General features: G+C 40.8%; 2 protein-coding genes and 2 long non-coding RNA genes across 7 annotated transcripts; all 4 read right to left on the reverse strand.

Moving 5' to 3' along the window:
• Window positions 1–423: 423 nt before the first annotated feature.
• On the reverse strand, window positions 424–5,417 carry LOC311446256. 2 transcript variants are annotated; one of them, XR_014698819.1, is made up of 4 exons: window positions 4,891–5,417; window positions 3,557–3,638; window positions 1,491–1,593; window positions 424–760 (listed from the first exon to the last, which is right to left on the reverse strand). It is a non-coding gene; the product is annotated as an uncharacterized lncRNA (long non-coding RNA). The 2 variants fall into 2 exon arrangements; XR_014698820.1 differs by lacking the exon at window positions 1,491–1,593 and having other exon boundaries at window positions 722–760.
• A 6,782-nt stretch (window positions 5,418–12,199) lies between these two features.
• Window positions 12,200–40,014, reverse strand: PPM1F (protein phosphatase, Mg2+/Mn2+ dependent 1F). 3 transcript variants are annotated; one of them, XM_084538744.1, is made up of 7 exons: window positions 39,956–40,014; window positions 28,772–28,905; window positions 24,972–25,171; window positions 24,147–24,335; window positions 23,143–23,286; window positions 22,096–22,189; window positions 12,200–20,859 (listed from the first exon to the last, which is right to left on the reverse strand). In XM_084538744.1, the coding sequence occupies exons 1-7, from the start codon at window positions 39,988–39,990 to the stop codon at window positions 20,486–20,488; spliced, it is 1,170 nt and encodes a 389-aa protein (XP_084394870.1). In that variant the 5' UTR covers window positions 39,991–40,014; the 3' UTR covers window positions 12,200–20,485. The 3 variants fall into 3 exon arrangements, with proteins under 3 accessions (XP_084394870.1, XP_084394869.1, XP_084394868.1); XM_084538743.1 differs by lacking the exon at window positions 39,956–40,014 and adding an exon at window positions 37,236–37,430 and having other exon boundaries at window positions 28,772–28,902; XM_084538742.1 differs by lacking the exon at window positions 39,956–40,014 and adding an exon at window positions 37,236–37,430.
• A 2-nt stretch (window positions 40,015–40,016) lies between these two features.
• Window positions 40,017–41,333, reverse strand: LOC311446041. The gene is made up of 3 exons (XR_014698725.1): window positions 41,231–41,333; window positions 40,999–41,135; window positions 40,017–40,219 (listed from the first exon to the last, which is right to left on the reverse strand). It is a non-coding gene; the product is annotated as an uncharacterized lncRNA (long non-coding RNA).
• Window positions 41,334–42,072: 739 nt separating this feature from the next.
• TOP3B (DNA topoisomerase III beta) lies at window positions 42,073–56,610 on the reverse strand. Its single transcript, XM_084539070.1, has 18 exons — window positions 56,430–56,610; window positions 56,191–56,351; window positions 55,391–55,522; window positions 54,262–54,368; window positions 52,809–52,883; window positions 51,639–51,835; window positions 51,037–51,193; window positions 49,820–49,933; window positions 48,817–48,907; window positions 48,364–48,518; window positions 48,025–48,130; window positions 47,048–47,194; window positions 46,116–46,289; window positions 45,215–45,343; window positions 44,821–44,970; window positions 44,244–44,344; window positions 43,787–43,988; window positions 42,073–42,594 (listed from the first exon to the last, which is right to left on the reverse strand). Exons 2-18 carry the CDS (start codon window positions 56,258–56,260, stop codon window positions 42,113–42,115), a joined length of 2,589 nt encoding a protein of 862 aa, XP_084395196.1. The 5' UTR covers window positions 56,261–56,351; window positions 56,430–56,610; the 3' UTR covers window positions 42,073–42,112.
• Between the last annotated feature and the right edge of the window lie 2,926 nt (window positions 56,611–59,536).

Here is a 59,536-nt window from a genome sequence, read left to right on the forward strand (position 1 = left end):
ACAGACAGCAGATGTCCAGCCACTTAGGCCTGTGCCTTGTGCACCAGATCACGGTATGGAAATGTGTGTGGATATTTAATTGTAATTCAACTACAAATTGCTTGGATTTATGAGTCTGGGAAGCCCATATGCTGCAGTGAGAAACGAGCGTTTATTAGCACAGTAGCTATGCTGGCCTTTCCCGCAGAGAAGCAAAGTACCCCCTTCTATAGAAAATGGATTAAAAGGGGGCAGCATACCACTCTCACGTCCCATTTACCTTTGTGAAGTGCAGCTGGATAAATGCCAATATGTGGATACATTTCCATCGTGAACTCTGAACAGCTTTTACTGCCGCTTGTCTCAAATAATAAAAATGCAGCAGCTGTCCTCTTATCAAATCTCAATTTGGAGAAATGTATACCTAAATAATGGAAATAAACAGGACTCCCCTTTCCAGGCCTGCTACCTGGATACATGAGAAAAAGCCTTCGAGAGCTGGATAAGCAAGATGGGACCATTGCCCCATATTCCAGCATTTTCTCAGTGCTCGTTGCAGCAGCATTCTGCAGTCATTCTGAACACGTCCTGTTTCCTTCTTGATTCCTCTTCCACTACTCATACCCATGACAACACCCTCCTGGGCTCCTGCAGTCCTGCAGCAATTCATTCCCTTCTCTGCCGTGTGGCCTGGCACTGCTGGATTACCTCCCTTCACCTGTCCAGGCATCTTTCTTGATCAGTCCATGCTCATTTCATACCCTTTTTAGTGAGGCACCACCTAGGAGATGAAGTGGGAAGTTAGGTGTAGGGTAGCAGCAAGGCATCCTCCAGAACACCCCACACCTGCAGCAAAAATCTGACATCCACGCTTCTCCCACTCATTGCAGTTCCAGTTTTGCTTCTCACAGTGTCTAACCCTCCTTCCCTCCTGGGCTGGTACTTCAGTAATTTTTGCTGAATTCATTTTCTTACCATTTATTGAGCTGCATAAACTCAAAAGGTCCAGACAAGCACCAGATCTGTATAAAGAAAGCAGCAAGGCTGGGAGCAGAACTGCCCTTTTTGATACCAGCAATTCATTAGATCTGGCTCAGCTGCCATGTGATATCACTCTGTCAGTCTAGTTTTGTCTGCAGAACAGGGAGATTTGGCTACACTACTGGAAAGCCTTCAGACACCTCTGTTGCCTTTGCCATCATTTGCTGCCCTTTTGTCCTTTCTGGCCAAAATGCAGGAAACAGTGATCATGAGAGCAGTTTTATAGTGCCTTTCTTGCTACCTCCTTTCCATTCATTATCTTCCTCTCCTGTTTCTGCCTTTTACTCCTTCCAAAATCTTTCTGCTGCAGCTACTGACATCTAGAAATGTACTCCCAATCCTGGACCTTTTTGCTTGCATGCACACTCACAAGCCAGATAGATAAATACAAGCCTTCTTTCTCAGAACAAGCATTTTTTTAAAAAAAAAAAAAAGTATTACACAATCCACAAGACATGCGCATTACTCACCAAAACAATCATGGGTATCCAATTTCTGCAGCCCTGCCTCTCGGTGATTGTTTCTTTCCAATATCATACCAATGTATCAAAGCCAGTACCCAATAACAATTACCTGTGTATAAAGCCAAAGCCGATGGAGTGGATTTTTTGTATAGCTATATACAAATAAGCAATAATGATCAGAGGCAGTCCTACTGTGAAGGACAGAGGTATCTTGGTGCGTTTATCTTGTGATGTGCTATGATCATTTATACTGTTGAATTAAGAAAAACAACAAGCTATGAGCTTTCCAAATGGAATCCGTTGCTAACTGTCATTCATTGCTCCATTCTTATTCCACATGCATTAGGAAGTGCACATTATCTTATAAATCAAGACATATAAAACAAATAAATGCCTTTATATTGTAAGAAAAAAACCCTTTCTAGAAATACTGTAGAAACATTCACATCCCCTATTTCTGTCTTTTATAAAAGGCTGGCTGTGTCTTATTATCAAGTAAAAAGTAAACAAACGTAATTTCATCAGTTCTGTCTTTCGTTGATTTGCATCAGCAAGAATAAAAGACAAAGGCAGAATGGAAAACAGCAGCTTTGTACTAAAAGTTTGAATGCACAAAATACTTCTTTCTCCAGCTGTCAAACATTAAAAAACGCTATGCATACCAGTAATAATAAAAGTGTCAAACAATCAACCACAATGGGAATCACAATGCTTCATTAAAAGCTCTAAAGCAGAGTAGAAAAGCTTCCAGCCATTTGTTAAACAGAACTAAATGCTAAGATACTTTCAAAAGCATCAGAATATGCTTTCATCTAGTCTCGTTAGCCAGATAAATATCTTGTTGCTTCGTTCAGTCTGGTCTTGGAGCTTGCACCAATTCAGCAGCAACAGCTGTACATGGCGCTTGCTCTCCTGAGACTGGGGCATCTCTCCGTAAAACAGACGAGGTTAATGTCCCTTCCAGTGATCAGGCCTTCACTCCACGTGGTGCAGGGATATAATCAGTAATTTTGTATTTACATACGTAATTAGGTAGTATTTGGAGAACCTAACCTATTTGTTCAGCTGACAGGCGATGTTGTGATAAGGAATTTCAGCAGACAGGATATTTATAGACCCTTTATCTCTATGTACAATCAGAACTAAAATGTCAAACAATACCCTGAATGAAGGGTTGTTTCAGTTCAACTTTTCTCCATTGTTACTTTTCCCTTTTTTTTTCCTCCCTGTCTGGTTACTGCTTAAAACTTGGCAGGGAGAGGAAAAAAAGGGAATGTGACTCACACTGACAACTTCATTTGCTGTAAGAGACCTCAGTAATTGCTCTAACCCACTTACAGGAAAGCTACCCCTCCTCTTTTTCTCTTCCTCCACCCTTAGATAGACACAGGCCATATTTGTAACACGAGCAGCCTCGCTGATCTCAGAGGTCACGCTATCACTTATAAAGTAGCCAGGCCTCTTTTCTTTTCACTTTTCTTGATCTGGATTCAAGTTAACCCATCACAAGAACTAAAAGCTGCTTCAGTTTAAGGGGCAGCTTCCTGCCACGGATTTCTCATGAACCTAATAACCAGGGTTTCCGAAGGATTCGCAGCTCAAACACAGCAGGGTTCAAGTGGCTGCTCCCATGACGTGCACCAGTCTGGCAGCCAGTGCCACAGCTTCAGCATAAAGCTCCTGGCGAGCCAAACAATTGTTGTCTTTTCCTTTTTGTATGGGCTGGGGGGCAGGGGGCAGCGAATAGGAACAGAAGAATCAGCACAGATGCCTATGCAGCACTCTACCAAAATATATTTTCATTTTTAATTACATAATCAACATAATGAGAGTGGCATTCGTAGTGAGGGGGCGGAACAGATGGCAAAGACTTAGTTTTCAGCAAGACATTAATTAACAACAACTCTGGTTTCTGCTAGAAAAGGGGTGTTGTTCTGCTCTAGCAGGGTTAAGATGGGTGCTTACTACATGGAACTAAGCTTAGTTTCCAAACACAGAACAATGATTTCTCCCCCCCCCCCCATATCCCTGTTGAAATGTTCAGGATGCTCTAAAACACAGCAACATCCTACCTGCAAGGTATTATTAGAACCCAGCACAAGTTTGCGTCCTAACAGCAGTTTGGGATTCTCCTTGCAAATGCTTTTGAGTGCTCTGTGGACATATACATAAAAAAAAAAAGGAGAGGGAGGAGGAGTTAATATGATTGAGAGAGCTTTGTGCAACTTAAAATTCAGGTGAGGTTTGTAACATACAGCAGCTTCATAGTGATATTATTAAAGTTAAAGCTTCCTTAGATGCTCTATGGGAAGTTCTCCTTTTTCCCGTTCCACACGTTCAACTTAACATCTTCAGCATACTGATGCAGCTAAGTTGGAAAGAGCTATCCCAAGGGGGACTGAAGCAGAAAGTAGCTTAGAAAGACATTTATTAAAACCACAGGCAGAGAATACATCACCCAGACACAATGAATAGGGAAATAACACATGCAGCCGAAAAGTCTAGCCTCTATTTTTCTGTCTGATGAGACAACCGGAGAGCCAAGCACACTGAGCAGCCTGCAGATCCCCAGCTCTCCCCTCCCTGTGCTGCCAGGTGACACGAGATTGCTTTTTCCTGCTTTGCATTCCCCATCACAGGCTCTCTGGAGTCACACGCCCAGGTCCTGCAGAGGCCTGTGGGCCACATTCCTCTGGGGATTACAGCCATCCCCAGCAGGAGAGAGGGAAGAGAGATGCAGGCCAAAAGGGATGGGCAAGCAGCAAGGAGGGAGGAGCTGGGGGGTAAGGAACCATGCTGTGGAGATCAAGATGAACACAGGCCAGGAGCTGGAAGCTGTGCTACAGGACAGGGAGAGAGGAAGCAGTCATACACTGTGATAACGTTATACAGAATAAAGCAGCAGGACATCTAGATTCATCCGCTGTAGAACTTGGAAATGAACCCATTATTCCCACATCTCAACACTCATCCCTGTGCTGCCAGCAAATATCTTAACAGCTGACAAGAAACATCTCTGCCCATTCTAGTGACACGTACATTTAGAAAGGATGCTTTTCCATTACTCCTACTTACTCTGTGCAGGCAGTAGAGTTGTAGGTCTGTGCTGTAAGCTCAAAATCACACCCCTACCCATTACCCAGGGGGAGTGAATGATATGATTGCAGATGATTTTTTTTTTCTTTTAATGTGCATGCTAAAAACATAGTGGGGCTGAGTTAAAAATTACATTAAAAGAATATTGCAGTTATAATGTCAAACACGAAAATATATGTCTGAACTAAGAATACCTGTTCCACCTTCCAGCAGCTACTTTTATTCAAAATATCAGCTCAGGCTCCCACACCATACTGCTATCAGCCACAAGAAAGCGCATCCTTACGTTGCTATACTGAGCAGAACTAACCTGCAGAATTGTATGTGACTTGGCCTCCATCAGTTCACGTTGTGTTAACCCAAAAACGGGCCACAGACAGGAACTCAGCTTCTTGCATACATCTGATGGCAGGCAGAGATTCTTCGCAGGATGATTTTTTAGAAGTGCCATATATCAGCAGAACTGTGCTTAGGAAGCGCAAAGTAGTGGAAAGGAAAGAATACAGAAAAGTATTTTCTGCTTAGCATGTCCTCATTCTGCAGGGCTTAAGAGGGAGATGAGAGAATCAACAGAACAGCATTTGTACTTACAGCTACTCTACCAGGGAGGGGAGAAGGGTGACTAAAAACCCTTTGCAGATACTAACTTTAAAAATAAAATAAAATCAGCGCAACAAGAAGTTAACTCTTCAAGCAAAAACTACCAGCAGATGCACAGACAAGCACTGACTTCAGTGGAACTGCAAGGCTGAATTTGGCTTGAATTCTGTGAAGTACTTTCAAAGCAGGAGCATACTGCATACAAATGAGCGTTAAATAATTCGCATCATTAAGAGAGCTCAGAGCAGCTTATCTGGACTTTGAAAAAAGCTAAAGCAAATGTACATTGTTTGAATACCATTAGGGACAGTCATTAACTAGCATTAAGACATCTACTGTATCGACACTTAGCGCTGTAATGAGACCCATCCTCCATTCCAGGTTATTTTCCTTATTGATTTGTAGATTTCTTATACTCAAGCTTTTGAGTACCACAGAGGTCAGCAACTCACGTAGGAATATCCATTAAAGAACTATACAATTGCTTCTAATTTATACTGGATCTTTTAATTTAGGTTTCCAGAAACACAATCCTGTTTGCGTGGTGTAGATACGGTAGGCGATTTAAACACCAAAGTTTATCAAAGAAGCAAACATGCTGTTTTACTCCAGGGTTTGGATGCCCAGGTCCCTGGTCTAACCATTGCACTTGATTGGCTCTAAGCACAGCTGCTGTAGGCCAGGGATAAACTATGGCCATATTCCACATCTCAAATGCTTGAAAACACACATCAGTAGTAGCAGGGACAGTACAGAAGGGGTCAGGTGGAGAAAGCAAGTTGTGCAAAGAACCAAAGGTACAATCCAGTTTAATATGGATGAAGGTATTCAACTGCCAGAGCTGCACGAATAGATGAGTGATGGAATACTGAGAGCTAAATCCGTGCAGCAAAGTGCACAGGGGGAGGCAGGGGCAGGCAGCAGCCTACAGGCAGTTGAAGGGGAGCTGGAAGGAATCTCTAATGAAGGCAGAAATCGTTCTGGGTGACTCAGAATATTGGTATTCACAAAGAGAATTGAGAACAGGCAAAAAATAAATAAAGCTGCAAGCAAAAAGGCCAAATCCCTCTCAATAGCCAGAACACTGATATAATCTGAGCAACCAAACAACAGGTCCTTGTGAAAACCTCTCCCCGGCTACTTCCTGCACACCAGCCCCTCTCAGCAGCCAGCAATGACTGCAAGCAGCTCACACTGCACAAGCCAGAGAGCTTTGCAGGCTGCTGTCACACTGACACCATTTTTCTTGCAAAATGCAACCCCGGTGGTCATTGTTCGACACCCCCAGCCCTTGGCTTCCCTGTGACATCTCAACTAGCATGTTCAAACTTCACAATCTTCCCTTGAGTACTGAGCAGCTCAGCTCTGATTTCATTAGCTGCCAGCTTTTCTACATGTCACAGGCATACATCGGTCACTGACAGATTCCAAATCCCAGTACTTTTATTTATGAGTGGATTTATGCTAGCTGATTTCCAGATCCCGCTGCCATCAGCCTGAAACGTATGCAGGCAGCATTTAACTAAAATCTGTAGAACAGTTAGTTCTACAAGTTTTATTACAGTGAAGACTGAAAACCAGATTAGTTTCCATTTTTATATGAATATAAATGTGATGGCTTTTTGTCTTTATTAAGATTTCATTAAAGAGTAGTCAAAGAAGTTACAGTTCTATGCATTGGAACTGAGATCAGTAAGACTGAAGAAGAGGAAAGACATCCTGACAGTGAGATCTATTAGTCAATGGAGCAGTCTCCCAAAGGAGACAATGGGAGGACAAGAAGTGCTTTAGCAGAGCCAGGATTAAGTGCTCCAAGTGGTGCAGCCAACTCCTAGAGGATTGCTGTGAGCCGCAGTGCCTTCAGCAAGGCAGGATGCCTGCCATTAGCCTGCTAATGCACATCCTGGCTTGGCCTATTACTATTTGGGAACAGCTCATTGACTTAAAATTTCATTAACAAGAAAATATTAGAAGACAGTTTTCCGAGGGTAAGGGCAGGCCTTTTCAACGCATCTTCCCATTACAAAAGGTGATTATTAGTAGGGGGAAGAAATGAACGGTTTGCATTAGTATTTCGATTACAATTTATTAATTAGCTTTTTCTTAAACTACTTAAAAGATACTAAATTGCTTGGATACCCTCCCTTTTTTACCCTGCAGAAGCTAGCCATTTCCTAATTTCTTTCTAACACTATCAAATAAATGATTAAATAAGTAACAGCCAGCAGTTACAAAGGGGTTTAACATTAAGAATACAGATCCATAATTCTTTTACTTTAGACAGCAGACAAAACCAAAACAAATTGAGATGCCACAATTAAGGCAAAAAAACCACAGCCTTTTAAACATTGTTGTGAGAAAGAACATAATGGGAAAATAAATTTAGATGAAAATATTTTTCACAGGTTTTAATGTCAGCTGAAAAATAAGAATGTGAAACACTTTCTCCAAAATACCCTAATAAATATGCACTGCAGTGCATAGCAGGAAGGTTGTCTCAATGGTTCAGCGGGTAACTTCCAAGCACCCTGTATTTAGGCATTAAATGTAACCTTAATAGTGGATGTCCACATTGGATGTTTACGCAGTATTCTCGTCAATTACCAATACAGGCACACAGCTGTAGTTCTGCAGTAAAAGAAAGGTCTTTCCATGTATGATGTGACATTCTCTATATCTTGGAGGTGAAAATCCATTGAAGGATGGGACAGAAAGATGGAGGCAAGGATTTCTTTTTATTATTAAAAGCCGACTTACCAATGCCACAGCAGTATCTGACTACACTGTTGAACTTGACCTTTGCCGCAACTGCATGTTTCTTCAGAAACACATGCGACTTCACATGACTGATACAATAAAAAAGGGAGAGTTTGCAGAGCCATTTCAGCATCTAATTCATTCTCCCATTTTAAGTCCTTCCATATCGGGGACTTCAGAGGAGCATTGCTAAAGCAGCTTTTCTCCCAGATATCTTTGCAGAGCCAATACCAAGGACACAGTACCTTTAAAGACCAATGACATTTGGCCAGTTAAGTCTGCCAGGGAAAACTCTTGACAGGCATCCAGGCTTCACCTCATGCCAATCATTCCAGCTGCTGGAACAGTTGTGTGGAATTAGCTGCATCAACAGAAAGCAATTGGGTGAAATATCTGATGTCAGTGGCCCAACTCGCATTACCTGCGCCTGTCTGTAACCCAACAATTAGATCCATCGTTAGCAGCTTGGCTTAATTATAACTTAGAACTTCTTCAAGCAAAGACTGCGCACAAGATTTTTAAATGACTATAATTAATTATACAGAAAACTTGAAGTGTCTTCTGTTCCATTGTTGGTTTTGGTGTTGTTTTTTTTTTTTTTTTTTTTTCCTCCTTTCCCCACACTGACACCAGAATTTAATTCTGCAAAGGAGCTGTGCTCTAGACTAAAAGTGAGGTCTCTTGGGTACACTGATAAACACACACAGAGAAATATATTTTACATCTTATGTGAAGAGAAACAAGACTTCACATTTTTATTATTATTCTAAGAGGTGCTAAAAGGAAAGTTACTTCTAACCTGTAACATCTTAGTCCCACTCGTTATGAATTACCACTCTCCTGCCTCCTACGTAAAAGGCTTCTTGCACTCACTCCAGTATCCTGCTGTTGGCCGTTATCAGAGCTCTGTTGTTGGACAAGCTGCATCCCATCCTGAACCAACTAGCTGAAATTTAGCCAGTAAGAAAACAAAACACAGTATTAGTGCCAGAATCATTGCAACTTCTTAAAAGATATGGGGTAGGAAAGAAGGTATTACCATGCAAATAAATTTTTCTGACTCAGCTTTCCAGTGGTTAACTGCAAGATAAAAAATATTACAGGAATGACACAGCACACAGAGGGCTCTTAGGAACAGCTTGTGGTAAAGGCAACATCGGGTATCTTTTCCTATCGCCCTGGTTTTGCTTTGGCCAAAGGAAGGAGGGAGCCCTCTAGGGGCAGAAACAAAGAAACCTGAAAGCATTCAGGCACCAGCGGAGCAGCCAGCTTTTTCCATAGCAAGCCCCTCCTGCCTTACCTTGAGGTAGGAGCAATTCCCTGTCACTTGCAAGGACTGAGAGACGTAGATCTACACAGAAAAGTCAGGTCGAGTAGGAGAAGGTCACAAGCTGGCTCCTGGAATGCTTACTTTACAGCCTAGAACATGACGTGGGAAAGCAAGTCTTTCTCTACTGTTTGTGCAATCTTTTTCAGAGAAGACAGAACATCACCAAACTGCAGACTCAAGTACTGTACTATAGCTACTCTGGCCCACCACAGCATAGCTAGAATTTTTCTTTTAGGCTATGCAAAGGACTTGTTTTTGCCTTATAATATGCCTCAAGCATATGGTGAACTCTTGCATAAAGTGAGCAGGTTTACATTTGTCAAGGCATGTTCAAAATATTTCCTTCCAAGAGCTACTTATATCTCAAGGCTTGATAACAGCTGCACCACTTAAACATTTAAATATTTTCTCATTCTAATGAGAACTTAAGATTCTTTCCAAACAGCTCAACATAACAACATAAGAACGTGGCAAATCCAAACTTCAAAACACTATTTTTTTTTTTTTTTTTAACTGGCATCAAAAAGTATTGGCATCTAACAAAAACATCAGGAATTAGCTATAGTGCAAAAGATAATAGATTTTGTAAGATATCCAAAACAGAAAAGTTCAAGAACAGCTTAACACATTGAAAAAACAGATTATATAAGGGATGTCCACCATAAGACATTGGTTGTATATATATAAAACTGCACTATCACTATGTTGAAAGAAGTGGTTAATACCTTCTACAGTCTCTACACAATTTACAAGTGACTTTCCGCATGGCAAATTCAAGCTTACACTTGATTTCTTAGAAAAAAAAACGATTAACATGAAAGCCTGTAATTTGTATCAGTGCTAGTTGAATAATGATCTTGATCTAGATGTAGAAATTGCTGTCTGTCCCTCGCCAGTGAGTACAGACCTCTGAAATCCCCTGCATTCCTACAAGAAAACCCGTATTTCTTAAAGTTCTTCCAGTCTCCGATGAAGCACTGCTGCTCGCTGTTTCCCAGGTGTGTGGAAATGCCTGTCCCACACCAATCTGACAGACTTGAAGAATTGATTAACAACCCTCAGTAAAGTTTCCTAGAGAACCTGGAGGAAAACAGCAAACACTAGCTAAGGCCAACTGAGCAGCAGCTCTATGAGAATTAAATAGTCTTCATTTGTGTTGCAACAATCACTAATTCAGGCTGAAGCAGAAACATCTACCTCATCACCACTGTTACTTCATTACTTTCTACAGCCTGGGAAATGAGCGGCATCAGATTTTACTGCACGTTGTCTGCAAAGAAACATACATTAAAAGGAGGCAGTTAAACGGGACATGAAGATTTGTTATTGCTTGTCAAACGATCGAGGCAGATAATGCTTCTGTCATTAACTGTATGTTTGGACACACTGAACCTTATCAACAGCATCCAACTCCAGCCTCATGTAGTTTTAAATCAAAGTTTTATATTTGCTTCCATGGGCTAATTAACTGCTTCTTGCTCAAATCCACCAGCTTCAGAGAACTATGGATGACTGACATCACAGAGCAGAAGGTTGGCTGAGCCCCATTTTGGGCACATGGTATTGGAGATTTGCTAGATGAGGAAGAAAATATAAGTAAGATTGCACAGCCAAAAAGATTCAGCAATGTCTGGCTTTCACCTTCTACTAATCAAAAGGAGACAGAAAAGCCGATGTTGGACACCAGCAAGGAGAAACAACAGTCATGTTCACTTTTTTTCTCTTCAAATACCACCTAACTGCAGTTGGAACAAGCCTCAGATCTACAGGAAGTACCAAGTATGCCTACAACACACTGGAGTGATTTAGTTCAGCTCTGTGTTATCAGTAAAGAATAGCTGTAGCTGCCTTTGGATTGTGGATCTACCCGGATGATCGATTCCCATAGTTGCTTTGCATACCCATGAAAGAACAGCAGCAGTTAACTGTTGCTTATGTTCCCTGGTAAGCTAAGAAAATCACCTGTTACGAAACTGCTTCTAAAGCTAGTCAAGCAAATCTCCAACTTACACTTTCCTGAGAATTTACTACTTCTTTAGAAATTATTACAAGTGAATTTTCACCCCGGCATTCTTATTTAAAAAGTTAAATTAAAATTTAAAAAGCAACAACATTTAGAACCATGAAAAGGAAGGTATTTTCAGGAGATCTGAGATCTGGTCTGATGTTCAAATATCCTGATCCTTATTTTTTGTATTTCAAGAAATACCTTACCTGCTTCCCTCTGACACAGCATCCTGGTTTTACTAGACTTTTTTTTTTTTTTCTTCTTCCCTAGGATAAACGCAACAGCATTTAGACAAGCTGCCTATCTCAGATTCTCAAGTCTGTTAGCCCTTGTGTTTTGTTAACTGTTATCTCTGTCGTGCTGTTTTTACAGCTTCCTTTCTTGAGCAAATGAATACCAGCACTTCAGAAACCACCACAGATCAGCTTAGCTTCCAAGTCCATCATTATATTTTGGAAGTTACCATCCTTCTCAAAACTTTCTCTATGCTCTGTAGTAAATTAACCCTATGTGCTTCCAGACCCTTTCTTTAACAAATATGCAAGTAAACAAGTTTTCACCAACTCTTCTGAAACAGGGATTTTCTGATCATTACCCCATAACTTACCCTGCATTATTATTGTTGGTAGCTGGTAAGAAGGACGAAAGAAAACTTAGCTCAGATCAATGAATTCAAGATACACAGGCTTTCTAACATGGCTTTAGCAACACCACCTTTTCAAGTAAGCATGCTCTGTAATCCCAAGGATTGTTTCCTTCTAGTGTTTCCACTGGTCTCTCCTCACAGAAAGACCCTATGGAAGAAAGGAGGATTTAGTGACATTTGTGAGTATGACAGGGAACCCCCTCAAAGGTAATGCAATGGATCCAGGTACTTGAAGGATTAAAATGATAAATACATTGAAGAAAAGAAACAAACAACACTTCAAATCACTATGCTTTATTAATACTTCGGAAACATCAGATCCTACAGTGAAGAATTCTTATCCCCACTTGTTTCCAATCACTGCTTTGAAACAATTTCTTGCAATATGCAAACAGATACATGAGGCACCGTGTGAATACAAAAGTGACAATACAAAAAAAATTAAACCTCATGCAATACATACATACATATATATATAATATGGTAATGTAGGATAATACACTCAAGCACTATTAGAATAATCCATATAAATGAACATACAATATGCATAGCATGTAATGATCAATGACAACAGGTTTCTGAGCTGTGAGCAGAACCAGTCAGTTTAAATAAGACGTTTAAGATACTAGAAACTGGTTAAGCCACAGCTTATAAAACCTGCTGTGTTGCAGCTTTTCTGCTCAGAGTCACAAGTGCAGATTAACATACAAAATAAATAAAGACTACAGTTCTACAACACTTGGCTAACAGCTCCTACTTCAAAGTCACTGGCCATTCTTACTTTCATTCAAGGTTCATTAGCCAACACAGTGGCAAGAAATGTGCCTAAAGCAACAGTTCTGCTCTTAGACTACTTTAATACTGATAAGGACACGTTTTTATGTCAGCAGGAGTAGTTACAGAAGTCTAACTTACCACTAAACAAGCAAAGGACTGAGGTTGTTATATAGAGCAGACACTGAAGAGGTACACTGGCTGAGAGGCTGGTTAGCCACGCGGTATGCTGCAGCCTGTCTGTTCAGTCAACTAGCGCAGGAAAGAGAGAGAAACAAAGCACTGAAGAAACTTAGAAAGCTTTCCCCCTCCCACCAAACAGTGCAAATGTTTGAAAGCACGGACAGTCTGCAGGAACAAGAAAATAGAGACAAGAATACTTCTCGAGTCCTGTATCCATGGTGAGAGCTACTCTTACCTGAAAAAAGCTCAAGTACTCCTATGTAATAGCATGCAAGTAACAGGATTTTCTTCTTACCCATCCAATAGTGGGCTACGCCAATAACAGAACAGTTGCTCTAGTCTCTTATCTTCCTAGCTGACCTGGTACTTTCTATGCTCTTGGTGTTGCAGGCATGCAAAGATCAGACTACTTCACTATGAACACAGATGAAATTAAAATTATACAGAGGCAACTAAGCTGACTTAACAGCCAACAGGGTTTACTGGTTAAGCAGTATTTATTTTTTTTTTTTTTTTTTGGGGGTGGGGTCAGGGGTAGCAGAAGGAGGCTGACAGTGTTAAAAGGCCATAAAACGTAGCAGAAAGAAAATTGGGAAGAGAATGAGGAGCAGAGAGAGCAGGACTGACTTTAAGAAGAGTAAGTAAGAAATGCTATACTGGCAAAAAAAAGGTGTGAAGTTTTAACCCTCAACAAAACTAACATCTGGCTATTATTAAACATGACATTCCTTCAAATACACTGAAGAAAAAAAAAAGGACAGTAGTATTAATCATCCAGTATTAAGCAGAATGCCTTTTAACAAAGTTAAAAAGGGCAGCATGAAAAAGAGAAGCCACAGTATCTAATTATCCTGAGAAGGTCCCTCTAAGATCTCCCTAGTTTCCTAGCTATTATCTCTTTAGCCTTAGATACCCAAAAGGTATAATCTTTCCTTAGATAAAAGGATAAGTACTTCCTTCAGGGAGTGATCATCCAACCTTCCAGGTCCATCTGCCGAGGTGACAAACCCTTCATGTGCCGAAGGTACTGCCACACAAATGATAACAAACCAAGAAGTGATCAACTAGATTAGGGAAGACTGATGTTCTTGTGCATGGGTATCCAGAACCACTTCGTCATTTGTAAGTTCAGTACTTGATATATGAGTATCTCCCAGGAATTAGTAATCAGGTTAATAGTTTAGAGTATGATTACAGAATTTTCTCTCAACTAGAGTAGTCACAAAACCCACATAAATGTAACTTTCTAAGGAGCTGAATGTATCTTCTCTCTTCAGACTAAAAAGCACATATCAACAAGACATGAAACCCTGACTGAGAGGAGTTTGTTAACAAAACAGAGCAAACATTACAAAGCAGCCAAATTTATTTGCTTAAAACAGTGGTTTTAAGCTGACAGCATGCTGCCAACTCTTCTATGTTGCATTTTTTTTATTCAATTGTTTGCATTCCAAGAAGTTTGAAAACATTTCTTTCCCTATTGATTTTGTCCTCTCCTATTTGACAAAAGCTGCATCTTGCTAAATTTCTGTGCTGCCAACACAGCTGTCTTTTGTTTATTTTTGTGTGCACCAGCAGCAGCAAGCACAGCTTGGAAAACACATTAACTGGCAGCACTGAACAGCTTGCGGGGAGGGCTCATGCCTGCTTGGGCTCTGGCGGGTCACTCCAAAATTAAGGTTTAAATGATTCTCTCTTGAAAGGTTTTGGCTTCCTGTTCTATTTGGAGAGATAAGGTTATGACAAGAGCCTATCAGCTTATTTTAGGGTATTTTAAGAAGTGTCTATGACAGATACGTGTGCAGATTCGCTCCCTCCATTTGATTACTTTTCAGCTGACATGACTGAAATCAATCAAAATAGCTTTATGCAAAGTAAAATCCATTAAACGTATTAAAACCAAACAAAATGTATGCAGAAAGTGACAGGCTTAGCTCTTCAAGCTGTCACCACTACAAAACAAATGCTCAGCAGGGCTGGCTGTTTTAGTAGCGGGGTTCAGGAAAGCAGGGAGGATGAGCCTCGTGGCTTTGGTGCTGTCAGTTGTAAAGGTTATGATGGGCTTGGCAGAAAATCAATCCCTTTCCAGCACAACTATGGCCATGCTATCCATGTCTTTAGAGAGTACATGCAGCTTTGGGTAGATTAGGAAGTCTTGCACTCATTTTAAAACTTTTTTCTTCAACTGCAACCTTTCCTGAAAGGCGTTCCAGCCATCAGGAGCCATTTGCTCCTTAAAAAAGGGGAACAGAAAGAACATTACCTCCCAGTAGGATTTTGTCTGACAGCACAGGCCCAATTGTAAGAGGGACAGTAACAGACCTAAGTAGGGAAATTTAATTCAGGCTTAACTAGAGATAAATTACATATGAATCATCTGCAATCTGCTCTGTTGTGGCTAACATTCCCCCCACCTTCTCCCTAAAGCGTTTGCTTGCTACTTCAGTACTCTAAGAACAGAAATATACCTCGCCTGGTGCTATGCATTGTCTGCGTCCACAAGAACCCAAGTAATCACACAAAGAGTGGAGCTGCAATCTTAATTTAGGCGTTAAACACCTCAATTAACTGATTCTCTCCTTTACATATTGAGGGTATTTTCTGGCTCCTTAAAGCTATGGCTTTTTGTGCAACACCGTTTAGAAACACATATGTTCTGCAGCCACTTATTCTGGAACCACATTTTTGCTTGTTTTTAAAGGACTGCTAAAAGGGAAATTTCAACCCCAAACAGCTGCTTTAAGCTATCAACTGAGAATGGGCTCTCCAATGCAGACAGCCAACTTATCTCCCGAATTCAGAAAGCAAGAGAAGCACTTTTCCCAACATCCAACAAAAAAATGGAAATTTTAGTGGTTTTTCGTGACAGAAAGCTAATAGCACTGGAAACGCTTTTAAAAAGAGCGATATCTCATCTGACTTTGAATTCAGATAAGTGTCTATTAAATGCTATTAAAGTCATCACTGTGATTAACACTATTCAACTGCCAGCTCTGATGTAACTACTCTGTGTCCAATTACTCATCTCGTGAGAGCTTACCAGCAACACCAACTCATTAACACACTTCATGGCATTTACTCATGGCAGCAGTTGCATAGTGACCAGTGACTGCGTATACCGAATGCTCCCTCTTAGCACTCCTTTACACGTAAAGACGTTTTAAAAAAAATCCATTTAGTAGCATTAACATCCAAGACAGTGCCGAGGGGTCAGAGTAAGTCACCTAGGATGCTTTTATTGTGATTTCTTCCCTGGCTGTTTGAAGACAGAGTTACTGCATCTGAGCGTTGCCTTTTTAATGGGTGTGTTCCTAATTCTTCCAAGCACTGGTATTTCACTCTAAAGAACTGACATTTGTAGCTCTATTTTCCAGCCCACTTCCTTTTTAAAATAGGCATTAATAATACTTAAATGCACTCCTGTCTCTCTCTTTCACTCCTCCATCACTTAGAGGGTGGATTTTGCTTAATCTCCCTCTGTTCTAAAATTTTTCCTGCCTTTCTATCCTCTGTATTAGGAAAAAGGAAAAAAAAAAACACACAACAAAAAACAAAAGTGATTTGTAAAATTGTCATCTCATCTATGTCACACCCAGAAGATGTTACTGTCTTAGGCATATTTCTTTGCAGGAGAGGGTGGAGCAGGGAAGGAAAGAAAGGTAGAAGTATGAATTACCCAGAACTACAAGGACTACATTGTATACCCACTAAGCAGCATGACTAAAGCTGGTTTTCAATCAAGCACAATGTGAGAATTTAAGAATGCTGTGTTTCAAAGATGCAGGCTCCTTTGAAAGGCATTTTTTCTGGTGCTGGGTGCTAATATGCAGCAGCAGACATCCAATTGAAGTCTAGTAAAATATGAAAATAATTTTTCATTGAACATTTGTCTTGAATCCTTCAGCTAACTTCTACAGCTTCATAGATTTTGACTAGACTCAAACGTTGGTTTTGATGAAGGCTCATACCCAGTAGAAAGACAACAAGGAGACAGGCAAATTAGCCAATTGAACACTGTTGGACAAGTCATAATATACTGTAGATGATGCTAGGAAGGCCTGGAGAGATGACATTCTCTCACCACAACTACGTACTGTTGAAACCCAAGGGAGAGAAGGAAAACAACAGAAGAAAAAAAAACACCCAACACCTGAAATCCAGAAAATTTTAAGAGGAATGATAAGAAAAGCTAACATAGCAGATTAGTACTTCAAATTAATAAACTAAAATACTAAACATAGCACCGTTCCATATATTTTGGAATATTTAGTTCAACTTCATCATCTTCTTCTAGAGCTCTTACCCGTCTCCTCCCCACCCATACTGGTGAGGCTTCTTTTAACAGTATTATGCATTATAGCTGCTAGCTACTAAAAGTGATAGTAACGTCACAAGTGAAACAAATACTGGAGTTTGCATGCCAACCCAAGGATGGTAAGACCATCCATTGTGATTTTCAATAACATTTTGAAAGCTCTCTTCCAAAATCTATAGTTGTGTCCTTTCTCATACTTCCCTTACTGATTTACAAGTCAAAACTTTGAAGTATTTTTGAGTTATAAAAAAATTTCCATAGTTTTTAATCAGACTGTCAAGAACAGATAAGGCATCTCCAAAAGCAATTCTCCCTCCCCAAATAGTATATTAAATCAAATTTTACTGCAGATGACATGGTGAGACTTACTTATTCCACTGATAAGATACAGACTGCTATTTTCAACCTGTTTACATCTCCTACAGATCTGACCAGTCTTTTTAAAGCTAGTAAGAAGTTGCTGAAAATTGGAGAAATATTTTCTATCCCTTCTGAAATCTGTATTAATTTCAAAAGGTTATTCCTGCTCACAAGGATCAAAGAAATGATGTAATTGGTTATTCAGAAGGAAAACAACTTTTATGCTTTAGAGGAGAAATTCTGCATTCTGAGCTTAAGAATTAAGTTTATGATTACCACAGACAGCTTTGTAAAGGTGTATTTTACTTTTCTCCCATTTAAAAAAAATAATTCCAAATTTGATAAGACATTCTCACATGGCTGTAAGTCCACACTGAAAGACTGTTTCTTCTGTATTGCAAATCTGCCCAAAGAGATTAAAATAAAAGACCTATTACAAAGAATTAGGCTTGTTCAGTTCCTTCAGGAAACTTGGCAAATTTCAGAAACTAAGCTATACTATGAACTTACTGACATTTCATTCCTCCCTTCATGAATACAATAGCTTCCCCCTCTCCTGATAAACCTCGGATAGCTGTGAAATCAAACAATTCTCTATGAATCTTACTATACTAACAATTGAGAACTCTATTTCCAAGACACCAAGAGGCACTAGTGGTCATCAGAATTTAGCATGATTCTGAGTATCTGGGTTAGAAATCATAGCAATGGGAGATTAATCACGATTACGCAGGACTGAAGGCTTCCTTATCTGAAGTAGGTTCACTACAAAAATTAATACCTACCCTACCAGGCTACCCTCATAGAAAGCCTTCACCACGTATTTTAGGACAGCAAAATCTAGGATGCAGAACGGGTTACAGCCTTCTCAGTGGAAGAGCAACTGTTGTTCAGCAAAACAGCAAAGTCATTGTCTGGGTTGCTATGCAATGAGATGGTAGCTCATGGAAGAAAGGCTGTGTTAAACTGTAAGATCACCCACAATAATCTGGCAAAAGGCTCAAGTCACCCGGGTAACTGCACTGCCCACACCAGCTGACGGTTCAGAAACAGCATGGACATAAGCACACTGCTGTTCTTGCCTTTGTTTAGACATCTCAACTCTTCTACCTCCCTAAGCAACACTACATTTCAACACATTTTGATCAACAGGGCTGACATATTGCAATGCCATGTGCTTCTAAATTAGGCATACAATCTTGCTGCCAGATGTAAAACATTTCTTGTTTAGATGCAGAAATTACTAACACATTTGCCATTGAGCCTTCAGATCTTGTTGAGTTCTGCTAGCCAGGCTAGCAAAGCAGGATAAAACACAGCCAGGGGCTCTAGCATGTAATGGATATAACAGTTGCAAAACAAAATACGCATTCATTAAGACTCTTTCATCCTTACCTTAGATTCACATCTCCTTAGAAAGTTTAGATCCTGAAAATTTACAAAATATGGTCAAATCAACCATATATTAATCAAAAACTATTACTAAAATGTTCCTAGTTTGTGTTATTAAATTTTCTTGTGAAGGTTGGAAGTGTATTTCTTTTTAAATAAAGTTGTGATAAATCAGACTGTTACTTTATGATCAACTAGCTAGGGCTTCTTGCATGTGGCAGGGGCAAATCACAGTAAGCATTGTGAGGCTTTTATTATAAGCCACGAAACTTGGCAACAATGAATGAGATTTTTTTTTTGAAACCTAGTTCCCACTAAAATCATTCACAAAAGTGAAAGAGTTAAGTGCATTACGCATTAATATTAATGAAATAGAAAAGTCACATTTTAAAAACACTACAAGCTGGCTCACCAGAGTATGACAAGAAGCCAGCAATCCTTGGGTGAAATATTTAAGGCACTTGAGGGTAGTCAGTTTTTAAAACCAGGTAATAAAGATACAGTCACTTTAAACTTCTACTTTAAATAAAAACCACAACAAAATAAAGTAACACTGCAAAAAATTCCTCCAACCATAAAGTTCAGTAAACAAATAAACACTTAAAATTAAAATAAAATTCTCATTTGTTATAGTACACACACACAAAAAAAAAAAAGGAGTGGCAGAAACAGAGCATATTTAACTGCTAGAGCATACATACTGTAAGGATCTCTCTCATATAGAACAGTCCTTTCTTTTCAGGTTGCCAGATAGCTAATAAGGTGTGTTTGTTAGAGAGAAATAATCCAGTGCAGTTAAATGTTGGATTTCCAGTTTACAAACCAGAGCATCCCCGAAAGCAGCTGATTTTCTATCATTCTTGCTTGGGATATTTCTGGTTAGCTTTCTTGCTCTTTCTCTGGAGCATTCAGTTTTATTTTCCCCTCTCCATACACACAAAATTAAATGTCTCTGAAGAGGCCACATCATTCTCTTAATATCATCTTTGGTACAGAACAGAAGTAACTTACACAGCACAATGGTGTGCTACTTCTGGTCACCCAGTTCTCTCACGCACCAAGCCCATTCCTACAGACCACACACACAGTAACAAGCTTTTCTTTGATAGTGACAGCTTCTCTCCTCCCAAATTCCATAGTAACATCACAATTAAATATAACATATAGCATTCTTCTTAAGCACTAATTTAAACTTTCACTCAAAATTCACAAATGGGTATTCTCACCCACTAGCTTATATATATGTTTCTTACCACCTCCAGGGCAGAGGGAAATGACCAGCCGCCCTGGGACACATTTTACAATTCTGCTCCCAGAGACAAAATAGCTGTACAAATCTCCATGTCTGCTCAGTGGTTTTTGAAGGGAGGGGAATAGAAGGAAAAGACAAATGGGAACTCAGGAAAAGGAGTCTTGGCTTTTTGTTAAATGTTTGTCCATTTGTCATTTCTTCCTGACACGTTTTGCCTATTGTATTAGAGGCTTCTTCAGTGGAAAGCAGTTCCTTAACTGAACTTTTTTTTGAACGTTGTGGATTTTGTCACTGTGTGGCTGCTGCCTCACAGCTGAGGAAATTAAAAGGTGAGCCCTGAGCATCATCACCAGCCCCAAGGCTCTTAGTGTCTCTGAGACAGTCTGCCAAGATGTCCTGTGGATCCCTCAAGAACACCACTAAAACAGTGATGTTGTCACTGGATCCGTTTTCCTTTGCAGCAGCCACCAGTCTTTCTGCTGCTTTGAGACCCACTCCTTTGTTTTGCATTAAATGATCTAGGACCAAGTCTACAACCTCATATGGCTTGATAGCATCAAAGAATCCATCACAGGCTAGGAGCAAGTAATCTTCAGAACCAGTCAGCTCAAATGAATCTCCATCTGCATCACCAGAGATGTAGGGTTTCTGACACACATCACCTAAGACAAATGATCAAAGCAAAGACTTTATTACTTCAAATGTAAGTAGTTCTTCATCCACACCTGCTTTCACCATCCTAAAGGACAGATAGATCATATTCCAGAGATACCTGATGCAGGACCAGAGTAGTGAAAAGTTGTGTGTATATATGTGTGCGTGTGTGTGTGTGTATATATATATACTATATATATACGTGTATATATATATATATACACACACACATATATATACACATATATATAGTATATATATATGTACACACACACTAAATATATATAAATAAATATAAAATTTGTATACTGTGTGTATATATACACACACACACACACACACATAAAAGTTGAATAATAAGCTTGGAAGGGTTTCGTTTCCTTTGAAAACTCTTGGGGCCTAACTAAATCCAGTAATTTCTAGAGTTACTCTAATTCAAAATCTTCCTAATTTTGCAGGGAAATGAAGGAAATTATTTCAAAGTTTACTGTCTTTGAAATATATTTGTGGAAGGAGATATTCAGGTCTTCATTTTACAAGCGCGCCTCTTGCACAGCCTTCAGAATGCTATGAAAATAAGGTATTTCTTAGCTAGCCAGAAATACAGCAAAACACCACAAGAATCTGCTTGTTGTGCTTAGTTCATCAGTTTTGTAGACACTGTAATCAAATATGGATCGCTATTGATCCAAATAGTATTATACAAATTTATAATAGTTTGCTTCCAGTCATATATTACAGTTATCTACTGCACTTGTCTAAGGTCTGTTCCCTTTTTGCCTTATCCTTTGAGTAGCAAAGCAGCCTTGTTTACTAAGATTCTGGAATACTACAACTGAAGTGCCCTACCTTGATGGATATATGCTATTTGAAGGAGGATGTGGTAATCTGATTTAAGAGCTGCAGTCAGAAGATAAAGTGGACCAAAAAACACAACAGACATTTAGACACAAATATAAAGAAAGCTAGATGAACGTATTTTTTTAATACTTTCTCCACTTTTACACATGAAATTCTCCAAGTTTGTTAAGCTACTGGAGAACAATACAATGTCAGCGACATTCCAAGGAGCAAAAGCCTTATAAAATTTGAACTGTCAAGGCTCACATGCAAGATAGATGGTAACAGTGGTTTACTATTCAATTGATACTAAGCAAAGTGTTATTTATAGTCATACAGTCTCAGATGATGCATTTTGATCAAATTTAATCTGAACTGTACTAATTCTGATGGTTTAATCTTACCAATTGCTCTGGAGACAGCTAAGGTACCATTAACCCGCCAGCAGTCCATATAGGTTACACAGCCACCCAGAGCCTCAATACGTGCTCTCTCATCCTGAAAAACAGTAGAATACAAACGTTATAATGAGTCTACTTGTGGTTTACTGACCTTATTGTTAGTCATTCAAGTAAAAAAGACAGAACCCAAAACCAAGCACTGCCTTAGCTTCTGTATTTATAGCACGAATATAGCAAATAAACACATATCAGAATCTAGTTCAGAAACATGCACTTAATACGATTACTGGAAACAATCCACCTACTTCCCAAATGTGTCACAGCTTGTACAGAAAAAAATCATAAATATTAAGTTTCTGTCTCATCATGTTCTTTTCCATATGAAAGAGTACCCTTCCAGTCACTTCCTTCTATCCCATAAAGCTGGGTAAATATACACGTTTGGAATAAAAGACAAGACAGGTAGGCTATGTCACAATTAAATGTTGTGTTTGCATTGATACTACTTTTTCTACTTCAGTTACTACAAATATTCATGCTACGAAGGCAGATAGTCACACAATGCTATCTAAACTCACAGGATCCCCACCAAATTTTGTGTAATAAAATTCCTGGATATTTAAAATATATAGGAACTGCAATATACTTTAAGCTGGTTAGGCTAGCAGATTATCATTGGCTTTTGGATGGCAGTATAGAATATTATCGAAGTCTTCTGTGCTACTTATGTTAACATTTTAAATAGCTATTAATCTCAAAGTCTATTTATAACAGGCAGTTACACATTCACAAAAAAATCCTGTGAAAGTTTTCTAATTACTATAAATTTTGAAAAGACAGTCCGAGTAGGAACTGAAGTCAAGCCTGCCAGTACCATTAGCACTTTGTTGGAAGCAGCTTTTCAAAGCACACGAGTAGATGGAAAAAAAAAGTCATTCTGTAAATCCTACTGCACTACACAGAAGTATGTAAAGCACAAAACATTTGAGCAGGCTCCATTCCAAAAGGTTTCAAGAGATATTCTGACAACACACACACAGAAAGACTTACTTCTCTCTCTGGTTTGTGAGGTTCCATTAACGTCACGGCATTTCCTTGCTGGACAAGCATTACTTGCGAGTCCCCTAGCCATGCTATGTGTAGCTTGTTCCCTACAATCAATGCAGATACACCTGTTGTACCACTCCGCAGCCTCTGCAGAATAAAGCAGGTGTGTGAGGTGAATATTCAACAAGCTCTGCTTGTTGGCAAAATTACAAACTTAAGTTAATTAAACTGAAATGCAGTGCAGTAGACCTGTGATCATAACTCAGGTACGTGAAAAGGGTACAAGATATCAGACAGATCTGAAATAAACTATTTATTCTAGCATACAGATAGCTGATACCAACTGTTATGTTCTTCCCTCTCTGCTCTTAGTTCCCAGACTGATCAGTTACTGCTAAACAAAAGATAACAAGAGTTCACATTACAAGCACTGTTACAATACTGTTACAATTACTGTTACTATAAACCATCCTTCCATTGTACAGATTTGAAGAAAGAACATTCATCATACCAACTTGATTCAAAGCAGATGGATAATACTGAAGAACTGAAGCCTGTTATAGATAATTTTTGTAACTATGGAATACATTTTCATCTTGCTACCACTTGTGACATTAAAGATATGAAGAAAGAGGAAGATGGTGACCACAGTATCAGAAAACCAGAAACCTTTTCTCCAGGTAAGGAGTAGGACAACAGAACACCTAGAGACTAATTCCGGCAAAGAGGCAGCAGTGTTCTTTCAAATAATTGGTATGTCAGGATCACTTAAACCACATAACACTTCTTTTCAATCACTCATCTCAAACTTGCAAGCACTGCCATTTTGTTTTTCCTCAAAGAAAGAAATAATTTGATCAAAATAAAACCTTTTCACGTAGCATAATTTCATAAAGAAGTCAGCACTTCAAAGAAGCTATACTGCCAGAATTTTCTGGATAATACCATGTTGTCCAACAGTTCTTGCTGTTATTTAAATACAATGGAATTAATCTCTACCCACTCACCTCTCTTTTGGCTTTGGAAAGAAACATTTCATCTGTCTTCTGGAAAGAACATTTCAAGGCCTTTGCGGGATTCTTAACAATCTCTTCGTGTAGCCCAACATTTACATGTAAATGGGTTGCTGAATAATTAGCAGCATCCACTCCACCATGGCCATCAAATACCGCAAAGTAAGCGCGATCGATGTCATCCTTTTGTGGGGAGGGAGGGAGAAGAAGAAATACAAGCGTTAAAAATAAAATAGTTCCTAAAGCAGTACCAGCAAGGGAGCAAAGGTTCTCTATTCTGGGCTTTCTTCCATATGATGTTGTATAGGTAAAGGCAATTTAAATCAGTTTACCCATGTGCTAAATGGATAAAATGGGTAATTTACAGGGGCATTATTTTCCTTATTGCTTGTCATTTTGTCATTTAATATCCTTGAATATTTTGGACTTGAAACATCAGGCAGTTAGTTATGTAGTTCCACTGCTGTTGTTCTGTTCCCAGTCTGTCTGTTTTTTGTTTTTTTGTTTTTTTTTTAGTTAAAACCTATCAGTTATCTGAGCCACAAGAACATTACAACTCTAGCAACATAGCAATAGGTAACTTCCCATCTCCCTACATCACTTATAACATGAAGCCCAATGTCCCAAGATCTTTCTTTTTCAGGGCATTAGTTAGCCCCTAGCAAAAGGATTCAGTAAGCACTTGCTCCAGGAGACATGATATGTACGTTGTGGCTACAAATTCTTACCATTTCCCAGATCATCCATCACTAGATCACTCTGTTTAGAGGAACATTGAAAAGCTAACAAATTGACCTCCCCAGTTTTGTCCAGACTTACTGATAAACCAAAGAGCTGATTGAACTCTGGGAGCAAAACATGTCGGTCCTCCATTTTCCGTCGAATGTTACGGATGGCATGGATGGAAACAAGCAGGAACCGCTTCAGTGGTCTCAGTGGTGGCAACTGCTTCTGCCATTCAAAGCAGACATCCCGAAGCTTGTTAAAGAAGCAGCGTTGCAGTGACTCTCCATCCAGCACTGACAGCACAAAGACAAAACAATAAGACGTGACTCATCATTTACCCCATCTTTCCTTCAAGTTTCTCTCCTTACAGCTGCATACCCTTATCCAGCACTCTGCCTCTACAAGCTCTGCAAGAATTAAAATAGGCTCCTGAGAATCATGTGGAAAAAAAGTGGCAATAATGGAGAACAGAGTACCACTAAGGACAAGAAAAACTTCTTGTACTTACTGGTTGTCTTTCAAAAAGAGGCTCATCAAATAGGTAACTACATCAAACAACAATCATAACATGGATCCAAACATCAGTCTGGTGAGCTAGACATAAATGTGATTATTATGTAAGTAAAATGCACAAGGTATAGTGGTAGGAGTACATCCCTACCAAAAAAAAAAAAAAGATCAAGTGGCAGAAATTCCAACTCAATAACAGATTGCTGTTCTCTTCGACACAAGAGTTGAAAAAATATTAGCCAGACTTTGGGTCAGGTTATGCCCTATTGAACCACTTCCACTGAAGCATCAAGGAAGTATGAGAATATATTTTATTGAGGTCAATAGCTCAACTCATAGTTGAACAGAACAGAATCAAATTTTAAGCTGTCATCTTTATCTTTTTAAACACACAGGACTGTAAAAGCTAGAAAAACAGACAGAAGAACACCTCTGCAACTTTCCTGCTTTGTCATGTCAGAGCAGAACCATAAAGACCTACTGAGCATAGTGTGAAAAGCTCCAGCCAGACACTCAAATCCTTTTCTGGATAGGTCCCAAAGATCAATTAATCCAAACTTATTGTTCATCAGACTGAATGATTTGTTTTTTGGCATTGTATCTGGCTTTGCAATATAGCATCTCTCAGAATAGATAATAATTTGAAGTTCTGTTATTTATGAACCCCACCTCAATGCTAAATCAACTAACTCCAAAAACATTGAAAAGATCATGTATACAGCAAAAATAATATACTGGCCACTAAAGCATGTCCTGAAGAACTGCAGTGCATAAACTATCTTTTCTATTTCTCTTTTATCCTTACTCCTACTAACACTGCTAGCATTAAAGCTTCCTCAGAATTTCTTTTCCTCAGCAATGCTAGATGGCCATCTTCAGATGCATCTCTGAGCCTGGAGAATTGAAAGCTTAGGTTTAAGCACAGATCTTTGATTAGCAGTCACTAAATGTTATCCAAAATTACTTTTGATTTGCTCAATATACAAATATGAGGTGACAAGATATAAAAACTTTTAAATATTAAGTCATCCCATAGACAAATATACTTCAATAGGACAGCACCCTAAACAGCCTTGTCTACAGCTATTAGTCAAGACATGTACAGGTATATACCAATACTGACCAGGAGATTCAAATATATATTGCTGTTTAAGTACCAAGCTTGTGAAATTTGACATAGACTTTTGTACCTTAATGCCAGAATTTTTTCTGCAGTGCACCACATCAAACAGTAGTATTTGTATAGGTACACACACATACCTTACTTGTATATAGTCATTTCTCTTTCATTCCAAGAACGCTTTTTGCCAGAGTTGTTATTGCAATGTAGGAAGAGAGCCCATAGTGTGCTGTAGCACAAGGAACATCTTTCTTCCTAGCTGTACAAATGCACACCAGCTCACGTGTGCAATAACGTGTAACTGCTACAGTTCACATCAAATATAATTACAGGGGAGTCAGTAACGGGGCTCAACAGAGCGCAAGATGCTCTGATGACCAGTGGCCAGCTGCTCTGTGAAATATTTGTGCTGAAAAACTACAGAATTATCACACGTGGGTTACAATATGTCATTTTGTATTTTCCTATATAGGTTGTGTAGTACCAAATAAAGACACACTACCGAAGCACATAGTCACAATACAATAAGATGCAACCCCCCCCAATGAAGGAAAACAGAAAAGAAGATAGTTTTGTATCACTTTTGACAAGGGAAGATCTTACTGTGCCTTACGGTTGTTCCTGCAACCACAATACAGAACCCCTGTTTATGGAAGACCAATACTTCAATGTCCTTCAGTTTCCCCTGCCCGAAGTCATGCTCTAGCACTGCTGCCCATACCTTTTTATTTTCTAACAATTGCAACAATCTAGTTGCACAAAGCTCTTTTGTCCACTCCTCATCTCAGGCAGCATCCTCTCCAGGTTAGCTTAGGACTGAAGTTGGGGCAATTGCTCACAGACCAACACATAGAACAGAGCGCAGATACCAGTGAGACCAACCACAAAGTGATTACAAAAGGCACCCAGGAGAATCTCTGAAGGCTTGCAGAACATACAAGCAGGTGGCAGTCAGGCATGCTGAGGGTCCAGCCCCACTGGGGGGCAGCAGAGGGTGTGATCCCCTGCCCCCAGCCCAACCCCACTCCCCCTGGGAATCTCAGGAGGAAGAGGGACAGTGTATGTTGTTTAGACCCCAGCGAAGTTGATACGAAGCCAGCTCTTCTCATGCACAGTGCTAGAAACTCTCTAAATCTCTCCAGACACAGAAAGGCTACAACATTAGGCAAGGGAAGAAATATTCAGGGTGCAGCAAGATTTAATTGTGTTTTCCCACCTCGTTTCAGGTTTGTAAATGCCTAATGAAGTAGGCTTCTCAAAAGTGTTGTGTCCTGGCCACTGCCACAGCTCTGCTTGGAGATGCATCTGCCATGGCACACTGAACTGCCTTTGAAGTCATCCCAGAGCAATGGAAGGATGAGGATTTCCCCTTACAGGATAGACTTGTTGTCAAAGACATCTCTCTTCTCCATTTTTTAATCTTCAACTGCATCCTGCTCCATTTATATTCTTGTCATTAGGATTGAAGGTTTAGTGAAGCCTAACGTTAAGTACTTCAGCATGTAAGTGCAATATGACCATCTGTTAGAGGGCTCAAACCCAGTACTCTATCACCACGGTCTGTTCTCTCCCTGATTCAGTCAGATAGGAGAAAATGCAAGTGCCACGTAAAAGATACGTGATTCAAATTCTTCATAATCCCATCCTCATGGGAGAGGGCAGGGAGAAAAGAGGGAATAATTGATAAAACACAGAGACTTGATAAACTTGCCAAGAAAAAGACCTTTAGTTTTAAGATATTCAGTTTCTGGAGGGCCCAAAATCTAGTTTCCAAGAACACACAAAAGCAACATGGAGTACATGGATGAATTTAAGGTGTTACTATGGCTGCATAATAGCAATTGTGATGATGCCAACATCAATGTATATGTATACCTAGCTAAAGTCAGTCTACCAAAGGAGACGGGGCACTTAGAAAATACTAGAGGTTATCAACTTCAGTTGCAAGTTGCAGTAGTTCATTGAGAAAAAGGAAAGTTCTTAACTAGCTCAGTTCAGGAAGCACTGTGGACATACTCAGTCATTAATTATTTTGGGGAAGATAAACACTCTTCCCTTTCCAGAAAGCCAACCCACACATTCAGTCTGTGGCTCCTGACACCACGTTTGCACAGCTACCTTTTATTCCACAGGAGCAAATACAGTTCTATTCACTACTGTTTGCAACATAGCCTAACCAAATATTCTGGGAAACATTTCAAAACACTGAAGTCTTCCAAAAGACAGCCTCCGGGAAAACCACAGAGGGAAAAAGTATACTTACAGGTGAACCTTTCCTCATCTCCTTCTTCCTCCGTTTCCACACTTTGCTTCTTAAATTCAGTCAAGTCTGTTCGAAGAACTTCATCAACTGCAGCATGGATCAATGATGCTGCAAGAAGTGGTGAAAAACCTCTGCTGGTAAGAAAAGGAAGGGAAAGACAAAATACCATTAGTTTAAATTGAGCTACAACCTCACTGTTTATGACTGCTGACCTCAGCTCAGAATTAGAAAGCATTCAACACAATCGTTAGTTCCAACTTTATTAGTAAACTTGTAGAAGAAACCATATGTGTGATGTTTATTCATACAAATGTTCAGTGCGATCTTCGGTTAGACAAGTGCTTTCTCAAGAATGCAGAGAAGTGCATGAATCATGTTTTCAAACTGTTGCCTCCCACTTCAGCCACAGATGGTATGTTCAGCTCTCCGATGGGAATGGCTACCTCCAATTCCAGTCTCTGAATGCAACGTTTTCTTTCTATCCACTACAGAACACAGCTCACTTGCAGCCAAAATGTCTCACCACAGTCAGCATAGAGATCTCTGCACTGTGGCACACACGCATCTCCAAAATGTTACTTAGGACTGCAATTCCCTTCCCTCCACAAGAGAAGTCATGCTCAGTACTAACCCACAAACCTGTCACGCTCAGTTTCTCCTGACTGGAAGTTCTCCAAAGAAATTGCCTGGGAAGAAAGCACAAAGGGTTGGCACCGGGAACTAGGCCTGATATTCAACTGAAGCTTTCAGGTGAGCTTCTAGAAGACAGTAACACTACACAACCTACAAACTCTCCTTTTTACTCAGTGTTTTACACAAGCTATCTGCCTTATCGAAACACGCTTGTTACAGTGCTTCTGAATCTGTGAAAAAATAAGCTCCGTCCAACTTTAAAATGGGACTACTAGAAAATGAGTCTTTTATATTCACTATATGCCCATGGCAGGCACTAACAATTACAGTATGCGACACACATTCCAGACATTTTCTATGAGCACAATGAAGAATAAGCGTGGACATCCACAAAAAGAATTTTATCTGTTGTTCATGGAGTGTTTGATGCCCACAAAGCCCCAAATTATGCAACCAAAGCAAATAACACATTAAGGCACCTGCAGCGAGTCAAGGACAAGCTGTTTTGCAGGGAAACATTTAAAAATTCCTGCATAAAACTGGCAGGCTAGAGAGTAAGAAATGGTGGAAGCAAATGGTCTCTGAAGAGGCTGAACAAAGATAACTGGTTCTGTGTGCACAGAAGAGAGGAGGAGAAGACTGTGAGCTGCTAGATCCCAGTGACAACAATCTGAAATGCATTTTACCATTGTGCTTCTGAAAGAGAGGCCTTGTCATATCCTCAGAGCCACGTACGAGTACCTCCTGTGGCAGCAAACAAAGAGCATTGTGTTAGTCAGCAGGCTGCGAACAGAAGCGTGTTTTATGCTCCGCATTCGGCAGTGGTGATGGCCTTCTCTAATGAGTCATTTCAGTACTTCAAAAAGATGGCAACGTGTTTCTGCTCCTTTCAGTGCTAGCTGCAGTCATATCATCACAGGAAACCAGCAATTGGCATTATTTGACTTTTTTTTCTTTAAAGACTAATGCATTTAGCAGTCAGTTCCCTTCCTACTTAAAAGTAACAATGCAATACGATCACCATGACACCAACAGACAATCTTTTAAAAGGTCAGGCGAGAAATACATCTGAAATGGAGATGGCTAACAGTCCTCCTTCCTGTTTTCCCTAGGATAGGTGGAAAAGAAACAAACATGAGAATACAAGCCACACAAACGCAATCAGATGCACTGATGATGCTCCTGTAAGTCAGAAACATTAGTTAAAGCAGGTTCTAGCTCCAGAAGTATTAAGAGGAGCAGCTATGCATTTAAGTGCATAGAAAACCACAGCTTCAGCCACCTACAAGCCTCTTCTGCTCCATGGGAGAAGAAATTCAAATCCAGCCTTGGTTTCCAGTTCGGCACCAGAACTGATTGCCACTTCGTAGCCTTCTGCTTTACAAAGCCCCAGTTTGCTGAACTAGGTCCCTAGAAGGAACCTTAAACGAGAGGCATCGTGCTAAATGCCATAATTCACAAATCCCACATAAACCACTACTCACAGGAAGCTGGTAACTAGGAACAGGTTTACAAGTTATTAGGTCACATCCTTCAACTGTGTCCAGTTGCCACCCAGTTCCTAAGAAGGAAATCCAAGATTCCTCAGTACTGATATGCTTCATTCAGCTTTGCTTCCTATGCATTTCCTCCCTATCCTCCTTTAAAGTTTTACAAATGCGAACAAGGAAGGACAATGCCTGCTTACTGGGACTTTGTTAGGCAGCCAGCAAGAGCAGTGGGCAGCTGGTTCTGACACACTGACATGAGGGAAAATAGAAGTTTAAAAAACATGACCCTAAGCCCAAGAAGCCCAAAACTCCCTGCTGATGGGCTGAGCCAAGCCTAACTTAATTTTCATGAATCAGAAGAAATACTGTAACTGCTTCCTAAGTGGGAAAACACCCATGTTGGGAGGAAGAAGGAAGCTGGCGGGGTGTGTTACATGGAGAGGAAGCTACCTTCTGCAGGAGTCCCAGAAGAAACATGTCAGCCCCACTTCTATGACACATGCAACGCTAACTACTTAGCCTCAGCCCACACAGGCTAGCAGTAAACAGCCTCAGAGTTTCTTTGCCACAGGCTATTTCTTTGTTAACAAAAAGGGTGTGTTTTGACCACAGCAAAAATTTAAAAGAAAAATAATACATGTTGGAACAGTGGAGATGAGGCACTGTAGCTTCAACACCAGCTAAGTCAAAAACACCAGTGGCTGGGGCAGAGAGTTCATATCCTCCAGCTACTCCATGGTAAAGTATAAGCCTTGTTTTAAAGACCTGAGCACAGATAAAAGTACTAAGTTGAAGAGTAAAGCCACGCTTCTGCTAATAAGTAACACAGATTTATATGCCATCCTCTTCCTGCTAATAAATAACACAGATTTATATGCCATCCTCCTCCTTGAAAGATTCTGCACAACTGGACACATACTGTACTGTTAGAAGGAACTATGTAAAGGTTTGCAAAGCTTCTCTTGATATCCATACCTTGCAGCCAAAATAAAGTTACACACGGAAGCAGAAAGCAATTATGACATTTTGCATAGCCTCAACTTGGCATGAGTTACAGAAGTGAACTTACTTTTCTCCTTGTTCACTTAGTTCCTCTCCTGCAACACAACTTAGTTCTCTATTTTATAACACATGAAAAGAGCAACTGTCACTGACCCATACATATTGTCCTTCAGAAATAAAAGACAATGCACACAGGTTTCTTCAGGAACCAGAAACCCTGGTAAGATCACTTTATTTGGGTTTTCAAATACCCCAGAACACCTGCGGTGAGCGTTGCCACCGGCTCCATTCTGTCCCATCAATACAAGTGATATACAAGTGAGCCCGTTCAGCAGTCTGCAGGACACAGCTGCATTTTCAAGGGGTCAGGCCCCTCCGCCTCACCCAGAGCCTCAGCTATGGCTGCGCTTCTTTCAAAGGCTTGAAAACACAACAGGCTTTCTGTTGTGCTGTGCCAACAGCTTGCGGCAGCTTTGAGGAAGCAGGGAGTACTGCAACAGGCGGCAGACCCCAAACAGCTGCTCTTCGGCACTTCCAGCAGAGGAGCAAGCTCTGTGTAACCTGGTGGAGGGTGGTACAAAGCCCCACGAGAACCTTCCAAACACCCGATGTTTACAAAGCCTGCTGCATTATTTACTTTTCTTGGAAGGAAAATAATTCACGCTCCCTAACACACGCTCTTCCACGGCAAAGCCAGGAAGTCTCTGTGTGTACAAGGACAAGCACAGGAGATTGCCGACTGTGCTGCCTACGTTGGATGATCACTTGCCACCTCTCAAAGAAAAAAAAAAGTTGCATGACATTCTTTCAAGATATTAAAGTGCTGCCACAGCACCACTGTACAATTTTCTCTCTCTTTCAGAGTATGTATTATATATAATCTATATACACACAGACAAAAAGAAGTATGCAAGTACAGGCTGTGCAACCAAGAGATGCTGTATCTGCTAGCAAACGCTTCTAGCTTAAGTCAGCCGTAGCAAGAGCACAGGGAAGATTTTTGCTCTTATTTGCTACACAGGGTCTGTAACAGCAGAAGAGCAGATACACTACAGCTTTGCCACTAAAGCAAAAGCTCGTCACTGTGTAGTCAGTATGTGTTTGCAGAACATTGCAGCCACATCAGCAAAGCCATTTTAATGCAGGTTTGCAGATGCTAGCAGTTCTCTATCAAGTCTCTCACGATGCTGAAATAATACCAGGTCACAAGATTCCTAATAAACAAAAGCTGCTTGTATTCACTGTTTTCTCCCCCATCTGCTATTTTTGTTTCTCTCCCCCAGATTATGTATCAGGATATATACATATACATATGTATAAAAATCTTGTCTCCTGTCAAGGAGAGAACATCTGAAATCCCAAAATGAATGGGAAGTCATTTCTTGCATTAATGACACCAGGTCTTTAGTAGATGAACACTGATGGAACTAAAACAAAACCAAACAAATATAATACAAATGCATGAACAATGAGCAAAACATCCAAGTTAAAGGGAAACACGATTTCACGTTTTCAAGCAGAGCCAAATAAAGTAAGGACCCACAAGTCACCAAAAAGTTTCATCATCATCATAGATTTAATCTTTTTTTTTTCCTTCAGCGTTTACTCAAGTTCTTTTCTCTATTGCATTGCAGGCTTCCCCATACACATGCTTTCTTTTTGAAGGCAAGGTCTTCTAAAAATCCATTTACTGGGCACTAAATCAACCGTTTGTCCAGCCTCTATATACTGCTGGAGGCAGGTCAGGACTGCCAAAAATGTTATTAAGCATACACACATCCAGCGAGAGCTCCACATCTTTTCTGGCAGGATGACATACAGCTTGACAGGAGCTTCTGAAGCAGCAGCGGGCAAACCAGCTGCAAGAGAAATCACGCTGGTTTTGACCATCACCCAAAATTACCAGAGCCAATTTGTTAATCATTGACTAAATTAACTAGGAAACTGCAAAAGTGCTACATTCTTCTTGTACATTAACTTTATCAAGGCTTCCAATTCTAACATGATTAATCATAAGCTGCTGAGAACTCTGGCAGGAATGGCATTCTCTTTCAGGAAGGCTGATGCACGTACCCTTCCACTACCAAGCACAACTGGTTCCACAAAAAGCAGAAAGTTTGTTTGAAGGCACTGGCAGATGAAATTCACTTTCCTGAAATGAACAGACCGCTGACACTGTAAACACGTTCCTAGCAAAGAGAATTATTGGTGCATTACAATAACATACACTAAGTGGTAAAAATTAGGAGTAAGGAAGAAAGTTTTAGGTGATTCTTTAAAAGCAGAGGCCATGGTAGCTGGGTTGTTAGCTTCCAGAGAGAATGGCACTAAACAGGGTTTTTAGAAGAGATTGGGTAAACCAGAGGCAACGTAAGTCCCCTCCCAATCCCACTCCATGCGAACATCACATAAAAAAGCATCTTAATTGCAGAATTAACTATTCTAAAGGCAAGGAATTGCTGAAAATAAAGACACCAGGGCAACATCCTGGATGCAAGCATTACAGTGTAAAACACAAAGACACAAAACAGGATGCTGAGGTAACTAAGAGATGAAACATTCGTTTGGGAGGGGTCACAACAGGAAGCCAGAGCTCACAACTGTTATTGTAGTAAAGTCTCCTCAAACAGGAAACCTGCTGGAATTTCACATTGTTCTTTGGCTATGTGACAGGATGGCCTTACAGGTTTCAGCTCCTGTCAAGGCAAAGAAGAAACTTCTGTATTGGAGCTCTGACTTCACCTTGTGTTCTGTTTCAGACAAAGTAAAATTTCAGGTTAATTTCTAAAGTTTTGGAAATAGCTAACGGACTTCTCACTCACATTGATCTATTTTCAGATTGTCGTAAAACACAGCTCTTATCCAAAAGTGTGTTAATTAAAATTCTGCAAAGCAAGATTACTTAAACCTGCCCCAATTCTTCAGTGTTTTATGCAAGTATTTAATTCTGTACAAGGCGGGCAGTTCCATAGATTTAAATTAATTATTTAAAGTAGAAGCATCTGCAAAACTTTGGTGTATTCGCAATTTAACCCAAGCCCTGTGAGGAAGCAAAAGTGGCTGTCTTAGAGTGCTAGCTACATTTGCAGAAGGTAGTTAAAATAACTCATTTTAGATTTGTAAAGACATCCCAGGGGTTAGCTGGACACATCCAACTCCTTCCACACAAGTGACGTGTGTAGCCTCGGAGGAATAACAGCATTCAAAATCTTGTCGTTGGACACAGATGTTATTCCCTACCCCGTTGTCTTCCCAAACACAATCCTGATCGATGGCGGAGGAAGAATGTTTCTCCTTGTAAAGACACAAAGGTTTGCACCTCCAAGCAACTAGAACGTGAGCTAACCCTCACCACATGCTGTCTCAGGAGCTAAGGATATTGCCAGACCGTTATTAGCTCAGGCTGCTCAAGGCACACTCCACAGATCTGCGTGGGTGTGAACGAAGTATCTGACAATGCAGAAATAAGAACTGTGCACCAAACTCAGCTCCCAGTAATGCTTTGATCTATAGACAAGTCCTTCATCATCACAAATCATCACATAAAACACGCTCTGCAATGCTGGAGTGTTACAGAACTCAAACTGAGCAAACTCAGAACAAGCTTCAACGCAAGCAGTCACCAAGGTACACCTAACAGCACCTGCAGGGTGAGAGACCTGGGGATATTAACGCTGAAATATTTGAGCATGAATATTTTCCACTGAGCTGCCACCTGTGTGTTAGGGATATCACCATGATAGCCTGCAACAGCACATCCCTGGATCTATGCTACAGTGACCTCTTTGGAACTTGCTTCCTAATCAGGCATCACCTGTGCATTTTTAACTACTTTTACACAGACATTTAAATGCTTCCTAAGGCATCCAAAGCTTTTTTTTTTTTTTTTTTTTTTTTAATTTTAGCAATCCTCTTTCTCCTATTTGTTTACATTTCCTTACCTATCTTTTGTCAAAGATTTGGGGGAGTCAGATTAACTGCAAAGTTTATTTAGCCTTAAGCTGCATTTGAGATGACATTTGGCAATTCTTCACACAGTCACAGACTTCAGTTGTGGTCCTTAGTTACATGAATTACGAGAAGAAGGCCTGCACTTCCAAATTCCTACATTCCTGTCCTGGCCTTGGTCTCTACCAGGCTCTTCCTCCACGTGCAAGAACTTAGCCAAGCCAGGGTGACACTGCAGGCTTCCTGCAATTGTAAGGCAAGCTCTGTCTGCATCAGGAGTCCAGAACTGAGCTGCAAGGCTGCTGGGATGCCTACACTTGACACTTCATGCACGCTGTACTATGGCCAAGCACACAGCTGCACAAATGCCTGATTCTGTTTCGCCTACTGGCAGCCAAGAAAATATGTAAGAACACTAACCTGACGTACTGTTGTTTTCCAAGCCCAGTTTGTGAAAAGAAGTATAAAATAGATTTTTGCATTTTTACTCTGGGTTGCTTTCTTTTGCTGCCTTCCCCTTTGTTTGTTTATGTGTATTTTTCCAGCTTTGGAGCTCAGAAGCCCCACAAAGCAGGCAGTCTAATCAGAACTGGCTGCAGGGCAGGTATGTGAAAAATGCAGTTTCTGACAGGGCAGGCCCCTTTCTGGGTAAACACCAGAAGTGACAGGTGAGATGAAAGCATCGCAAAAGCAACGTTAACTTGTTAATGTGCGTGCTAGAGAACAATACAGTACTAGAGGTAAGTACCTCATAAATGCCATTTTTCAAATCGCTGCAGTTTGAAGAATCTATCCTGTACCTGCACAGCCTCATGCCTTCCTCCAAGATAACCTGAGAGAGCAGTACCTTGCTCCACGTGGCAGGTGGGCTGCCATGGGTCCGTTCAAGCCTGGCATCACCCTTGTTTAAAGCACTCACCCAGACCCTCTCCAGCTCCAGGGCGCTCAGAAGTGGAGCACACAGGGTGCGTGTGCAGGCTCCTTCAGGAACACCACCGCTGCGCTTCGTCTGGGAGCAGTTTAGTGAGGGCACAACTCAGTAGCACATGGATCACAACCTAAAAGCGCACTTTTTAACGCATTTCTCACCTGTAGGTCTAGGCACAGCGTATAACTAAGCAGCGCACGCCATGGAATTGATGCTACGCCTGGAGCATCGATACACAGAAAGCGATTTGATTTTTTTAAGGCAATTCAAGAACCTGAAGATCACCGGCACCTCCAACAGCACCACCTCCTCCTCAGCGCCCACAGAGCCACCCGCGGGCAGCCGGCGATGTTGGACGAGCCTCGCCTCACCTCACCTCACCTCACGCCGCTCCCCCAACGAGCGGCCCCCGCAGCCCCCTCAGCCCGCCCCCGGCTCTCCCCCTCAGCCCCAGGGCCCTCACCTGCCGCCCAGGAGGCTCCTCGCCGGCTCGGCCAGCGCCCCCGGCACCTCGGCCCGGCTCAGGGCGCCGCTCCCCGCCGCTCCCCACGGCGGCGGCTCCCCCGGGCCCAGCGGAGCGGGGAAGTCCCGCAGGAAGGCGCCGAGGGGAGCCGCGGCCGCCTCCGCTCCCAGCGCCATGGCGGCGCCGCGCTGAGGGGCGGCGGGAGGGGGGGGGGGAGGGGGAAAGGGCGCCCTGACGGCTCCTTTAAGCGGGGAGGGGGCGGGGGCAGGAGGAGGGGAGGGGCCACGCGGGCACGTGGCCGGACGGGGCGGGGCGGGGGCGCGGGGAGGGGGGCGCTAGGACCCAGCGGGGCTGTGAGGCGGGAGCGGCCGTTACGGGTCTAACGGCACCTGAGGCACAGCTCACGGCGTCAGGAAGCCCCGGGGGGCTGCCTTCGCCTCACGCTGGAGTGTCCCAAGCACACAGTGACAGAGAGCCCCCAGTCCTAACCCCACAAACGCGATAAAGTGCCAAAAACCCCAAGGAAGTCAGTCAAGAACACCGCCTTACCTCTGCCTACAGCTGCTGGGGCTTTGGGGTATTTACAGTGCACGAGCTGAAACAGAGCTGTAGGTTACTTCGTCTACTGACTGACTTTTAATACCACAACGCAGACGGGGGCTTTTCACAACTTTCATTTGTGTTAAACACGTCTAAAGTGTTTTATCAAGTCATTAACCCAGATACTCGTTTGGGGAAAAATACACTTCCGAACTCCCTCTGCCCTGCATCCATGTCTAATGCTATTCGTATTCCCCATCCCCTCCTCCATACTCGAACACCTTGACATGCACAGGTGACAAACCAAACAGGAGCAGTTTCCAGCAGGTACAGTGAGGAACGGCTTATCATGCTTCCAAATTCAGAGTGGTGGGACTTCCCACCTGGTATTAAAACAGCTTCAGTGGTCACTGGCAGCACACTTTCACAGGAGGAAGGAATAAAGCAGAAGTGCTGCTTCACACTCAGTGAAATACTGCTGCAAGCATTTGCACTACCTTGGTTTCTTGTTCTCTCCTTCTCCAACATCTCTATTTCAGAGCATTGACTCATGTTCTTTCTTCCCCATTCTACTGAAAAAGCTAGCAAGCAATGTACCTCTTTTTTTGTTTGTTTTTAATCACCAGAGAGCTCTGAAAAGAAAGCAGCAGAACAGTTACTGCTTTTAAAACTTTCCTATTTTTAATAAGGGGACACTGCAGAGGGGATCCTATAAAAAACTATCAACTTTGAAAAAGAGAGTCATTACTACTTTTTTTTTTTTTTTTTTTTTTTTTAGAGTGGGCTTTTACTCCAGTGCTTGAAAGGTCAGTTTTGTGAAGGATCTGAGTGTTTTGAACTCCTGCTGAAACTGGTAAGTGTTTAGCACTCATGCCAAGTTGAAGCATCTGGCACTAAGTTAACTGTGTTCAGCAACAGAGACTGCTGAGGTTTTTAGAGATTCCTAAGTCATTACTGTCAAGGAGATTCTTATCCCACCCCTTCCCTTCGTATTCCCATGCTAAACTACAGTGGCCTGTATCCTATTAACAGTTCCGGGAAAGCAGGCAAAGCTCTGCTGAAGGTAAGAGCAGCCTTCCTCAAAAGCAGTTGGCAGGACGGGCATCTAAACATTGCTCTTCCCTTTGCTTCCTGTGTGAATCAAGATAATTTTTTCCCAGATGGGTTGATGTCCTGATGCCCAGAACCAGACTAGATTTGGATGACAAAAATCACTGAGGAATTTGACACAACCTGAACACAACAAAATGTTCCCAACTGGGTCCCTGCTGAAAGCCACAGCAGGTTTTACCAAATTTATACTGTTTGAACATCAGCCCCAGTGGATTTGGCAGAAGAAAATCTATTAAAGTTCAAAGCAACTTCCAACTTCATTCCTCACAAAATTCATTCACGAGCATGAGCCTTGCTCAAGATTTATCCCACATGCAATTATCTTTGGAAAAACAAAAAGTACATACTGTGCAGCCCTACAGTGGCTTCACATAGGGAAGACCAAAAACTACTTTCAAAGACTGCTGGGAAACCAGCCAAGAGGGAAAGCTGCAGCATCCTTATGACCACTCCTTACTGGCAGTTCCAAGAACAAAAATTGTTTTTAAAAGTTGAATGATTTAGATGAGTAACCATAGGTATGGGATGAAGTCACCCCTTCAGTATTACTAGCCCCAAGATGGCCACTGATCACTTTCAGACATGTTTTTTGTCCGCACAGCATCTTTTCCCTGTTTCCATCAGAGATCTGACTTTTTTTTCCCCCCCTTCCTTTCCATACAACCATCAGACCAAACTCTGTATTTTGATATTTGCTATATTCCTGAGCACCATTTGTCCATTTTTTGGCATCAACTTTCCAGGGAGACCAACTGCTACTTCTCTCACACCACGGTGACAAAAGCAAGAGTCCTAGAATGTGCTACTGCCATCTCAGGGGTGGACAAGCATGCAACAATATAGCACAGATCAATTCATTTTTGTTTCATCACCTATGTGAGACAAAATAATCTCTTCTCTTTAAAACTGACTAACAGTACTTCATGAAGTAACTTACCTAAATTGTAAAAGCTTTCTCCTGAGCTTTTTCCATGGAATGTAAACCAAAATTAGAAGAGATTTATTTCATAAGCTGTAACTCCTATTTCTTCAGTAAGAATCGCAGACGCGATCCATTCAGTGCTCACCTTACTGTTAGCAACATCTCCAGCAACTTCAACATTTTTAAGAAAATTCTTGCTCTCTCACACCTCATAAAGCAATCCCAGGAATGTGCCTCTAAAGTTTTAAACAAAAACTGGAAGCACTTGTCATCTCCACCTTCTTTCCACTCCACTCTGAAGACAATCATCATCGCCAGCCTGTGTGCCAGGTCACAGCACTGAGAGCCCGCTGGGGCACATCCTGCAGTGCCTTCATTCCTCAGGCACAGGCAGAAAGATCTTCGCCATCTGTGGTAGATAAAAGGGAGCTACTCAAACCTGCCAGAACACTTAAAAAGCTCGTTCCAAGCATGACAGAAAGTTCCCAGCACTTAATGTCTGCTGGGGCTAATTCAGCAAAGAGATTTTACAAGGAAATGTTTGTCTGAAAATGGCCAAAATAAAAACATAATAAATAAATACATTTTTTTTAAATAATAATAATTAAAAAAAAAAAAAAAAAAAACGTTTCCCACACAGGTCAAAAGCCACATGGAATGACTAATGACAGGTTTCCTACACTTTCAGGGCCACTCAACGTATTGCACAAATCCCAGCCACTGGCATATGCAGCAGCAGAAGCTAGCTGAACACACAGGTATTTTTAAAGCAGTATCCTAGTGCATCCAAGCAAACTACAGGAGGTAAGAAAGGGCTTGAACAACAGAATCAATACAATCCCCTCTGAAAATTACTACGGTTTATGCTAAGCTTTATGGCTGAAGATGTTACAGCAAGATTAACTTCAAGAGAATAAACTACTCAATCTAAGCTAAGGGAGATACGAAGAGTTTGTTTTTACCAGAAAGCTGACTTAGTATTTGTGATAAAAACACACAAAAATTACAGGGGAAAAAAAAAATCTACTTAAATCTGTCTTTTAAGTAATACTATTAAAATATAGGTCATGTTTGAGCTGTAACTATATAAATATTTGATCAAAGGAACAGGGGGCTGCAGTGTTTTGTGTTTTCTCTTGTTCAATAACTGCACACAGTGCCAATTAGAACAGTAGGGTTGCACAATACCTTTTGCAGGGACTCATCTTTCCACTCTGTTTCGAGTTAATCACGTGTCACGTTGCTCTGCGTATTCTGCGTTCAAATGCAGCAGCCTTTGCAGCAAGTAAAACCGATGGTGTCCTCTCATCCGACCACAACAAGCACTGAAAATGTTTTGGGGATACAGATGATACAAACTGTACCTGATCAGATGGACTGGCTATGTGCACATGGAAGGAAAGGAGAGAGTATTACATACTTGCACAAAATTAGGTTTTGTAGCGTGGCACCCAGTGGTTAGATACAGCTCCGTATAATGAACCACAAGGACGCTCCTCTTAATGATAAAACTCGCCAACACTAAAATGACAATATGGGGTGCAGACATTACAAACTGTATTAGATCAGGTATGATCAGCTACATGAACAGAGGAAAAGAAGAGCATGAGAGCTCTATCTGTCCTCCAGCAGTGGGAGGAGGTCTCACTTCACTGTGACTCACTGACCTAAAGATACCTGGCTGCATGGACCGTTATTTGGGAATCACTACTCAAGACAGATATTCCCCTTCATGTTTGGGATTTCCAATTTGTATGTCTATTGGCATTATTCTCACATATTATTATACACAGCAGAGAGGCAGATTTGTAGTGCTCTTATTATTGCAGATAATTAAAAATCTGAGGCTACTAATCATTTACTAGAAGATGAGAAGTCAGATAAAACAAAACAAAGCCCATTCCACATCTAAAAGAAGTAGCAGTGTTACACCAATCTTATTCAGCTATTACACTCCTGGCATTCGTATTGCTGACAAAGGCTTTGGAAATGACAGAAGAGGAAAATTTCATTTCCTTTCTGTTAGCCACAAGTAACAGTATAGGTAGACTTTTTCAGTCTCCTTCCTGTTTGTGAAGTCCACTTGGACAATTGAATTACAATTAAAAGCTTAAAGGCTTAGTCACTAACTGATCATCCTGAAGGTTTGTTTGCTGATTAAACCATGATTAAATCTCGGACTGTTATACCCCTTTAACTTTTCTAAGGGCAGGAAAGTGATAAAGATCAGAAATACTTAAAATGAACTTAAAGAGAAACAAATTTTTATAAGAAGTTTATTTTTTTTTGTATTGTGCAGTAGTTATACAAAGTAAGCGGCCAGAGCTGCCATTTTGTCCTTGGGTTTCTTTGGATTGGGTCTTCCTCCAGGCCTCCGGCCTTTACCTCTTCCTCGACCTTGCCTTCTTCCTTGTCCCCCACGGTGCATGGGGTGCCTCATGGCTGCGTGTTTCAGCTCCACCAGGTCTTGAAACACAGGGTCACAGAATACGCAGCCGGAATGCTGGGTCTCATCACCAGGTAGAGGAGATTTGGCTTTGTTAAAATCTACGTCCACAAGGGCTGCATCACACAAGTCACAGGTCTCTGGTGACACTCGGACTTTGTGGGCATTCTCAAAGAAGTGCACAATCACGTTGCATTTGTTGCAGGCCATCTTCCACTTGGGACCTGATGTCGAGTCTAGCACCAGAACCCCATTCTCACATTCAACGCACTGCCCAATTCCAAGCATGCTAAGAGAATGCTGGCATGTGGGGTGGGTGCATTCATTACAGCCCATTCCTGGTGGAAGAAGAGTAAAACTATACCACAAGGAACCCTCTACAGCACCACTACATAGTTTGCAGGAAGAGAAACACAGAACTGAAAGACAGTTTAGTATATTACAGGTTTTCTAAACCACTGCACAGAGGAACATATCCCCTAAAGGCAATCTGCCTTTTTCAGATACTCAGCATAATCCCTTCCTCTATTTTCTTTTTTATTAATGGCTTTCAGAATTCCCAGACAATGCCAATGTACAGTACATGAAGCTTGGATATATTAATGATTAAAAAAAAACAACTTGTTTTCAGTGAAATGTACGGATCCTAGCTATTTCATTTAATACTTGCACTGTACGCTAGCAGCATAAGACATTTTTAATTAAAAGATGGTAATAAAAAGATGCCAAAAAGCTCCTGATATGCAGTCAGAGCTTCCAAGCACTACCTAAAATAAGTTTTGATCTGCCATTTATTATACCAACTGCTACTTTTTCCCTTTAGTGTGCTACAAGTTGTCAAAGGACATTATCTTTGCATCAAAATACAATTCCCCTACTCTCAGGGCTGGCTTTAAACTATATCCCATCCATATATGGTGCATTAGAAAAGTCACCTTCATGCAAATAAGTTAATTTCTTATTTGGCTTCATAAAACCTGTTGTGGTCCATTCAGCATTCCGAGTTATTTCTCTAAAAATTTTAAGACGTGGCTATGTGACTAACAGTGAAGTGTTTCTCTAGCCACTCCACATAAGCCATTTTAAAAAAAAAGGTCACTTCAAAAATAGCCAATCTTGTGGTATTTGAATTCATGCACAAAACACAGCTATTTCAGTGAAAACAGCTTTCACTAAATTCTAGGGCTACTGAAATAACAAGAACAGTTTAAAACTTACTAGCCTCTCTCTTCTGTCTTACAGTGAATGTAATAAGAATAGTCTCTCTTGTATTCAATAACATACATGGGAAACTTTTGCAAAGATGACTAACATCTTTGCCAGTGGTGATTAAAGCAAAAAGTAATCGTGTTCAGAACTAACACATTTTGTTCAGCTATTTTGATACGAATTTTAGGTATCTAATATAATTTGAGTAGCCCTTTATACTAGGCAACCCTCATTAAAAACTATTTTAAAAGTACAGTCCATAACACTGTACCTAATGTATTTCAAGTGAAGTTGATGCCTGCATGTTCACAAAATTCCTACCTTTTTTCATGTCCCTGAAAGGAGGATGGTTGTAACAGTATGGACAGAGAGGGTAGCTCTTTCCTCTGGATCCAGAAGACCACAGCACCAGCTCAAAGTCATCCAGGGGGCAACGCAACTCTTTGTACAGTTTAATTGTACCATTCTGTGGGAGACTGTAGGTGTCGTCACAGTGAGAGCAGTGCAGACGACTTGGTTTGGCCTGGAAAGAGAAAATAAATCTCCAGAACATCTGTGTTGTCAGTAGGGTTCAAAACTCACAGGAAATCCAACTGCGACCACTTTCTGGTATGTAACCCATGGAAAAGCTCCATCAGGCTTCTTGTCTTTCCACCCCTCCCCAAGAAATCCATTCTTGACAACCACATTTGAATCCAAATTCAGTAACGGAAAGAGGGTTTCAACTCAACGTCGGCCAGCAAGTGAAGTTTAAAATACAAGTGTGACATGAACTTACCTGAATATACTTCATGAAACGATGGCATTTGCCACAGCGGGAAAGAGGTTTACCCGTAGCAGCTAAGGGTGAAAAAGACACTTCCATCAGCTCATCCATACCTGCAGAAGAGATTATTACATTTATGTTAGAATTCTAATTCCTAGGAGGAAACCTTGCACAAAATCATCTACAGGACCCGTGAAGATGTAATGGGAATAGTCAACAGCTTATTTCAACTAGTTATTGTGAATAGCTTATTCACAATGCTCTTCTCTCTTTAAGATGACTTTTTATTTAAAGAGTTATTCAATAGGCACACATGAACACACTGGGGTAAGTACTTCAGCTAGTCTGCAGCTTTTCAGAACTCAACACTACACAGTCACAAATAAGTTTGAAATGGAATTTTAGAGACTTGATTGAGTTTATTTCCCTTTGGAGAGAGAATTCATATGACTGGAAACTCTCAGTCATAGCATACTTTTCAGTGAGCCTAAACCCCTGAAAAAGCAACCTAATACTTAGGTAATTTCTAATAGTGTCTTTACAACAATTAAGTAGTTGCATAGAATTTTACATGTAAAACAAGTTTTACCTGCAATAGAATCCACAAAATAGTGAAATTTCCTTTTGAAGATGTCAAGGGTGTGCTCCAGGACCTGATGGTAATTTGCTTTACCCAGAGCTATTAAGTTGAGTTGCTTTTCCACAGCACTGCGAATTGTAGGAAGAACTAATTCTGCATCTAACAGAAAACCAGAGATGTCAGCAACGAAGCAGTAATGAAATATCAGAAACAGTAGAAAATTGCCTCATACATAAACTGATATAAACAAGTTTTAATTATTATAGCTTGTGGAATTAGTAATACTTTCCTAGATGCATCATTTCAGACACAAACATTACTTATACAGTGACAACAGCCTTTGACGTACTGAAGGAGCCAAAAGGTAAGAGCATGGATTTTGGGTGAAGAGTATTTGACTGACCTATTTTGTAATAACCATGAACCAGAACAATTCCAAGATTTGTAGGCTTTAGTCTCCGACCACTCTCTACCGTGACATAGTTTCGCTGGCAAATGTTGTTGATGTGGACTGGAATACTTGCATCAGTTCCTGCCACACAAAGGAAGACAATACATCCAAAGCTTTCACCAAATTAATTATTTCTGACTTCTCTGGTTTTATGTCATATTATAACATTTCTTAGCTTAAAATGCATATACCTTTTTATTGCTACCCTGTTTCCAATGGGTAATTATCTAGTAACGCCTATGTTCCTTTGCAGTTATGAAAAGTCTGAAATGTGTATTTTGACCTAAATCCTTTCATCTCTTCCAAGGAATTAGAGATGGGAAGATAGCTATTCTCACAATCACTTGTTCTGGAAAAATACAGGGAAGTTAGAGACTATGTTGTTTTTGACTGAACTTGTTTATGAGAATGTATTGAATGAAGCAAGTCAGATCGAAAAAGAAAATTAATATTGTGATAAATTGTATAATAAGACACAGAAAGGCTACTGGAGACAGCAGAGCTGAAGCATGCTGTTCTGACAGGTAATCATTCCTAAGAATAGTACATGTATTCTTCCACACAACACTAGATCTTTCTAACAAAGAAGCAACAATGATGGATTATGAAAGAATGTTGCTTTAGCCAGAAACTAGGCATAAGAATAAGAAGGGGAAAGGAATATTGGGAATAGAGAGTCCACTGTCCACTAAGAGATGCTATTGTGGTTCAAAAGGAAAAGGATCACTACTGAACCTATTCAAATGAATACTGAAAGGTCACTGCTGACAGAGATAGCTCAGAGAAATGATTCAGACCCTTTGCTCTCTTGATAGATGCATTACAGAATAACGTAATTTAAGTGAGTTCATACCAATGCCATGCTTTTCCATCAGAGTGATAAGTTCTGCTTCTGTCAGGTAATCAGGAGGGCTGGTTTGCTTTTCCAGCAATTTTATTTCACCAATTGGAAAAAGATCTCCTTTCTCACAGTGCGGAAGGCTCTCTTCTAATGGGATGCTGTGCCAAGGCATAATTTCTGTGAACCCTGGAGGTAAACAAAGTAATGAGAGATTATCTTCACAGCTTTCAAAAGGTCAAGATATATGCTTCTAATTTTAACATGGGCTGCACTATACAGATCAAGGTTTGCCATACATACAGACTGATGCCATACCACGCAGACAATATTTGAAATACTATATCAAGAGACAAGATCTCCCACAACACTGCATCAAATCTGTTTTGTGGGTGACTTGTGTCAGGGATGATGTATGGAGAGTAAAAAAAAAAAAAAAAAAAAAAAAAATCTTTCCTTGAATGAAAGCATAGTTCCAGAAGTCTTACCAAATGGCTGGGAAGAGCTTGTTAAGAAAATGCAAAAAGTAAGTTGTATTAACGTAAAAGACTATTGGGCTTGCTAGCCATGAAAATCTCAGTGGTGGGGTACTACACTCTTCTTACTGAGTGGTAACCGATTTTCTTACGCTAATGGGAAAAAAAAAATCCATCTTTGTATAAACTAAACCACAAAAGACACTTGCTGTCTAAAAAAAAGACTGTCTTTACACTGGCAAGTGTAGCATTAACTCTTGAGACTACTACATGAAAAATAGGACTTTTTCTAGTGTAATTGAAGTATGGAAACGAAGACAAAGGTTTGGTCCTTGTGACTTTAATGGCTGCAAAAATAAAAAGTCTTCAAAATTCTATTTGACCCCAAAACTTCACTTTTATATCCATTCAATGTATATATGGGAAAAATAATAATCTGTAGCTAGCTACTTACTTCCTGGCTAGTCTTACCTGGTGAAGTTACCAGTTTTCCGATACAGGTAAACCGTTCAGGGCCGATACTGAAAGAAATGGTCGTTTGTAGGTACTTGCAATCAGCGCTCACGGTGGCAATAAAATGCCTAGTTATGTACTCATATAGTCGCCATCCATCTCCACCTGAAGATAAACAAAATCTTAGTCCCACAAATCAGGTCCTGCAGCTCTACATAAAATTTGCACTAAATTTTTCACCAGATTTCCACGTCTATCACAGGAAAAACTGGTACATTAAAATAAAATTCAAAAGTCCATCAAAATCATGTAGTAGAGACGTTATACTGCTACGAACAGGAACTAATTCTTACTCTTGTGCTTTCAATATACCATCTAGCTGTGGCCACTTAATACATGGCCATTTAATAACCTTTACAGTTAGAAAAACTAAGTATGTTAAAAGTTTGAATATCAGAGATTATTTCACTGATTCCTGAGAATCAGAATTTACCAGTGTTCTACAACAATCTTCGTTATTCCTAATGAACAGCACAATCCATTTACTGTATTTTCTTATAAGTTTTAAATTATCTTTTGAGGGATTACAGCATAAAGTCAAATCTTACATTCTAATGTAAGTAACACAAACCATAGAGACCCATTTAAAATACAGTTAAAGTCTGATTTACAGACACATACAATCAAGTTTCAGTATTTAGGAGCTACTACTATGGCGCAAATTTCTCTAAATGGAAGTTTGAAATACAATATTAAGTTGGCTACTCCTTGTTCTTAACAGTTTTAGGGTGCTAAGGATCAATTAGTGAAGAGCAGACCAGCTCTGATCTTCACTGTTATCAGAAATTAAAGTTAAGAAAGTCTGCTCTCTCACCCGTTCCTGAAATTCAGATAATTATATTTTATGTTAAAACTCAGGGATTTTCAACCCAGCCCCTATAACCCAAAGAACCAGTTTCCTTGTAGTGTTCTAGTGCTACTCAATTTGTCTATACCCAATTCTGCTTCTGTTGCAGCTTTCATTGGAGTGATGGGAGGATGGTCCCCTGCATCATGGCCTTTCCTTGGACGATTAATGCCTTCTGATAGCAATGCTTTTACCTGGTGAAGGACAAGAGAGAAAATAGACTGAAGTGGATAACAGGTCTCTATTATCAGGTTAAGAAACTTTTCAGATCAAATTCATAACAATACTATGTCCATAAGTAGAAGCAATTACAGACATTAACTGTTTGCAAAAAACTACAGACCAAGACATACCAGGTAAGACATACCTGAAACACAGACTAGAGAACAATCTGTTGAACAGTACAGGTTTTGCTTCATGTACTCACAGTTTCTGCCCAGTAGGGATTATTGGCTTGTTGTCTCAAACATCCTTTCAAGTCAAAGTTTTCTGGATAATGGGTAGTTTCTGTTCGAGGGTAGCTAATGTAACCCTGCATATAAAGACGCTCTGCTATTTGCATGGCATGCTGCGGACCCATTCCTGAGAAGGGGTATGAGAGAAGGAAATCACAATCACAGTGATACGTACATGATTTTGTTTGCTGTGTCTAGAAGTATTCATTATCGAAGCATTTAAATAAATCAGTTCAGCCTTTCTGTAAGACTTGTCACCTTGATCTTACCCAGCACTTCGCTTTTGACATGCTTTCTAAATTTGTTCCCCAAAATGATACATTATAGGGAAAGGACACTATCAAAATATGTATATGCTTATTTCTGCTGAGAAGCCAAGGTATTTTGCTTTAAATCAGTGTGAAAATCTGAACTTGTACACATACCTAAAGCAGCACTGGCCACTCGTAGCATTTCTACCGTGTTCAGAGCCAGTGGTCTCTGCTTCACCTTCTCTTTTTTACTCACAGATTCTACCTGGAAAATAGTATTTTTCCAGTAAGTTTTGAAGTTTGGTAACTGATAAATATATCACTTCCATTATGACTAAAACCACATGGTGTACCTAACATTACCTGTTGCTCTCATATCATATGTTTTTTGTCTTAGAGCAGTAACCACCAATATCCATGTATTTTTACTTTAGGAAATCTGACTATAGACAGTTTTACCAAATTCTAAAGTTATAGTCCTGAGGTTCCTTTGTGCTATATGATTAGACCTGCAAGTGGAAATGCAGCAAGGTAGCTTATTGCTATCTTACTTCTCATTTAACTAAGCAGCACATATGTCGGTGCTGCAAGGATTTAATGCTTAATCCAAGTAATGGTCCTAACTATACGGATCCAGATTTTTAAAAGCATTATGCAGTCTTTGAACCCTGATGGCTGTAAACACTTAAATCCAAACATACTGCCAAACAAGTATTGAACAGAACAGAATTACAAGTTAATTGGCTATAAAGACTGTACCATACACATGATTAAAAATTTAACTGCAGGAATATTGCCATATAAGTAATTAAATTCTGATTTATACAGTGTCTCATGGGAAATAAGAGGTCTGCTCGGAGAGTTCTGAACTGTATTTCTCAGCAGGTTTAGTAATGAAGACTTTCTATCACAAATGATGATCATTTCCGAAGTCAATATTAAGAATGGGCTTTCTGTTGAGATGACCACACTAGCATAATATGAACTACAATCAAGAACCTCTTGCCTTTTATTCTCTTCTATACAAAGTTGAATGGAATAAATAATAATAAAAAAGAAGATACAGATGATATTCTACACCCCTCTTTAACAAAAAACAACATGCAGCAGATGAGATATTACACAGTATTTCATTAATGCGAAACATGCTCTGTCAACACTTCATACGTATTCATACCTTTGCTTCTTTTGCCATCTTCGTTATATTCAGGAACATTTGAGCAATCTCACGATCAAACACCCTCACTCTATCCCAATCCAAAGTCAGAGAACTTTCTTTCTCAGGATTCACCTAATGGAGAAAAAAAAAATTAATTGCCACCAACACTATTACTGAAAGTGTGAGAATGCAAAATTCCAACAACAATCCAGCAAGCAAACCCTAATAATACTCGTTCTGCAACACAAGTGCTCCAAACATGCAGTTATACTCTTTTTCCCAGGGACTTCTGAGAAAGACAGAGTATGTTGAGTTCAGGGGCCACGAGAGTGACTAGAATTATTCTTGCAGTTAACTGAAATACCATACTTATTTTAGTGCTAGGAATAGCAAGGGTTGAAGCAGGCTGAAATTTAAAGCTTATCATTTTGATCTAGCTAAACTCATTTTTTGTATTAAAAGTACAATGTAACTAGGTCATGTTTCAAGTCCCACATACAAAAATAAATATGAACCAGACAATATGAGCGCAAGAAACTCTGAAAACAGGCAACAAATACTTCCTGGTATGACGCACATGAATGAGATGCATCAGAGAACAGATGAGAGTAGATGCTAGATTTCTTCTTCTATTATTATTTATTTTAAAATCTAAAAACGGCAACTTTTTACCATCTATCTTTTATTTGTTTAAACAATCCTTGTCATCACAAGCAGTAAAATCATGTTAGTTTGCTCTCAGAGCTTGGACAGCAGCAAGGCTATAAAACTGCCATAAGCTGCCAAAGTATTCAGAGGACTCAATTGCCAATTAACACAATGAGCATTTTATTTGCTTTAAAATTCCAATACTCAGCAATGCCAATGTTTGCTGGCAGCCTAATTAATTCTTGGATTCAAATTAACACCACAGTCAGTCCAAGGACCCCAGGGAACAAAGGCAAACCGTTTCAAGTAGTCTTTCTGGCTGAGTCTAAGCTTAGCTGGTTAACGCTGAAGAATTCTTATAAGCAGCACACAATAACCACTTTAATACAAAAAACTGACATCCTGGAATCTGTTCTAGAGAGAGTGGTGACACACATGTGAACTGAATGAAAGCACACAAGTAAATTGTAGGCATTGTGAATTCTTGTCAGCAACTACAAATTTATGAATGGACAAAATGGAAATAAGCACATTTCTTTGTATACAAGGAACACATATTTTTACCAAACAAGTATTGTAAAGCTTACTTTAGCTTGCAGCACCCAGTAAGTCTCAGGCTTAAATGACTGGATTTTGTCATGCCTTTCAACACAGAATCCAAGTGTTGGCGTCTGACATGGCCCAAAGGAGATGAGAGAGCTGTCTAAATTTCCATATTTCCCCTGAAAATACTTAGTCTGAAATCTAAGAAAAAAAATACAGGAACAAGTACATTAATATGCTCATTCCCATGAAAAGCAAAAAATTTCATAAACTTTTATAGACATAAATGAATAATCTATTCAGTCATTCACGTATTTGTCAAAAAAAAAAAAAAAGAGCAATCTCAGAAACATCAAGTCTTAAAGCTAAAGAAGTCATAAATACTTTGCCTCACAGAATCTTGTTTATTCAGAAAGAAATGTGGGAGCAAGTCATAAAGGAAGAGTATATAACAGCTGCTGATGTACTTTATCTTAGCTCAGTTAAAGCCGTAACGCTTTCTATAAATTTCTTTTTATTTGTCCATGCATAAAATTGTTTGGTTTGGTGCTCAGCAGAATTAGCCACTACAGCTTTAAGGCATATTTTGTGGACAGAGCAGTATTGCTGAACCTTTCACAAAACCGTCTGTAATCTGTGCTGTCACCTTGTAAATGCACAGCCAATTCTAAGGTCCAGCTCCTGGCGGGCATCCACTGACAGAGCTTCATTGCGATTGGGTTCTCCCAAATGATTCATGGCATTGCAGATGTCTGTGTCAGTAATGGAACTGAATTTAGCTCTATAAATCGTCCTTTCGGTGCTACGAGGTTTGTTCATAACAGGAAGAACAGCATCAAGAACCTAATGAAGATCAGAAGCATATTTTGTAAGTAATTGAAAGCTAAGGGCTGAAGTCATTTTTTCTCTTTAGAGGAGGAAAAAAAAAAAAAAAAACACTCCCCACAAAATGTTTGCTGACACGTAATTTTCTTCATTCAGAAGATGTCATGGCAATACATTAACTGATAAGAACAGCATTTGTCATGCTCTCAGAAGTGTATTAAGAATGGGCAAAATTGAAGGATTTATTTATTAAACAGCAACTGCCGGAAGTGAAGCACTATTCTTAGCTAAGGGCGAATAAATCCACCAGTGCAGCTGCAGCATCTTTTGGTGAGCATGTATCTGTTTCTATCCCAGTTTACTTCTATGTATTACCAGGGCACAGTTATGAAATAGTGGTATTTAAAGAACTTAAATACTTGATAAAATGAAGTCATTTTTTAAAAAATAAAAAAATAAAATTAAAAAAAAGACAAAAAATAGCTTTCATGTAGACTTCTGGGAATAGGATATTTAAAAAATAATCTTTGTGCAAAATTTTAGTTCTATACCTATTGTGGGCAGAGTCCAAACTCTTGCTGCTGTAAGCAGCCACTAAGCTGCTTAAACTCTTGCTGCTTAAAAGCAGCTTCTTAGCTCAAAAGTGTCTAATCACCTAATGAATCAAGGATGATAGAAATTAAGTTTTATACAGATAGCAAAATAACTACTCCAGCTTTGAAACAGTCTGATTCTCAAAGCACTGGAATGTTTGAACTTTTAAGAGACCTTCTTATTCATCTCAGATGAGCAACATCTATGAAATTGTTTATACTTTTTAACTGACAACTTAAAAACATTTATTTCCACCAAGGCCCTCCATGCCTTTAAATCTTTATTCAACTTAGTTTAAATTGTACTGTATATCAGTACATCAGAATAACATAATGGTAGTACTGTATGCCACAAATGAATATATTACAGCATTATGAATCTTAGAACGAAATCTTACTTCAAAACAGATGTTTTCTCCTTCCTTATCACAGTCCAACCACAAGACAATGCAATCACAGCCTCTCCCCTCCACCTGTGAGAGAAATTAGCACAGTTCTTCAGCAACTCAAAAAAAAAAATCTCACTAACTGTATAGCTTTTATTTCTATTTCATAGGTAAATCATTTGGTGCAAAAAGGGTTGGAAGAATATATTAGAAGCGACAAGAAGTCTGCTGTACTTAAACAGTGGTTGAAGAAAGAAGCAAGCTGTGGTTCATGGGACCAGAAGTCTGCCTACGAGATACTTTTCTGCAGGATATGAACCTGACCCAGTCTGTGCACGCAACTTTGGGCACAGTTCCTTCCTCTTTCTGCATCTTAATTCCCAAATCATTTTTAAAAAATAATTTATATACATAAAACATCAAGAACCACTTTCCTAGCTCGTAAAGATACCATGAAGTCTACATTTACCTTACAGAAATCAGTTTTATACCACAAATACCTGCTTTCCAGAAACAGTATTATTTTGAAAAGGCATCCAAATGACCACTTTCCTCTCAGTACATGTGAGAAGTGACCAATAATCAGAGACATTTTAAAGCATTTACAAGCTAGGCCTTGCATGTGCTGCTATGAGCCAAACATGTATCCAACACTCCAATTTTGAGAAGCAAGATATTGACCGACAAAAAAAATAAAAAAGCAAAGGCATGTGTCAGTTCAACAAGGCAAAGATTTCAGAAGGCATACAAACCAATGGGTTGTTTCTTTAAAAAAAAAAAAAAATCTAATCTTTAACAAAAAGCCACTCTCTGCAGGGAAGAAAGCTCTCATTTAGGAATGTACTCATTTATCTTTTACTCTTGAGCAACTCTAGAATATTGTATAACATGCTGCCAAACACTGCCCACTATAATGAAGTAGGAAAATATAAATAAATCTAACATTCAACAGCCTACAATGTGATGAACAGTGCCTTCTGATGGCTTGTTTATCTCAGAGGGAAGGTATGTAGCAAATATTTTGAAGTACAGGGAATCCTTTGCCATTACCCTCCAATAGAAGACCATCTATGGTGAAAACAGTCTCAATTTCTTATATTAGAGTGAAGATAACTGATCCACTCTAAGAGCTTGTAAAGGGTTATATTTCTGGTTCTTAAACAGTGCTAGCTAAACCGTAAGATTTGTATTTTTTATAAATAAAGCCAGGCTAATTCAGAGCAAAATACCGTTACACCGTTTTTTGAAAATTAGTAGTATTTTTTATTGCTTTCCAGGACCACAGAATAATTTCATTTGTTCCACTTTTCTTGCAACGATAAAAATAGATCTCACCACTTTGTGTTCAACAGAGGAAGAATAAGGACAACATTACCCTTGAAGAGAATATGCTCCAGAGGAAATAAACCAAAAGAATGACAAAACTGAAAGATGCATCTCAAATACATCTCATAAGAAAGCATACCTGTAAAAACTTCACCATGGTCAGTTTGGGATTAGCTTCTTTCTTTTCTGTGGGAGCTTTACTGAAAAGTTCTGCTGGATCCACCTTGTCCCAACTGTTGTATTTTCCTGAAAAGCAGAAGTGCATTAAGTTGAGCTGTAAACATATATTTAAAAAAGCAAAACAAAACATTATTTCATAAAATGCTTGGCTTTCAAAATTTGTCTTGGAAAGCCTTCTACCCTAATATATCGTGCTTTACTGGTTATCTAGGGACACCTTAACTTTTTGTGTGAATAGCGGCTCTAATTTTGAGACATGATAGACAAAAGAAAAAACACTATACACCTTTCAGTAATTTTAACATGAGCTATTAAAAAGCCTCTTTGTACAGTTAACCCGGTCATGACAAGGGGGGAACTATTTTTCCTTGTTTTCACAGCACACATAAAAGGAGCACACTGCAGACTGTTTTACTGCTCATTACTTATGGCCAGTTATTATGTCTCAGCCCTGTTATGCTGTGGAGCTTCCTGTGTCATCACTTTCTCATATCGTTGCATTTGTTCATTTCCATTTCCTAGAAGTACTTGTTGGTGATAACAGTTAGCAATTACATGATACTGTACCTCTTCAAAGCACTGCGTAAATAACTCAGAACTTAGTTCTCAAAATTGTGAGGTAGTTAGGATCAGAGAAAAAAAGAGTACTCACATGATTAATTCAACACTTCAATGCAAGTTAGTGACAGGATTCCTTGCACATGATCCGTACCACATTCACACTATTTTGTTCTAGCTCACTATGGTGCTTTAGAGATTATGCCTTTGGACTCTGTATTCCTGAATTACCTTTCATCCAAAGTAGTAAAATATTTTTAATGCTTAATAAACTGACTTTATCCGCCTTCTTTTTCCACTAATATAATTCAAGTACTGAAAACATAAGTTGCATGCCTACAGTCATGCAAGAAGTCAGCCAGAAGACTAGAAACAAGCTAAGAACTACTGCACATAAACAATCTTGTCACCCTCCTTTCCTCTTTAGTTTTCTTTAATGCTCTTCCTGAAGAAAACAGTGATCGTGGAAATAGTTAAGTCCTTGACAATTTTACAAATCATATCACTTAGAACATTTTGTGAACAAATACCTATGAAATCCAAAGTCATGACGTGACCACACACAGATGTCATCTTGAAATGGGCGCTCTGTCCTATAAATGATCCGGTGTACTCATGCACAGAGCATGCACCATTCAGTCCTTTGCGAGAGGACATGTTTCCTGTAAGAATAAGATCATAAATATCAATGGGATTTAAAACAAACAAAAATCGCCCAATGAAATAACCATTATTTCTTGTTAATTTTTTTCCCTATTTTCTAGGTCTGACAGCTAGGGTCTTCCTGGTCACAAAATTCTACTCTCCGATCAAGTTTTTTTCCAGTCAATTATCACTTTAGAACTTTTTCTAACAGACTTCGTTTTCCACCAAAACTATTCAGAATCTCCTTTACTTTTTCCCTCCCACCAGGAGTTTCTTACGTAAATACAACCCATTTTCTGGGTCAGTACAGATAACAATTAACTCATTCTGTGCTCCACACGATTTAAAAAACATTTGCCATAGCTTCAAAAATCCCTGAAAAGCAACTAGGTGCTTGGTTAGCACTTTCCAGAAAGCACGTGCACCACAATACGCTACAGCTACAAAGATTCCAGTTATAAAATTGAACAGTCATTAGCACATTAAAATAAAAAGAATAAAATGAAGAGAATGGAGCACCACACAGTTATTGCCAGAGCTGCAACCTGTGCTAAGGCACTGCTCACAGGTGAGCGCTGCCCCAGAGACAACCAAGCAGCCGACCTGGGTGCATCTAAACCTCACTTCACCTCCCGTGAAGCCTGGCAGAAGAGAAGGCCCGAAGCCAATTTATTTTCTCTCCTACCCCTGGAGAGGATCTTGGCGATGGACTGAGCCAGCGAGGGCTTCTCGGCGACCATCAGCACGGTCCTCATCTTCGGCCAGCGAGCCCCGCACCGCTCGGCGGCTCGGTGCAGCCTCCTGCAGCCACAGCACGCAGCTCACGGGGCACAACCCGCTGTTGGCCTGGAGGGGAGAAAACACAGGGCGGGCGTGCTGCAAAACCAGGTCGAGCAGCACATAACCGCGATTACACTCAAACACACCTCGCAGCTCCGCGGGGCTCCGGCACCCCGGGCCGGGAAATGGCGGCGGGGGGCGCTGAGGGCTCGGGGGCCGCTGAGGCGCTGCGAGGGGCGCCCCGCACCTGGGCGGGAGGCAGCGGCCCCCCTTGCGCTGCCGGGGCACGGCTCCGGAAGGGAAGGGGAAGGAAAAGAAAAAGAAAAGGATGGGAGGGGAAGGGAAGGGAAGGAAGGGAAGGGAAGGGGCCGCCCCTCGCGGCAGCGACTCCTGGCGGAGCGGGGGAGCAGCGGGGCCCGGCGGCCCCAGCCCGCGCGTCCCGCCCTGTGTGAAGGGAAGCGGCTCACCTGCGGGCAGGCTGGCGGGCGGTCAGTAGATGTGCACGTTACCAGTGGAAGAAAAGTCGAGACAAACTCGGGGCTCTTTGTTCTTTAGCATGACTGAAGTTAGGACCTGTTAAAACAAATGCGTTCCTCTGTTTCGGTGCCTGGTTCCCTTTGACATCTGGGGAGCAGCTGGAATAATCAGGAGGCGAGTTGGAACCGAGTCTTCAGATATGTCAGATACATATTTTTTAATTTCCTCTACTAAAAGCCCTGTACAAAATCAAACGCCTCTTTTCTTCTTTAACACGCAACACACGTGCAAACTCGGGCCTGTGCTTACCTGCAAGGGGCAGCCAGGGCTCTCCTGAGCGGGGCTGAGGGACTGGGTGCTGGGGGCCCCTGCGCTCTGCTTTCCTTCTACACACACATGTAGCTGGTTTAACGGGACACACCAAGACCAACCCAGCCAAAGGAGTCCCTGCTGACCAGGCAATACACAACTCTCCTTGGCCCATGTGCTGTTTTAACAGACATCTCCGTACCAGTCTCCTCCCGCTCCCCAGAAGTGAACACTGCAGCTCCACAGTCTCCCAACTGCACACGCTTGATGTGAACACTCCTGGCCTGCCCCATGCCAGCTGGGTCCTCACACGAACAGGCAGGCACTGGTTCCTGCGACATCTCTGTAAGGGCTATTTGCCACAGCTTTGGAGCCAAAGAGTGCTACCACGCTTTTTGAGCAGTTTTGTCACCAGACTTGCACCAAACGGTGCATCCCGTGCCAGCCTGGGTGCTTTGCAAGGTGCGAGCAGTCTGGCCTCCTTCTATGGATGCTGAGGAGACACATGCTGCCAAACCAGACGTGTGTGCAACACACAGCTGGCCTGCACACCAAATGTGGGGAATTAACACATTATTGCTCATTTAGGGTCAAACCACAGATCAGCATAGGTATGGGACTCCTGGTGCTGTCCTGGGTGCTCGCCCTCATGGCCTCTTCCTCTTGCTCTCCACTTCTCATGCTGAGGACGCTTTCACCACGGCAGCAGGAGGCCTGTGTGCCGGGCTGCCCCATCGCTGTCTCCAGGGTCAGTGCTGAGCAGACCCAGATCACAGAATCACAGAATGGTTGAGGTTGGAAGGGACCTCCAGAGATCATCTGGTCCAACCCCCCTTGCTCAAGCAGGGTCACCTACAGCGTGTTACTCTGACGATGAGTAGAGGCGATGGGCACGAACTGGAAGGCGAGAGCTTCCTCCTGACCACCAGCAGCACGTCTGTGCCATGCAGGTGCTGTAGCCCTGGAACAGGCTGCCCAGGGAGGCTGTGGCATCTCCTTCCTCCAAAATCTCCCAGAGCTGCGTGTGCACAGTGCTGGGCACCCTGCTCTGTGTGCTCCTGCTGGAGCAGCGGTTGGACCAGACGGCCCCAGAGGTCCCCGCCACCCTCAGCCCTTCTGTGCCATTAGCTGCTATTTTATTTTATTTTATTTTATTTTAAACAGTCCGTCGGCGGGCAGAGCGGCCTGCCGGCGCCAGCCAGGCCCCGCAGCCCCGGCAGCTCCCCGCTAGGGAGCAGTGGCGGCGCGGGCAGGCGGCGCCCGGCGGGGCCCGCGGGCGGGACGGAGGCGGCGGCTGCGTCAGGCCGGGGCCGCGCGGGGCCTGGCCCCGGGCCCGCACCTCAGCTGGGCCCCGGCCCCGCTCCTCAGGCCCTGCTTTGCCCCGCTCCCCGCTCCCCGGGCCCGGCTCTCCCCAGGTCTGCCCGCTGCTCCTTCAGGTTCCCCTCTGGAAGCGCAGAAGGCCACATACGCTGCTCTGCGGATGCGTGGATGGGGGCAAAATTAAATGTATTCATATTAAATAAAGCCGGGAGACTCTTCTGTGGTTTTCTCAGAGAAAAATAAGTTTTGTTTCTAGGTTTAAAGTAGCAGTTAGATTATTTTTTTTTATGCTGACTTGACCAAGGATGCTACAGCACTGGAAAAGCATCTGCACACTGGTGCTGCTGGCGGTAGAGCCCCAAGTTTTTAAACACCCCGGTTATTTCAGGGTATGGGTATTTAAGCAGCTAAAGCAGGGATGTTCAACAGATCTGTATTTGTAAGAACAAGGTAGGAAAACCTACAGAAACACAAATGATCGTGCAGGGAGCGTGATCATTCCTATTCTGCTTCCTTGGGTTCATTCTTGACCCTAGAGTAACTTTTTCCTGTTTGTTTCCAAACACACTTGAAAAGATAGCCATGAAATTAATAAGTATTGACAGGGGGGTCAGGCAGGCAGAAACACATCTGGAAGGATGCCACAGACATTAGAAATGATGAAAATGCAGGTCAAATTATTAAAATAGTTTTTCTTCTCTTCTGAAACTGAGCAAGAACTATGAGGCCACAAAAATGTGCCTGAAATCATGACTACAAATCTGGGCTCCAGATACTTCAGTGCTGGGAAGCAGGAGATGGAGTCAATCGCATACAGAGAAATAACAGCACTCAGTATTTTGTGCTGGAGTTCAAGTCATGCTTGTGCTCCTTATGAGACATTATATATATATATATATATTTGAATAATAGAAGGGACAAAAGAGTGTGAATGCTGACTGAAATGAGATACTATTAGTTGCTGGTGTTGGGGACACACATGACATACTATAGGATCTTGGCTTCATTTTCCCCTTAGGTAGCAACCCTTTAATCAAAGAGAAATGGCAAAGTTACAGATAACCAAAGCTCTATATCAGAAAATATCCAGGCTTCAGTCCCATATATATCCAATGTATATCTGCCAATGCATGCAGTACTGATTA

Source organism: Aythya ferina (assembly GCF_964211825.1).
Source record: "Aythya ferina genome assembly, chromosome: 17".
Lineage (NCBI taxonomy): Eukaryota > Metazoa > Chordata > Aves > Anseriformes > Anatidae > Aythya > Aythya ferina.

Excerpts from the sequence above, each read along its gene's own strand:
- PPM1F (XM_084538742.1), bottom strand. The coding sequence starts at position 37,411 with ATGGCGCTGGGAGCGGAGGCGGCCGCGGCTCCCCTCGGCGCCTTCCTG. Across the intron at positions 24,336-24,971 it reads ATCAGCTCTTTGGTTTATCA|GATGACATCGATCGCGCTTA; the intron begins GTAAGTCTGGAC and ends TCCCCACAAAAG. Across the intron at positions 20,860-22,095 it reads AGCTGTCTCCAGAGCAATTG|GTGATGTGTGTCAGAAACCC; the intron begins GTAAGATTAAAC and ends CATTTGTCTTAG.
- TOP3B (XM_084539070.1), bottom strand. The coding sequence starts at position 56,260 with ATGAGGACCGTGCTGATGGTCGCCGAGAAGCCCTCGCTGGCTCAGTCC. Across the intron at positions 52,884-54,261 it reads CCATGGTGAAGTTTTTACAG|GTGGAGGGGAGAGGCTGTGA; the intron begins GTATGCTTTCTT and ends TTTCTCTCACAG. Across the intron at positions 51,836-52,808 it reads GAGAAAACATCTGTTTTGAA|GTTCTTGATGCTGTTCTTCC; the intron begins GTAAGATTTCGT and ends GATCTTCATTAG.